Below are 68,560 nucleotides of genomic sequence, written 5' to 3'. Positions count from 1 at the left end.
CATTTCAGGGAACAGTGATGGGTGCGAATTCCACCCCTACAAAGGGAAAATTTCTCAATAGTTCCTTGTCCTATGATAGAGACAGATATTTTTTTTAAGTCATAGGGAATGAAGATGCATTGACTTTAATATGTCTTCTAAGGATCTATGTTCTCCACAAGACAATGAAGTTGTGTTTAGTCTCCACTAAGTTCCATGGGCAGAATGTGGATCTGTTTTAGAATCATCACATTTTGTTTCTTTATTACAATTACAATTTGAGGCTTGCAGAATTTTCATTGTTTCGCTTATCTCTAGCAGTTGTCATTGTGACTGACCGGCTAAGTAATCGTCTCCACTGACTATTTCAGGTTACTCCTAGTAGCACCTTCATGACATGGTGGTATAAAATGCATTGGGCCCAGCAGGGCCTTCCTTCTTGGTCACCAGTAATATAGGACGCCTCCAGTTGGGCAGTTTACCTTTATTATACTCTGGGTGATAGTAACCTGTTGTGTATTTTCTTCAGTGTTGACAGATTTTTAGCTCTGCTACATTAGGGCAAAGCTATGATCAGTGACTCCAGCTTAGCTGCGTTGTCTATTGGAGTATGATGTAGTCTGAAAGCCACCTTTTATTTCAGCAGAGGATCAGACTGCTTCACTGTCCATCCTCTGTGCTTTACATTGCAGCCTTGCTCTATTAGGGCATAGCGATCATCAGTGACTCCAGCTTCGCTGCATTGTCTATTGAATTCTGAGGTTATCTGAAATCCATTTCCTGTCTCATCAGAGGCTCAATCTGCCAAGTTCTTACTTTATCATGCTTTATACTGCAGCTCTGCTTTCTCAGAATAACTGCTGTATATAAACTCAGCAGGAAGTCAGGCATTAGAGAGATGATTTCGATTACAGCGAGGAGAGCAGGATTATAAACTACAAGCCTCTAAATAGCCTCTAAGGTTCCCCTTGTTTCGTGTTTTGGGGTAGTGATAATAAATGTGTTATAAGTTTTATGCGGTTGTCACATCCGTTACTTCAGATTATCTGTCGTCTATCGCTGTGACACATACAGACGTTTATATTACTTCTATGTAGCATAGATTATGTCAGCGCTGTGCAGTTTCTGCTGTACTGATGAGGAGGAGACTTCCTGTGGTGAACACTTGTTTTCAGGAAATGGCCATCATAAAAATTATAGTAAAATTAAGCCACATTTAACCCATTCATTGCCAGGGAGCTTCACCTTCATAGCATTAAAGGTCGTTGACTTCTTATCACTGTCTGACGGTGGATCACGGCTTTTGTTGTGTTTCTTTCTTTTAATACATTTTAAGGGTTTGCTCACCTGTCCCTTACAGTTCATATATAAAATAATTAGGGGCATTACAAGAATGCTGCACCCCATTGCAAACTTTTGACATCCTCCTTCCTTAGTTCAATTACTCAGTGTATTTTCTGCTATGTATAATATTGCCATACAGAGCCCAAATAATACCACCATACAGTGCCCAAATAATAACACCATACAGTGCCAAAATAATAACACCATACAGTGCCAAAATAATAACACTATACAGTGCCAAAATAATACCGCCATACAGAGCCCAAATAATACCACCATACAGTGCCCAAATAATACCACCATACAGTGCCCAAATAATACCACCATACAGAGCCCAAATAATACCACCATACAGTGCCAAAATAATAACACTATACAGTGCCAAAATAATAACACTATACAGTGCCAAAATAATAACACTATACAGTGCCAAAATAATACCGCCATACAGAGCCCAAATAATACCACCATACAGAACACAATTAATACCACCATACAGTGGCCAAATAGTAACACCATACAGAGCCCAAAATATAACGTCATACAGTGCCCAAATAATACCACCATACAAAACACAAATAATACCACCATACAGTACCGAAATAATACCACCATACAGAGCCCAAATAATACCACCATACAGAGCCCAGATAATACCACCATACAGAGCCCAAATAATACCACCATACAGAGCCCAAATAATACCACCATACAGAGCCCAAATAATACCACTATACAAAGCCCAAATAATACCACCGTACAGAGCCCAAATAATACCACCGTACAGAGCCCAAATAATACCACCATACAGAGCCCAAATAATACCACCATACAGAGCCCAAATAATACCACCATACAGAGCCCAAATAATACTGCCATACAGTGCCCAAATACTACCACCATACAGAGCCCAAATAATACCAACATACAGAGCCCAAATAATACCACCGTACAGAGCCCAAATAATACCACCGTACAGAACCCAAATAATACCACCGTACAGAGCCCAAATAATACCACCGTACAGAGCCCAAATAATACCACCGTACAGAGCCCAAATAATACCACCGTACAGAGCCCAAATAATACCACCGTACAGAACCTCAGAACAGTAAAATAAACAGAACATTAATACATATCCGCTCACTCACTACATACATGTACACACATTTATATGGTCACTACACACACACTCAATACATACATGCACAGACAAAAATACATGTTCCCTACATACATTCATGCATACGTAACATATATATATATATATATGCTCACAACGTACTTGTAGACACATATGCTCGCACGTAGACACTACATATATTTATGCACATATACACAGTCACTCGCAACATGCATCTACACATACACCCACATATACATTATTTCCTTTTATCTCTCTATGTTGTTTCCTGGACAGTGAGGAAAAGCAGGAAGTACAGAAACAAGGGGGGGGGCAGAAGCCGGTGGGGGGGGGGGGCTTCTTGTGTTTTACTATAACTATGTATTATTTGCAGCCGCCAGACAGTTGTGTAGAAATATGGCAGCAGCAACTCACAAATGATGGTGGGGGCAGAGAAGGGGAGGGTTAGAAGGTGGTTGGACTACATCATTCTGTATGTGGGAAGATCTGCACTTTTACCTAAAGTAGAGTGATGCTCTATGGTTTCCTATGTACTAGCAGGCGTATATTGCAGAGGCCGTCTCTACTCTTAGGTAAAAGCACATAGATTGCTAAACATATACATCCGCCACCCCCAAATGCTCTCTGACCCCCACTGTCTCCAGAGCAGGGCCCACAGGTGCCTGACGGAAATACAGCCCTGCTGTAATGATGGGGTAGGGAGACAGACAGGTGAGCCCTAATCTACCCGCCACTCAGTCCATGCCTACTTGCAACGGCCCGTCCTAGGCGACAGCGTACAACTGGGCAACGATCCCTACGCTCAATAGGTGCCCGACAGACAAATAGACAAGGGTACACAGAAGCCGGGGAAATGGGGAAGTTGCCCACGGGAACAACGTGAGCAACAAGCGAGGTGAACGAGCCGAGTCAAACCAGGAGATGAGCGAGGTACAAAACGCAGAGCAGAAGAGTGGTCAGTAAAGCCAAGGTGAATAACAAGCAGAGGATCAGTAGTTCAAGAAGCTGCAGCAGAGCCAGGAAACCAGCAGAGAAGAATCACAAGCAAAGGAGGAACAGGAAAGGCAGGTATAAATAGACAGAGGGCGGGAGCTAGCTCTGTCTGGCCAGGCTGTGATAGGCTCTCCCACTCCTAAGCCTGCCAGCCTGAGTGGTGGAAGATGGAGTCAGTCTCACAGACACAGAAGCAGGTGCAGACTGATTACCTATGGGCGTTGACACAGAAGCTGTGTCTGGCAGATCCTTTACACCTGCACTATGGATAGAGGAGGAAAAAGAGGCTGGGAGGGATGCAGAACTTTATAGCCATAAGCACAGGGGCCCTACAGAAGCTGCATTGCTTACCTCCATAGAATAAATCTACATAAACAGTAGTCACTGTGTACATATATTATCTTGTACTGATCCTGAGTTACATCCTGTATTATACTCCAGAGCTGTACTCACTATTCTGCTGGTGGAGTCACTGTGTACATACATTACATTACTTATCCTGTACTGATCCTGAGTTACATCCTGTATTATACTCCAGAGCTGCACTCACTATTCTGCTGGGGGAGTCACTGTGTACATACATTACTTATCCTGTACTGATCCTGAGTCACATCCTGTATTATACTCCAGAGCTACACTCACTATTCTGCTGGTGGAGTCACTGTATACATACATTACATTACTTATCCTGTACTGATCCTGAGTTATATCCTGTATTATACTCCAGAGCTGCACTCACTATTCTGCTGGTGGAGTCACTATGTACATACATTACATTACTTATCCTGTACTGATCCTGAGTTACATCCTGTATTATACTCCAGAACTGTACTCACTATTCTGCTGGTGGAGTCACTGTGTACATACATTACATTACTTATCCTGTACTGATCCTGAGTTACATCCTGTATTATACTCCAGAGCTGCACTCACTATTCTGCTGGGGGAGTCACTGTGTACATACATTACATTACTTATCCTGTACTGATCCTGAGTTACATCCTGTATTATACTCCAGAGCTGTACTCACTATTCTGCTGGTGGAGTCACTGTGTACATACATTACATTACTTATCCTGTACTGATCCTGAGTCACATCCTGTATTATACTCCAGAGCTGCACTCACTATTCTGCTGGTGGAGTCACTGTGTACATACATTACATTACTTATCCTGTACTGATCCTGAGTTACATCCTGTATTATACTCCAGAGCTGCACTCACTATTCTGCTGGTGGAGTCACTGTGTACATACATTACTTATCCTGTACTGATCCTGAGTTACAGCCTGTATTATACTCCAGAGCTGCACTCACTATTCTGCTGGTGGAGTCACTGTGTACATACATTACATTACTTATCCTGTACTGATCCTGAGTTATATCCTGTATTATACTCCAGAGCTGCACTCACTATTCTGCTGGTGGAGTCACTGTATATACATTACATTACTTATCCTGCACTGATCCTGAGTTACATCCTGTATTATACTGCAGAGCTGCACTCACTATTCTGCTGGTGGAGGAGTCAATGTGTACATACATTATATGACTTATCCTGTAATGATCCTGAGTTATGTCCTGTATTATACTGCAGAGCTGCACTCACTATTCTGCTGGTGGAGTCACTGTGTACATACATTACATTACTTATCCTGTACTGATCCTGAGTTATATCCTGAATAATACGCCATAATCATTGTAACATAAAAGGTTCTACAACTTTCTAATATAATTTGTGCTTCAATTCCTACCAATCTCAAGGATCTCTATTTTCTGTCAGTGGATAAACCTGTACAGATCTAGTTCTGCTCACAGCGCTGAGAGGTGGTTACAGTCTACGCAATCAAAGTGAACTTGATGGCAGGACAAATTATCTTTAGATTCTGTCATCTGCACAATGCCTTATAGAAGCTGCACTGGAGGGTTCAATTGAGTCCATTAATAGGGCCCTACATTGCCAATCTGGGAGCCAAATTAAAGGACCCCGTGCCTCACCCTGCTGAGTGGTAGAAATGACCAGAGGTCTATATATTCCGGCCACCTCAGTGATAGTTTAGAATTGTGTTGTTGTGTCCATTAGTTGAGATTGTTTTATGTTCCCTATATAATTTACATAACCTTTCTCACAAAATGGATCTAAAAAGCAAGTTTATGTAAATTTGCATAGAAAGAGGCATTATTAGGCTCTTTGGGGGAGGTCCCAGGCAGGGCAGGGGTGGGGCCTAAATATTTATATATTGGCAGGTGTGAGTTTATATGTTCTGGCTATGATCATGTGTGTGTCCTGCATATGCTCACAGCCATCAGCGCTCATAATAATCAAGTAAATGCACCCAGATTGTAATATTTACATTTACTATCGATACAAAATATACAAAAACCCAAGATGTAAACCTTTATATACAGAACTGGTGCGGAGCATGTCCAGAATACATATAACTGTAACCAAGGCAGAATGGCTTCTTGGTGTACCCTCCAGCACCCAACATATGGGGTCCAGGCCCCCCTAGCTACGAGCCTGTGGCCACCAATATGGATCACGCGCTCCCTCACTGTGGTCGCCCATTGAAGTCAATAGACTTCCATTGATTTTAATGATGTGTACTATTATGAGGTCATCTGCTTTTGACAACCCTCTTGACGCCCCCTTCTTGGACGTTCAGTTCTGGTTCCAGGTTCATGTGGACTCTTGGGTGGGCTCCATATGTACTTCACATTCAGCTAGACAAGAGTTCCAAAAAGATACCAAAATTACCATGAGCCCTCCAAGCCCAGTGGGTACGGCCATGATGTTCCTCAACTGCCAAGAGCTTCACCCCTAACATTACAGGGTTTTACGGGGTACATGGTGAGAGGCAGGTCGTGTAATTGTCCAACGAAGGTTAGAAGACATCAGTGAGTTGTGTCCTATGACATAATAAATATATTCTCTCTTTTTTCACGTTTTCACAGGTTCTATCGTCTTTTTTGTAGGATGATTTCATAGCGAAGTGTCCGGTCTTAAGGTCACCTGATTGGCCGGCATCCTATCATACAGAGTGTTAAAACGAAGGAAGTATTCCTCCGGGATGTTATCGTACACCGGCTGGAAAAAAACACACAAAAATACACATTAAAATTGGTGGGATTTCTATCATTTTACATTAATATTCAGTGATGTAAGTATTGGGGGTGGGGCTGTGACAACTTTTTATTAATTCTCGTGAGGCATCGGTTGGTAGTCACCAAAGATAAATATCAGTTATAGAAGTAAAAAGTGTCTGGATCTAAAAAATATTAGACACCAGGAGAGACCAAGCAAAGTAATAAGGGGCTGGTATCATTTGGGTGGAGTCACCCTTTAAATGAATTTACAATGTAATAAAGATTGTAATAGAATGGTCAATTATCAGAAATCCTCCATGTAAAATAATATTCCATAATTCATTACACAATGGATGTTACATTAGACATAAATCCCAAATACTGCCGACTGTTCAGTTGTTTTGATATTACTCACCCCACCCATTAAAGGGTTAAAGGGTCTGTACACTTCTGCAAACATTTTATTATTTATTGCCTTAATGCATCTAAAATAAAAAATGAAGCCATTTTGCTAGTAGTCCTGATTATAAATCTCCTGCTGTTTTGTGTACACAGTTCCTATGCTGACCTATGTGTCTCCATGGATACAGACTACAAACCACCTTTCTGTAGTCTCGTCCTACAGTCGTGTGTTATTCCCTTTCATCTTCTGCTGTCTGTATGTCATCAAAGCGAGACTAACTCTTGACTGCGTGATCAGACTACACAACTTTATAGATCTGCATAGGAGCTGTATACACAAAACGATAAGAGATTTATTTTTTAGATGCATTGGAGCAATTTAAAAAAAAAAAATAGTTGCAGAAGTGTACATGCCCTTAAACTCTTCCATCCGGTAAAGATCACTAGAGTAAACCGGTCAATCATATTCTGCAGAAATGAAGAAAAAAAAAAGCCCTGTTGGGGGTCCTGTTACAGATTTTTATTGGGGTCCAGGAGCTTCAAGTTACACCTCTGGGTGCAGCTTAATGTATGATCGTGGCCTTAATTTTATTTATTCAAGCCTGGGGCACTTGGGTTGGACACGTTCTGTTCCAGGGCATACAGAGTTAATAGAGGGGGTCCCCTATTGAAGCTTTTTTTGCAAAAAAGTGACCACAGGATCCTCCGCCATTTTTCTTGACTATGAACGTAAGTTTGTTGGGTGACTCTAGGGTTGGGCTTTCCCACCAGAATACCAGAGGATCCTCCGGGGGTCCCAGACTCTGACACAACACTAGACCCCAAAGGTTCAAGAGAAAACAACCCAAAGTGGAGTCTATCACGTAATATGTCCTGTGTGAACAATGACAACAAAGGTTACAATGTAATTAATAGCGGACGTGTCAATGTTCTGTGTATACAGAGGCTGGGTCCTCACAATCATATCCCCTGGAGGTTTACAGAACCCCAGTCCCACACCAGTCCCCACACTGTGACTCACCTCTTCCTTCTGATTATTTTCCGGACTGGTTTGGTTAATCTGGGAGGGAATTTTGCTGTAGAAATACAATAAGTAAAAACAGAAAACGTAATGACTCTGAGCAAAACGTAAAATCATTTCTTACACTCAAGTCACATCCAAAGAGAAAAGTAAATATTTTGCAACTGAAATCTGTCTGTAGTAACTAACTGCCCTCTAAATTATATCGTAAGTATCTGTCCCCAAGCTTGCTGACTGTTTCCAATAATATATAGCAGAATACTGAGTGTACAGACGGAGTAAAATACACCAAAGTAGAATTCAAATGGTTTATTCACCCATATGTGCAAAGGATGAAACATTTCAGCAGCTTTATGCAGCCATCGTCGTTGAGCAGCTGAAACGTTGCATCTTTTGCACATATGATATAACTCAGGATCAGTACAGGATAAATAATGTAATGTATGTACACAGTGACTCCACCAGCAGAATAGTGAGTGCAGCGCTGGAGTATAATACAGGATATAACTCAGGATCAGTACAGGATAAGTAATGTAATGTATTGTTATGGAATAAATATATGTATAATGTATCTGGGACCTCAATGAGTGCAATGCTGAAGAGAAGAACATGTATTAGAATATATGTTGGGTATGTGATGGTATAGAACAACCTATAATCAATGATATAAGTGTAATGTATGTACTACTTCAAGGTAGAAGGATAAACGAGTCTATATTTTGGGTATTATTGAAAGGTTATGGAATGTAATAATCTGCAGATGTTCTGCCGAAACTGGAAATTGCGAATTCATTATGTTATGAGGGTACTACCAGGAACTAGGGAGTCTGTTTACAGACTTTTTGGGTTCTGGGCGTACAGCCAAGATAGATATGGGTAGAACACCGGATTAAAAATTAGATGTAAGGAATAAAGAAACAATGTATGTAGAGATAAGAATAATGAGGAAAGAAACCACAAGAATGTATATGTGTCTGCACGTAATTATATGATATTTTTACTATATAAACTCTGTGTCTCTGCAAATAAAGTCAGAAGTATTTTTGCCTTGAGAAACGTCTCAGTGTGTCTTTGCTTCTCCGAGCTCGCACCCCCCCCACCTGATTTGAACCTGCATGGAGATCAAGGCGTAACGTGACCTCATTGCGATCACAGAAATTGGCGCCCGAAACAGGGACTTGACCAGAAGGACGGCACCCCACCTAGGGGATCTCCCGGGACTAGAGTGGCGACTCTCCAGACTAAGGAACGGGCAGACCACAGCTGCAGCAAGGTAAGAAGACTTAATTCTTACAAACTCTGCTCTGCACCTTCCTGTCTGGTAGGTCACCTTCCCGGTAGTACTCCTGAGGAATAGAGGGGCCACATGAGGGTATTTTTAGTGTAAAAATCTGGTCAAGTCTATATGTAATCCTACCCTCAGGATAAAGTGCCTGATCTCCATGACAGTATTTGTATGAATGTTGTAGAAACCCAGTTTTGTGTCACAAATGCATTTTAGAATAAGGAAATTGTTTTTTGGAAAAAAACTTCCGATAATCCGGCAAATTACCAGAAACATGTGTACATGCTTCAGGTGACTATGGGGATTATGATAGGCTAAATTTTAGCCCGGAAATCGAAAATTTTGTGCAATCTGATAATCCGGCAAAATACCGAAAATGTGTGTACAGCATTGAGGTACTTGCGGGGATTATCATGCACTGATTTTCAGCTCAAAATTCCAGAATTTTCTGCAATCCGATAATCCGGCATGTCAAATGAACAGCTTGATTTTACGTTTGCCTTATTATTTGGATCAGGAATATTTGTCATATTACTGTTATGGTGTGGAGGATATCTCCTTGAGTGGTGTTTAAAGTGAATAAGAAGAAAGTAAGCTAGTTATAAAAGGAATTTAATTCTCTGGCCAGAGTAGAAGAAGGTTTAAAAGGGTTTTGAGGGGATAAGTAACTGTATAAAATAGGTGAGAAAGGTAGTGTGGGACTTTCCCTAACAGCCAATAGCCATAGTGTTTGTTAGTGAAGATAAAAACTGAGAGAGAAGGGTAAGAGTCCCCTCCATCATAGCAGGGCTATGGGAAACAGTCACGGCAAACGAGAGTTTGAGGTATGGCATATGGGTGAGCAAGCACCTGTTAAAAGGGTGTAAGCTTACTAGGGGATCGTAAATCCAGAAATTCACCTATCAGGAAAACTACCCCCTACATAACTTAGGGTCTGCCTATAGGCGACCACTTATAACTAGACAATGGGGAACTGGTGTCCCTATTAAGTACGGAAATTAGAAACTGTCTAAAACAGATGAGAATGGAATTCGTCTGTCAGCTAAAATCTGTAACAAGAGTAAGTACGGAAGCTAGAAACTGTATAAAACAGATGAGAATGGAATTCATCTGTCAGTAGCTAGAATCTGTAACAAGAGTATGAGATGAGCACCCCAAAGGACAAACCGCCAAACAGGTAGTAGCAGAAAGAGAAGGTAAAAAGGCAACGCAGGGAACAAAAAAAAAAAAAAAAAAATTTAATGAAAGCATGTGGTCTAGAATCCCATGGACGGTTAGACGCAGAAAAATGGAATGAATGTTGTGACACAAAACGTGGATGGTTGAAAGATAAAAAGTTACAGGGGAAAGCAGAAGCATGGAGAAAAGTGTCAGAAGAAGTAGTAGTTGTTTTAATGTTGCAAATGACCTTATAGTAAATTCCCATATGGTATAATTTAGAATCAACTAGTGTGACAAGAGAAGGGGGAGGTGAAGAACAGCTGCTAGTGAGATAAGAAATGTAATCTTGTTCTTGAAATGAATGGACACAACATTAAATGTTGATATAGATATTTTGTATGACTTTGTGTCATTTTGTAGATTGAATCAGGAAAAGTGATAAATGTAATAATGTATAAGCAGTCCTTCACAGCCAAACCACCAGACACCTCTGTCTTATACCATGAGACCCTTGATCCTGTCATACATTCTGCCCAGAGTGCAGAGTTGCTTGCCCTGATCAAGGCATGAAAACTGGCAGAGGGAAAAAGAGGAGGGCGGCTCCAAGCCGCAGATTGGGCAAAAGGTATTCTGGAGAACAAAGGGAAGTTGGAAGGTAGAAAGTTGATGGAAAGTGCTTTAGAGGGATTTGCAGAAGAGGAAGTTAGAAATAAGAAATGTATTGTATGTATTAGAAAACAGGACCAGCCGACGCCCGGTAATGGCGTCCATACCTCATGTTGAGTGTGTCCTCATTGTTGGTGGGAAACCCCCTGCGCACTGTTTCCAATGGGAGAGGCTGCCCCCCCCTGCCCCTGATGTGGCCACGCCCGGCCCAACCAAATCAGTATGAAATAATCACCTTGTTAATTTTGTCATTTGTAGTGTTTTTTCTATTTACAGAAGTTCCAGTCTAGTTCACTGATGAAACAACACGTAATTATAATATAGAGATGGTGGCCGACAGATTGTACTGTTAAACATTAACGTAGATAATTCCTGTACAATGGTGTGATGAATGATTGCAGATACGTATGTTGTTTTGCCGGCATTGAAAGTGTTAAGATTGTGAGAAGTTGTGAGAAATGAGTTTGTGACCCCCCTCCCTCCCCCCTAAAGTGTGCTGTGTTTGGGAGGAGGAGGAGGGGGGCTGACTGGGTGCAGTCTGCAGGGCTGATGAGACAAAGGGGTTTCAATATGCACTGCTGAGATATATATATATCAGTAATGTCTACAAACTGAAATACATTTCTTCTCTTTTGCGCAAGCGCTGTTGGTTATAAAAGTTACGATATTTATGTGTTATGATGTGATCAGATTTCATGTGTTTTGATAATTCAGATGTATTAAACTACAGATACGGTGAGACACGGGGGTTTGAAAATGTATGTGCCCCCACCGTTATACTGTTTATTGGTTTGCAGTAATTAATGTTATCAGAGATAATATTTTCTGTTTTATTGAATAACTAACTACAATTGTTTTATTTTTGATTTCACACATGAGTTATGTTATTGTAAAGATCAAATGTTTGTCAGGAAAAAGTTATTTTTGTTTCAGGCTGTTGTACATTACAGGGGGTTAAATTAGTGTTATGTTGAGATGTAGTTTTGAACTCTGCTACATCACTCTCGCAGAGTCCACAAAGGGGGGAAGGGTGAAGGAACTGATCAGGTACAATTTTGGTTTATGTGTAAGAGACCATCCCCCTCCAGCAAAGTTACACAGGAGGCGATGTGACATCACTCACACGAGTTTTTATGGATTTAGATGAGGGAGAAGGCAAAACAAAACTTGTCTGGACATTGTTAATTTGATGTAAAGTTTTTGGGAATGTTTTATTTTTATTTGTTTTTGTATTAATCAAGTATTTGCAGAACCTGATAAAAGTGAGATTCTCAAAGTATTCTGGATTATCAGCTGAATGAGGAGGAGTTGTGTTTGGTAGCGGCTTGTGACACCAATCCATGGAGTACCTCTACGCAAGCATATACTTTGTACTGTACTGAACAAAATGGACATGACACTGCGGTTCTCACACAAAGTCATGGACCACAGCAGCGCCCGGTAGCATATTATTCAGCTAGACTAGACCCTGTGGCCCGAGGTTCCCCATCATGTGTGAGAGCTATCATTGCTGTAAATTCAATGTTAAACAAGGCCTCAGATTTGGTCCTGGCATTTCCACCACATGATATTACTGCTATTCTAACTCAAGTACAACCTAAGCATTTGTCCACTGCAAGACATTTGAGATTAACCTGTGCTCTTCTTCTTCCTGAGCAGGTTACTTTACACCGCTGTACTACATTGAACCCAGCTACCTTACTGCCTTTGGAGCAAGGGGGAGAAGACGTAGGTAAAGTATGGTCACAATTTTTGCCTGAAACTGATGAACATGATTGTATGGCCCTTATGGCCCAGGAAACAGTGGGCTTTGCACATATGAAAGATACCCCACTCCAAAACCCAGACCTATATATCCGTTCCAGAGACTGCAGATAGACTATATTCAACTACCCAAAGTTGGTACCTATGAGTATGTGCTTGTTTGTATTGATCTCTTTTCAGGATGGCCAGAAGCTTTTCCAGTCACCAAAGCTACAGCCGTAGCCACAGCAAAGAAACTGATCAACGAGGTGGTGTGCAGATATGGAGTTCCAGAGGTGATCGAGAGCGACAGAGGAACTCATTTTACGGGTGAAATCATGAACCATGTGTTGTCAGCTCTAGGCATAAGTCAAGCCCTACATACACCATACCATCCACAAAGCAGTGGGAAGGTTGAGAGACTAAATGGGACTCTCAAATTGAAAATCCAAAAAGCAATGGTAGAAACCGGGAAACCATGGACCGAGTGTCTACCATTAGCCTTGTTCTCAGTAAGATACACGCCCACAAAAAGAACAGGTCTCAGCCCATATGAGATCTTATTTGGGTCGGCTCCCAGATTAGGATGTTATTTTCCACAGGTGCTCCAAATGCAGTATGGTAGACTAACAGATTATGTATCAACGCTGAACAAACAATTGAACAAGGTGCATGCACAAGTTTTTGCTTCCATTCCAGATCCTGATTCAGTTGAAGGGACGCATAAGCTCGAACCAGGAGATTGGGTCGTTGTCAAAAGACACGTGAGGAAAAGTCTAGACCCAAGATTTGACGGACCGTTTCAAGTCCTTTTCAAGTTTTACTCGTTACAAGCACCTCAGTGAAGCTCGAAGGAAAGGCAAGCTGGATTCACGCCAGTCATTGTAAAAAGGTTCTTCAGCCAGAAGAATGAAGATCTTTGCGGTTGTTGCGGCGGTTGTTGCGTGTGCTCTTATACAAAAAGGCAGAACTGCTACTCCTGTACACGTAATCAGTACAGAATCACTGGAACAGTTCAGGACAGGGTGGGCGAATGCCACAGTGATAGAAAGCAGGGTAACTACACCTGTAAGGCCAATGCCCCGTGTTATACTACAAATGTGACTACAACCGAAGGGACTTGGAAAAAAGGACCACATGGAGGGACTGTGTACCTTCACATAGACAAAACAGCCAACATTAGCATACAAGAAGAGACGCCGGGGCTGTTGCTTTGTTGTTATGAACCAGATTTACAGTATCTACAGAAATATACAACCAGTAAAAATAGAAACGAAATGATAAATAAGATTTATGAAAGATGCAACAAGGAGAGGCTCAACTCTACGATTGTAATAAAAGAAACTGATGGGATGATATTATGTATGAATAATAGCCAAATAAGAAATAGAATATATTTTGTATTCTTGATAACAATTTTAAGAGATAGTTTTAAGCCACATATAACAGTACAAAGTCTGGAAAGAATCCCACACACTTGTAAGAGCGCTGTAACCCAACAGCAGAAAGAGAATGTACACTTCAATATTTCCTTCCCTGAATCCCCCAGCTGTCATAGACAAAAAAGAGAATGGTATGACCCGCTATTAGGAGGGGCAGGAACGGGATTAGGAGTATTGAATGGGATACAGGTAGAAACAGTTATGAACAAATGAAACTCAGTGGGAGACGACACATCTACTGCATTAAGGATAGGTGCCTCATGGTTACCTACTACCTTTGCCATACAACAGAAAGGGTTAGCTATAGATGAACTGTTTCTAAATGTTTTTAATGAAAGTATGCTAACCGGATATAGAACATTACAGAATGTATCAACTTTTGTAAATTGGACAGTATGTACGCTTAAAACGATGTGGCAACAAGAACAGATGAATAATTGTAAGAATAAATTGTTTAGTAGTCATGTTAGGCAATGGACAGACATTCTGCCCATAGGAAAGAGAAATGATACGTGGTTATTGTTACAGCCTGAGTATACTGAGTGTACACCTAAATGGTGCGCAGGAAGACTAATAGCATTTCATGTGAAAAAAATCCTACTCTATTATGCAAATTTATTGTTATGCCAATGGTAATGATTGATCCGGTGACATTATTAGGACAATATTGGATGCCGGAAATGAAAGGAACACACATAGATTCTCAAAATAAGACAAGGAATATAGATTTGTGCCAATTAACAGAGCATGGATATGTATGTAATGAACAGTCAGGGATATATGAACCCTGTCTAATGCAGCACCAGGATAATGTATGCGCACTCACTATAATCCCAGAAGCTAACCTACAGGTTTATATTGAAGTAGGTCCACAGCATGTATGTTTAATAACTAACAACAAGCAGACCCTTAGCCAGTTTAATCTCATAGGACCATTTTCAGGATGTCTATACAATGTGACGCATTTGACTTGGGGGAACCAAACTATAGTGTTCCTGCCTACTTTAGAAGAAATAATGTCCACTGTATGGGTACCTGAACCTTTGCCCTATGGAAATTTTAGTTTGCCACTGGAAGAGTTAAAACAAGTGTTACAAAAGTCTAGAGACGTAAAGAAATTGATAGCAGCCCATAATGTAACTCTAAGTAAAGTGAAAGTATTGGCTACAATAGCAGCTAAGGAAGTGATAAATTTATCGTCAGCAATAAAAGATGCCAGTGCCCATCATTGGTATGACATATTTACAGGATTTTCCCCCACTGCCACTAAGATACTGCATGTGTTATTCCAACCCTTGATATGTTTCATAATATTGTTTATATTGCTTACATGTTTTAATTGTTATACATTTTGCAAAATAAGGGAAGCATTCAATCAGAGGCCTATACATTATGATGAAAGAGTGTTGTGAGATTACCCCACCTACATACCTGTGTGAATCAAGTGAAGAAATGGATCGAAGCCTTGCTATCAGGAGATAGAAGTAGCATTGGAATTTAGGTGTTGGTAAAATCACAAAAGGAGGGATTGTTATGGAATAAATATATGTATAATGTATCTGGGACCTCAATGAGTGCAATGCTGAAGAGAAGAACATGTATTAGAATATATGTTGGGTATGTGATGGTATAGAACAACCTATAATCAATGATATAAGTGTAATGTATGTACTACTTCAAGGTAGAAGGATAAACGAGTCTATATTTTGGGTATTATTGAAAGGTTATGGAATGTAATAATCTGCAGATGTTCTGCCGAAACTGGAAATTGCGAATTCATTATGTTATGAGGGTACTACCAGGAACTAGGGAGTCTGTTTACAGACTTTTTGGGTTCTGGGCGTACAGCCAAGATAGATATGGGTAGAACACCGGATTAAAAATTAGATGTAAGGAATAAAGAAACAATGTATGTAGAGATAAGAATAATGAGGAAAGAAACCACAAGAATGTATATGTGTCTGCACGTAATTATATGATATTTTTACTATATAAACTCTGTGTCTCTGCAAATAAAGTCAGAAGTATTTTTGCCTTGAGAAACGTCTCAGTGTGTCTTTGCTTCTCCGAGCTCGCACCCCCCCCACCTGATTTGAACCTGCATGGAGATCAAGGCGTAACGTGACCTCATTGCGATCACAGTATGTACACAGTGACTCCACCAGCAGAATAGTGAGTGCAGCTCTGGAGTATAATACAGGATGTAACTCAGGATCAGTACAGGATAAGTAATGTAATGTATGTACACAGTGACTCCACCAGCAGACTAGTGAGTGCAGCTCTGGAGTATAATACAGGATGTAACTCAGGATCAGTACAGGATAAGTAATGTAATGTATGTACACAGTGACTCCACCAGCAGAATAGTGAGTACAGCTCTGGAGTATAATACAGGATATAACTCAGGATCAGTACAGGATAAATAATGTAATGTATGTACACAGTGACTCCACCAGCAGAATAGTGAGTGCAGCTCTGGAGTGGGTGGAGTAGGAGGTGTGGAGAGAGCTGCTGAGACTACCGTGCAGGCCTTGGATCCAGGGACTTTCCTTATTCTATCTGCCCAGGCCTCATACCATCTGCCTGGGCTTGGAAAGTACCCTGAGGGGGGTTCCATCCTAGGATGGAGCCTCAGACCTCTACCTCCCGGAGCATGCCAGCGGGGGGTAGAGGGTCATCCCAGCTGGCTGGGAATATGCAAACAGTCACGGGGGTGAGGAGATCATCTCGGGGCAAGGCTGTCCTGGCTCCCCCTGACGCTGGAACCCTGGATAAGGGTATGGAGACGCGGTCCGGAAGGGTGATCGAGGTGTTGTCATCTGGAGAAGGACCAGCGCCGTCCGGACATTTGGATGACGGTCGTGTGGAGGAATGGGGACAGCTGAGGACCGGAGAGACGGTGGAGAACTTCAGCTCCCGTCTGGCTATGCGGTTGGAGGAGTATCGGGACCTCAGGAAGTCGCTGCAACGGCTCCGTGCGGACTTGGTGGTCGCCAGAGGAAGAGCTGCAAAAGCCTCAGGAGGTAAGAGGTCCCGATACCTTTTAAATGTGAAATCCTTGTTGGAGGAAATAAAAGAAGTGGAAGAGAGACGTGAGGAGATTTTGGCAGGCGGAGGGGTGTTTGGTGAAAAATTAAAAAATGAAGAGAGGTTTGCCGAGATGGCAGAACCTATAAAAATAGAAAGTGTGGAGGAAGACAGCAGAGCCCCAGACACAACAAAGGAAATTGTGGGGGAGAAAATGGAGCATGAGAATGCAAAGTCCAGAGAAGGCTCAGATTCTGATGCACCCAGGAGCAGTGAGGAGGAGGAGGGTGGACTCACAGCTGGGAGAAATCAGGAGAGTTTTGATACTGACAGTGAGCGGCCTCCAGGATTACTTACACAGATCCGTAACGTGGAGTCGCCGGTATCCTTCCAGGGATTTTGTTTCGGTGCAGAGTTACCCGCAGAGGAGCAAAAGCAAAAGAAAAAAAAATTTAAGAAGAAAAAAAAGACAAAGGAAAAAAAATCTGCTGAAGGTTCATTTAAAATGGTGTATACAGCAAGATCCTTCCTGTGCTCTGAGCCAGATGCAAGTCAGGATCAGGGCGCAGGTCCCGCAAGACCCCCAGCTCAAGCCTCTGCAGTGGGGCTGGAGCGGGAATGCGGGGAGAGTGTTACGGGTCCGGCATTAGAACACGTGGTGGTCAAAATGGCGCCGGATGCCAACCCCTGCAAAGGGGGCGGTACTGGTGGCCTGGTGACGCCAGGGGGTGTGTCCCCGTGTCCGGTTAATGGCGAGCCCGGGAAACTGGTCTCTGATGCGAGTCAGCGGTCTGGAGAACGGGTAAACCAGAAACCGGATGTGGTGTCTGAAAGCCGGAAGTCTGTCGGTGTCGCAGTAAAGCCGTCAGACGTTCCGGACAAGGGCGGTCACAGAGGGGGCTCCGGCTCTGTTGGCCACTCCTCCGTGGGAGGGGGGAGTGGTCGGGCGCCGGAGGCGGCTCCAGTGACATCAGTGGCTCCTTCGTCCGCATCACTGAAAAGTGGTGTAGGCGAGAAGGGGGCTGCTGGCGTCGGGGGCGGCGGTGGCCCCTTTCCCAAAAATGTTCCGCACATAGAAAAGATGGAGGTTAATGAGGCGGAGGGCACAGCGGGGACACCGCTTATAACATCTGGTGGCGTCCCTGCAAAGGTGCCTGATGATGCGGAGACTGAAGCAGTGTCTACCCACACAAAATGTACAGAAAAAATACATAACATAGAACCAGGCCTGGCCAGAAGGATGACTGCAGGGGGACCTGGTGGGTTAAATAAAAAAGTTGCGGCTGTGGATGTGGGAACTGCTGGGGGTATGCAGGTGTCTGTAAATAAAGTTGCTGGAGTGTCTGCTGGTAATGGGGTGTTGAGTGCTGTGTCTGTAGGTGGTGAGGTGGTGGGTGGTGGGGATGGGGTATCAACCAGGGGCAATGGGCCTGGCGCTCCTCTTGCTGTGTCATCCGGCAGGTCTTATGCTGGTGTGGCAGCGGGGGGACAGCGGGCCCACCCATCTTCATCCTCAAGGTCCGGGGACGGTAACTTGCAACAACGTCTCTTGGACGCTTTAAGAGAGGGAAAGCAAACCCTAACCATAGGGGGAGTGCAGAAGGACCTGTCTTTCTGGATAGACAGATATGGTCTAAATGCCTTCCGAGAGCAACGAGGAGATCAGTGGTCGCTCCCAACAGCCGGGCAGGCTGTAGCCAGGAGGAATGTGGTCCGTCTCCGGTGGCGTGGCAATGATGCGTGCCCTCCCAGAAAGAGGGTGGTGGAGCTGCTGCTGGGGATGGGCTTCAAGGCGAGTGACATCTTTGCCTTGATACATCCTCATGGCTCGGTCGAGTTTGACATCAGCTTTGTTCACCTAGGGGGCCTTGAGGTCTTCTGGGGGAACTACGAGCTGATGAAGGACGAGCCTGGCTGGCGAGACTTTGCTGCACAAGCAATTTCTCGCCAAAGTGGTCCCAAGAGAGTGACCGTTCTTACCCGTAATGAGTCACTCTCTTGTATTGATATCATGACCTGGTTGGGAAGGTACGGAGAGGTAGTAGAGATGCCACGGAAGAACATGGATGAGTTTGGCATCTGGTCAGGGGCCTGGACGTTCATGGTTAAACTAAAGCGTCTGGGACAGACGGTGTCCCACATACCATCGTCTGCTTTCCTGGGAAGAGATCGGATCCTTGTCTTCTACCAGGGGCAGCCGAAGTTGTGTCACCGGTGTGGCGACCCCTCACATTTGAGTGCAGGCTGCAAGGTGCAGAAGTGTGCTCATTGTGGGGGGATTGGTCATCTAGCCGCATCGTGTGACCGGATTCGCTGCAACCTGTGTGGTGACTTAGGTCACCCGTTCAGTCGGTGTCCTCGCTCTGTTGTCAATGCTTGTTCCAAACCTACAGAGGATGAGAGGAGGGAGGCCTCCGTGGGTGAGGGTGCGGGCAGGGACGATGGGGCACAGGGGCAAGGGAAGAATGCAAAGAAGGGTCCCCCTTCTCGCCAGAGAAGGGCGGAGAAGCGAAGGAAGGAGAGGATTCAGAGGGCGCTCCAGGAAACTGGGACGACCTCTGATTCTAAGATGTCAGTGAGTCGTAAGGTTGTGACAGGACTGATTGATAGTACAGGATCTCTGAAGAGATCCAAATCAGGGATCTTGGAGGTCGTCAGATCCTTCTACTCGCACCTCTTGGGGAAGCAAGATCCAAACCGAGACGAGATGTCGGCTTTCCTGGCTGAAACCATCCCTGAGCCAGGGGTAGACCCCTCTCTCGGTGTTTTGATAGACTCGATCAAGGAAGAGGAAGTGGGATTGGCGATTGATGGGCTTGCCCTCAAAAAATCGCCAGGGCCGGATGGCTTAACATCCGAGTTTTATAAGACTTTTAAAGGAACCCTAGTTCCCCTCTTGACTGAGGTGTTTAATGAGTGCCTTTCCTCGGGTACTTTGCCAATGTCAATGAGGAGGTCGGCCTTGATCGTTTTATCGAAGGGTAAAGACTCGACCCGTATTGAGAATTGGCGTCCCATAGCGCTGCTCAATACGGACAGAAAGGTTCTCGCAAAGGTGCTGTTTAATCGGCTGGTGAAGTTTGCATCCCGGCTCCTTTCGCCGGTCCAGCATTGCTCTGTTCCAGGCCGCAGCACATTTAGTGCTGTCCTCAGTGTCAGAGAGGCAGTGGAGCAGGGAAATTCTGGTCGGTGGGAGGGGTACATCCTGTCCTTGGACCAGGCCAAGGCTTTTGACCGGGTGGACCACGAGTACCTCTGGTCGGTCCTTCTGAGGTACGGCCTACCGGGGGGGTTTGTCAATTGGCTACAGACCTTATACACTGGGGCTGAGACTTTTGCGCTGGTGAACGGTTGGGTTGGAACCCCCTTTGAGGTTGGGTCTGGTGTCCGCCAGGGTTGTCCCTTGAGCCCTTTGCTATATGCGTTCGCAATTGATCCTTTTCTTAAAAGGATCGATCGTGGGCCATTGGCGGGAGTCAGGGCCGGCCTGGAGGGGTCGGAGGCCACTCAGAGGGTGGTTGCGTACGCAGACGACGTCTCCATTTTTGTCTCCTCGAGAGGGGAAGCAGAGTGGGTGATGTCGGAAGTGGAGCGTTACTCATTGGCATCTGGGTCCAAGATCAACCGGGATAAGTGCAAAAGTCTCTGGCTGGGAGGAGGAGATCCTGGTTTTGATCTCCCGGACACCCTTCCAGAGCCTCAGGGGTCTGCTAAGATTTTAGGAGTCGAATTTGGCCCGGGTGATTACCCCAAGAAGAACTGGGAGGATAGGCTGAATCTAGTTGCCCAGAAGGTCGACCAATGGAAGGGTTGGTCCTTAACCCTGAGGGAAAGGGTTCACTTGGCCAAGGCCTACCTGGTGCCCATGTTGCTTTACCTGGGCAGTGTGTGCATCTTGCCAGAACCTCTCTGGACTCGGGTCTATAGCCTGTTCTTCCAGCTGTTATGGGGGAACAGGCTCAACCTAATCAAGAGGGAGGTTACTTACCTACCAAGGACACTAGGCGGGTTAGGTATGGTTAACCCGGTGGTGTTCCTAGTGAACACCTTTGTTAAGATCAACCTGGCAAACCTCTGGCAAGAGAGGGCTCCTTGGTGGATATCCTCCTGCAGGGGGTGGTTTCGGCCTTTCTTCCAGGAATGGGAGAGAGGAGGGCAAGTGAAAGACCTGCGTACACCTCACGGACATCTCCCGGCTTATGCCACCCTGGCGCTGAAGATTGTTCGCCGGTGGGGTCTGGAGGTGTGGGAGATCAGGACCATGTCGAGAAAATTTCTTGACAAGAAGGTCCTGATGACCCACTTCCAGAAGCCCCTGGCGCTCAAAGACTGCCCAAGTAGTGACCTCGGGGTGGGATTAAAACTTTTAAATTCAGCGAGGATTCCCCAGAAGTTTTGGGATCTGGCTTGGCGTTGCTTCCATGGGAGACTGTATGTGAGGGACAATCTAAAGTGCAGAAGCTCTGATGATCGGTATTGCCCCCGGGAGGAGTGTGGCGGAGTGCTGGAAAGCATGGAGCATTTCCTGCTTCATTGCCCTTTAAATACAGAGGTATACAAAAGGGTGGGAGCCTCCATTGGTTGGCCAGGCCTAACCAGCCTCTCCTATGCTGGGTGGGCCTATGGAGTGTTCGGAGACCTCGGTGGTAGGGACCATTGCACCTTGTTTCTAGTCAGTATAGTGGTCAGGCACTTTATGTGGAATGCACGATGTCTAGTTTCTACCCAGAAGAAAATCCTCCTAGTGGATGAGGTTGTTAGCAATATCATGGGTGACCTGGTGAAGGTGCATTCTTTGGAGGTCGGCAGATTGGGAGCATCCAAAGCCTCTCGTCTTTGGAGGGGCTTTTCCTTTTGGGTGCCTTAATGTGTCTGCCTTCATGAGGGAGGGGGGGTCGTCACCGGTGCTCAACTGGAGGTGGGGGTCTGCGTTCCGCTGAGGCACCAAAAAATTATAGAGATAGGGCTCGGAATAAGGGAAAGGTGAGGGTCAGCATAGGGTCAGCTTTCAATAGGGTCAAGAAAGGGCTAGTAATAGGGTAAGGAGATAGGGCAAGCGATAGGGAGGGTGCAGCGGTGGACGTGGTACCTTGGCCTCTGGGGGGGAGCTGGGGGGGCTTTCCCTTCTCTCTATCTGGTGATGGGCTAGGTAAGCACTGGAAGATTTTTGTTTTGTTTAGGATTGAAATGGCAGGAAAAAGGTTTACAAGCGACCGAACTTGGTGCTTTCGGGTACGGTGTATTTTGTATATGGTTTGGTATTTGGACAAGTTGGTGATGTGTATTGTATTATATTGTAGAAATGTTGTTAGAATAGGGATAGACTTAAGTGGGTTAATAGATAGGTTGGGAGGGGGTCGGGTGGGGGGGGGGGGTTTGCCTGACCCAGCCCCGGACTATGCGGACATGGGAGGACATGGGGCGGGGGGCTGGGCTGGGGTGTTGGGTGTGGTGGTGGGGGCCAGCATCTGGACTATGCGGACGTGAGAGGACATGAGGCGAGATGCTGGCTGGGGTGGTGGAGTTTAGGTAAGAAGGGTAAGGTTAGGGAAAGTCAGGATGTGTATAGTGTGTTTAAAAAAAAAAAAAAAAAAAAAAAAAAAATTGGGATTAGTATTATTATATTTTGGATTGTTTTTGTTATTATTATTATTTTATTTGTTATCATTATTATGTTGTTTCTTTAGGCCCTTGGTTGACGCGGGTCGGGGGATTTTCTGTTGGTACTTTTGATTACGTTTATATGATGTTTGTATATATTCTAGTTATTGTTTAGTTTCGGATGAAGTGTAGATGTAAGTATATAAGAGTGGGGTGTATGTGGCCGGGTCTGGTATGGTTTTCTCTTCTCATATACAGAGATGTATATAAGAAAATTTGTTTATAAGAATTGGGTTGTGACTTTTTGGTTATATGGAATTAGTTATGTATTTGTTTTTCAGTTTATGTTTTGTAAATTTATATAAAATAAAGAGATACAGGATATAACTCAGGATCAGTACAGGATAAATAATGTAATGTATGTACACAGTGACTCCACCAGCAGAATAGTGAGTGCAGCTCTGGAGTATAATACAGGATGTAACTCAGGATCAGTACAGGATATGTAATGTATGTACACAGTGACTCCACCAGCAGAATAGTGAGTGCAGCTCTGGAGTATAATACAGGATGTAACTCAGGATCAGTACAGGATAAGTAATGTAATGTATGTCCACAGTGACTACACCAGCAGTATAGTGAGTGCAGCGCTGGAGTATAATACAGGATATAACTCAGGATCAGTACAGAATAAGTAATGTAATGTATGTACACAGTGACTCCACCAGCAGAATAGTGAGTGCAGCTCTGGAGTATAATACAGGATATAACTCAGGATCAGTACAGGATAAGTAATGTAATGTATGTACACAGTGACTCCACCAGCAGAATAGTGAGTGCAGCTCTGGAGTATAATACAGGATGTAACTCAGGATCAGTACAGGATAAGTAATGTAATGTATGTACACAGTGACTCCACCAGCAGAATAGTGAGTGCAGCTCTGGAGTATAATACAGGATGTAACTCAGGATCAGTACAGGATAAGTAATGTAATGTATGTACACAGTGACTCCGCCAGCAGAATAGTGAGTGCAGCTCTGGAGTATAATACAGGATGTAACTCAGGATCAGTACAGGATAAGTAATGTAATGTATGTACACAGTGACTCCACCAGCAGAATAGTGAGTGCAGCTCTGGAGTATAATACAGGATATAACTCAGGATCAGTACAGGATAAATAATGTAATGTATGTAGACAGTGACTCCACCAGCAGAATAGTGAGTGCAGCTCTGGAGTATAATACAGGATGTAACTCAGGATCAGTACAGGATAAGTAATGCAATGTATGTACACAGTGACTCCACCAGCAGAATAGTGAGTGCAGCTCTGGAGTATAATACAGGATATAACTCAGGATAAGTACAGGATAAGTAATGTAATGTATGTACACAGTGACTCCACCAGCAGAATAGTGAGTGCAGCTCTGGAGTATAATACAGGATGTAACTCAGGATCAATACAGGATAAGTAATGCAATGTATGTACACAGTGACTCCACCAGCAGAATAGTCAGTGCAGCTCTGGAGTGGGTGGAGTAGGACGTGTGGAGAGAGCTGCTGAGACTTCCGTGCAGGCCTTGGATCCAGGGACTTTCCTTATCCTATCTGCCCAGGCCTCATACCATCTGCCTGGGCTTGGAAAGTACCCTGAGGGGGGTTCCATCCTAGGATGGAGCCTCAGACCTCTACCTCCCGGAGCATGCCAGCGGGGAGTAGAGGGTCATCCCAGCTGGCTGGGAATATGCAAACGGTCGCGGGGGTGAGGAGATCATCTCGGGGCAAGGCTATCCTGGCTCCCCCCGTGGCTGGAACCCTGGATAAGGGTATGGAGACGCGGTCCGGCATGGTGATAGAGGTGTTGTCGTCTGGAGAAGGACCAGCACCGTCCGGACATTTGGATGACGGTCGTGTGGAGGAATGGGGACAGCTGAGGGCCGGAGAGACGGTGGAGAACTTCAGCTCCCGTATGGCTATGCGGTTGGAGGAGTATCGGGACCTTAGGAAGTCGCTGCAACGGCTCCGTGCGGATTTGGGCGGTCGCCAGAGGAAGGGCTGCAAAGGCCTCAGGAGGTAAGAGGTCCCGATACCGTTTTAATGTGAAATCCTTGTTGGAGGAAATAAAAGAAGTGGAAGAGAGACGTGATGAGATTGTAGCAGGCGGAGGGGTGTTTGGAGAAAAATTAAAAAACGAAGAGAGGTTTGCCGAGATGGCAGAACCTATAAAAATAGAAAGTATGGAGGAAGACACAGCAAAGGAAAATGTGGTGGAGGCAATGGAGCATGAGAATGTAAAGTCCAGAGAAGGCACAGATTCTGAGGCACCCAGGAGCAGTGAGGAGGAGGAGGGTGGACTCACAGCTGGGAATAATCAGGAGAGCTGTGAAACTGACAGTGAGCGGCCTCCAGGATTACTCACTCAGATCCGTAATGTGGAGTCGCCGGTATCCTTCCAGGGATTTTGTTTTGGTGCGGAGTTACCCGCAGAGGAGGAAAAGGAAAAGAAAAAAAAATTTAAGAAGAAAAAAAAGGAAAAGGAAAAAAATCTGCTAAAGATTCATTTAAACTGGTGTATACAGCAAGATCCTTCCTGTGCTCTGAGCCAGATGAAAGTCAGGATCAGGGCGCAGGTCCCGCAAGACCCCCAACTCCAACCTCTGCAGTGGGAATGCGGGGAGAGTGTTACGGGTCCGGCATTAGAACACGTGGTGGTCAAAATGGCGCCGGACGCCAACCCCTGCAAAGGGGGCGGTACTGGTGGCCTGGTGACGCCAGGGGGTGTGTCCCCGTGTCCGGTGAATGGCGAGCCCGGGAAACTGGTCTTTGATGCGAGTCAGGGGTCGGGAGAACGGGTAAACCAGAAACCGAATGTGGTGTCTGAAAGCCGGAAGTCTGTCGGTGTCGCAGTAAAGCCGTCAGACGTTCCGGACAAGGGCGGTCACAGAGGGGGCTCCGGCTCTGTTGGCCACTCCTCTGTGGGAGGGGGGAGTGGTCCGGCGCCGGGGGCGGCTCTAGTGACGTCAGTGGCTCCTTCGCCCGCATCGCTGAAAAGTGGTGTAGGCGAGAAGGGGGCTGCTGGCGTCGGGGGCCCCTTTCCCAAAAATGTTCCGCGCATAGAACAGATGGAGGTTAATGAGGTGGAGGGCACAGAGAGGACATCGCTTATAACATCTGGTGGCGTCCCTGTAAAGGTGCCTGATGATGCGGAGACTGAAGCAGTGTCTACCCACACAAAATGTACAGAAAAAATACATAACATAGAACCAGGCCTGGCCAGAAGGATGACTGCAGGGGGACCTGGTGGGTTAAATAAAAAAGTTGCGGCTGTGGATGTGGGAACTGCTGGGGGTATGCAGGTGTCTGTAAATAAAGTTGCTGGAGTGTCTGCTGGTAATGGGGTGTTGAGTGCTGTGTCTGTGGGTGGTGGGGTGGTGGGTGGTGGGGATGGGGTATCAACCAGGGGCAATGGGCCTGGCGCTCCTCTTGCTGTGACATCCGGCAGGTCTTATGCTGGTGTGGCAGCGGGGGGACAGCGGGCCAACCCATCTTCATCCTCAAGGTCAGGGGACGGTAACTTACAACAACGTCTCTTGGACGCTTTAAGAGAGGGAAAGCAAACCCTAACCATAGGGGGAGTGCAGAAGGACCTGTCTTTCTAGATAGACAGATATGGTCTAAATGCCTTCCGAGAGCAACGAGGAGATCAGTGGTCGCTCCCAACAGCCGGGCAGGCTGTAGCCAGGAGGAATGTGGTCCGTCTCCGGTGGTGTGGCAATGATGCGTGCCCTCCCGGAAAGAGGGGGGTGGAGCTGCTGCTGGGGATGGGCTTCAAGGCGAGTGACATCTTTGCCTTGATACATCCTCATGGCTCGGTCGAGTTTGACATCAGCTTTGTTCACCTAGGGGGCCTTGAGGTCTTCTGGGGGAACTACGAGCTGATGAAGGACGAGCCTGGCTGGCGAGACTTTGCTGCACAAGCAATTTCTCGCCAAAGTGGTCCCAAGAGAGTGACCGTTCTTACCCGTAACGAGTCACTCTCTTGTATTGATATCATGACCTGGTTGGGAAGGTACGGAGAGGTAGTAGAGATGCCACGGAAGAACATGGATGAGTTTGGCATCTGGTCAGGGGCCTGGACGTTCATGGTTAAATTAAAGCGTCTGGGACAGGCGGTGTCCCACATACCATCGTCTGCTTTCCTGGGAAGAGATCGGATCCTTGTCTTCTACCAGGGGCAGCCGAAGTTGTGTCACCGGTGTGGCGACCCCTCACATTTGAGTGCAGGCTGCAAGGTGCAGAAGTGTGCTCATTGTGGGGGGATTGGTCATCTAGCCGCATCGTGTGACCTTATTCGCTGCAACCTGTGTGGTGACTTAGGTCACCCGTTCAGTCGGTGTCTTTGCTCTGTTGTCAATGCTTGTTCCAAACCTGCAGAGGATGAGAGGAGGGAGGCCTCCGTGGGTGAGGGTGCGGGCAGGGACGATGGGGCACAGGGGCAAGGGAAGAATGCAAAGAAGGGTCCCCCTTCTCGCCAGAGAAGGGCGGAGAAGCGAAGGAAGGAGAGGATTCGGAGGGCGCTCCAGGAAACTGGGACTAACTCTGATTCGGATCTGGATGCCCCCCCTGAAGCTGATGCCCCTGGGGAGGCCGAATTGAACGAGGAGATGAGGAGGATCCAAAGGGAGCAGAGGGCTGAGGACTCTCAGTCCTCCCACTATGAAAGTGTGGGAGAGGAAGAGAGGACTCAGCCTACAGCAAAAGGGACACCGGGCAAAACCCAAGGGCCAAATACATTTGGCCCCGCCCTGGCCCAGGAAGGTAAATCCTGTACCCCCCTCATGCGCTCTACTGATCGATACCATGCTCTCGTGGACATTCCAGCCTCTCATACTAAGAGGGAGGGCATGGTAGGGCACCCTAGAGTCGTTGAGCCTCCTCTGCTGCAGAGGCCGTTGCCCCCAGAGGGGGAGGTTGACCCGGAACTTGGGGATGAAGATGGGAATAGGGTGGTGAGTATGGACTCCTCAGTTTGCAAGAAGCGAGGCAAAGAAGGGGGGTCCTCATCAGATAGAGGGGGGTGGGAAGAAGAAAGCCGTCTAACTCAAACATCCATGATGGCGGCACCTACTCCGTTGACGCTGGCATCAATTAATGTTGCCAGCATTAAGTCAGATAGGGCGAGATTTGCAGCCTTTGATTTTCTTGGCCGAGTTGAAGCCGACATTTTGTTTTTGCAGGAGACCAGGCTGTCACTTTTGGCAGACGTCGTTAAATCTAGGAGGGAGTGGCGACGCGGGCCCTCCTACTGGTCTCTTGCGGCTGAGCCCTATAGCGGAGTGGCGGTCCTTTTCACCGCACCGGTAACATGCCGACGGATGATTGAGTTAGAAATGGGGAGGTGCTTGATCTTAGATGTCCTCATGGGGGGACAGGAATTAAGATTAATCAATATATACGGACCCCAGAGCAAATGGGACCGTAAAAGTCTCTTCATGAGGATTAAGCCTTTCCTTTTCTCAGGTCGACAAGTTATCTTTGGAGGGGACTTCAATACTGTCGTGAGGCCCCGAGATAGAGGAGGTTCCGGAGATAAAAAATTGACCTATCATAGTGTAGCATTAAAAAATATAGTTAGCGATGCTCGCCTGGTGGATATCCACATCAGGCATACCCCAGGCCACTCGGGTTTCACCTATCGTAGAGGTAGTTGTAGGTCTAGGATAGACAGGTTTTGTTTGAAGGAGGAGGCCATCTCTTCACCAGTGTCCGTTGTTGAAGTGGAGTTCTCCGATCACTGTATGATTATTTTCTCTTTGAACATTGCAGAGTCCCTCCAGATGGGAAGAGGTATATGGAGGCTGAATTCTACTCTCTTGGAAGAAGCGGAGATAAGACAGGCCTTTGAGGATTTTCTTCAGAGCCAGGTACCTTTGTTGGATCTCAGTGGTACTAAGTCTGAGTGGTGGGAGTTGTTTAAAGTCCGGGTGGCAGGATTTTTCCGCAGGCTCTCGAGCCTCAGGTCCATGAGTAGGTACCGCCTATATCAGGAACTGAGGAGGAGACTCGAACATCTGGTCTCAACCGGGGGTAGTGGGGAGGAGATCTCCGTGGTGAAAGCTTTGCTCAGGAGGTGTCAGTATGATAGGCACACATCTTTAGTTCTTGAGAGGGATTTCGGGAGGTACCGCTCGCCCGACCCCTACAGGATCTGTAAGATGTCAGTGAGTCGTAAGGTTGTGACAGGACTAATTGATAGTACAGGATCTCTGAAGAGATCCAAATCAGGGATCTTGGAGGTCGTCAGATCCTTCTACTCGCACCTCTTGGGGAAGCAAGATCCAAACCGAGACGAGATGTCGGCTTTCCAGGCTGAAACCATCCCTGAGCCAGGGGTAGACCCCTCTCTCTGTGTTTTGATAGACTCGATCAAGGAAGAGGAAGTGGGATTGGCGATTGATGGGCTTGCCCTCAAAAAATCGCCAGGGCCGGGTGGCTTAACATCCGAGTTTTATAAGACTTTTAAAGGAACCCTAGTTCCCCTCTTGACTGAGGTGTTTAATGAGTGCCTTTCCTCGGGTACTTTGCCAATGTCAATGAGGCGGTCGGCCTTGATCGTTTTATCGAAGGGTAAAGACTCGACCCGTATTGAGAATTGGCGTCCCATAGCGCTGCTCAATACGGACAGAAAGGTTCTCGCAAAGGTGCTGTTTAATCGGCTGGTGAAGTTTGCATCCCGGCTCCTTTCGCCGGTCCAGCATTGCTCTGTTCCAGGCCGCAGCACGTTTAGTGCTGTCCTCAGTGTCAGAGAGGCAGTGGAGCAGGGAAATTCTGGTCGGTGGGAGGGGTACATCCTGCCCTTGGACCAGGCCAAGGCTTTTGACCGGGTGGACCACGAGTACCTCTGGTCGGTCCTTCTGAGGTACGGCCTACCGGGGGGGTTTGTCAATTGGCTGCAGACCTTATACACTGGGGCTGAGACTTTTGCGCTGGTGAACGGTTGGGTTGGAACCCCCTTTGAGGTTGGGTCTGGTGTCCGCCAGGGTTGTCCCTTGAGCCCTTTGCTATATGCGTTCGCAATTGATCCTTTTCTTAAAAGGATCGATCGTGGGCCATTGGCGGGAGTCGGGGCCGGCCTGGAGGGGCCGGAGGCCACTCAGAGGGTGGTTGCGTACGCAGACGACGTCTCCATTTTTGTCTCCTCGAGAGGGGAGGCAGAGTGGGTGATGTCGGAAGTGGAGCGTTACTCATTGGCATCTGGGTCCAAGATCAACCGGGATAAGTGCAAAAGTCTCTGGCTGGGAGGAGGAGATCCTGGTTTTGATCTCCCGGACACCCTTCCAGAGCCTCAGGGGTCTGCTAAGATCTTAGGAGTCGAATTTGGCCCGGGTGATTACCCCAAGAAGAACTGGGAGGATAGGCTGAATCTAGTTGCCCAGAATGTCGACCAATGGAAGGGTTGGTCCTTAACCCTGAGGGAAAGGGTTCACTTGGCCAAGGCCTACCTGGTGCCCATGTTGCTTTACCTGGGCAGTGTGTGCATCTTGCCAGAACCTCTCTGGACTCGGGTCTATAGCCTGTTCTTCCAGCTGTTATGGGGGAACAGGCTCAACCTAATCAAGAGGGAGGTTACTTACCTACCAAGGACACTAGGCAGGTTAGGTATGGTTAACCCGGTGGTGTTCCTAGTGAACACCTTTGTTAAGATCAACCTGGCAAACCTCTGGCAAGAGAGGGCTCCTTGGTGGATATCCTCCTGCAGGGGGTGGTTTCGGCCTTTCTTCCAGGAATGGGAGAGAGGAGGACAAGTGAAAGACCTGCGTACACCTCACTGACATCTCCCGGCTTATGCCACCCTGGCGCTGAAGATTGTTCGCCGGTGGGGTCTGGAGGTGTGGGAGATCAAGACCATGTCGAGAATATTTCTTGACAGGAGGGTCCTGATGACCCACTTCCAGAAGCCCCACCTCGGGGTGGGATTAAAACTTTTAAATTCAGCGAGGATTCCCCAGAAGTTTTGGGATCTGGCTTGGCGTTGCTTCCATGCGAGACTGTATGTGAGGGGCAGTCTAAAGTGCAGAAGCTCTGATGATCGGGATTGCCCCCGGGAGGAGTGTGGCGGAGTGCTGGAAAGCATGGAGCATTTCCTGCTTCATTGCCCTTTCAATACAGAGGTATACAAAAGGGTGGGAGCCTCCATTGGTTGGCCAGGCCTAACCAGCCTCTCCTATGCTGGGTGGGCCTATGGAGTGTTCGGATACCTCGGTGGTAGGGACCATTGCACCTTGTTTCTAGTCAGTATAGTGGTCAGGCACTTTATGTGGAATGCACGATGTCTAGTTTCTACCCAGAAGAAAATACTCCTAGTGGATGAGTTTGTTAGCAATATCATGGGTGACCTGGTGAAGGTGCATTCTTTGGAGGTTGGCAGATTGGGAGCATCCAAAGCCTCTCGTCTTTGGAGGGGCTTTTCCTTTTGGGTGCCTTAATGTGTCTGCCTTCATGAGGGAGGGGGGGGGGTCGTCACCGGTGCTCAACTGGAGGTGGGGGTCTGCGTTCCGCTGAGGCACCAATAAAAAATATAGCGATAGGGCTCGGAATAAGGGAAAAGTGAGGGTCAGCATAGGGTCAGCTTTCAATAGGGTCAAGAAAGGGCTAGTAATAGGGTAAGGAGATAGGGCAAGCGATAGGGAGGGTGCAGCGGTGGACGTGGTACCTTGGCCTCTGGGAGGGAGCTGGGGGGGGATTTCCCTTCTCTCTATCTGGTGATGGGCTAGGTAAGCACAGGAAGATTTTTGTTTTGTTTAGGATTGAAATGGCAGGAAAAAGGTTTACAAGCGACCAAACTTGGTGCTTTCGGGTACGGTGTATTTTGTATATGGTTTGGTATTTGGATAAGTTGGTGACGTGTATTGTATTATATTGTAAAAGTGTTGTTAGAATAGGGATAGACTTAAGGGGGTTAATAGATAGGTTGGGAGGGGAGTCCGGTGGGGGGGTGCCTGACCCAGCCCCGGACTATGCGGACATGGGAGGACATGGGGCGGGGGGCTGGTCTGGGGTGTTGGGTGTGGTGGTGGGGGCCAGCATCTGGACTATGCGGACGTGAGAGGACATGAGGCGAGATACTGGCTGGGGTGGTGGAGTTTAGGTAAGAAGGGTAAGGTTAGGGAAAGTCAGGATGTGTATAGTGTGATTTAAAAAAAAAAATATATTTTTAAAAATTGGGATTAGTATTATTATATTTTGGATTGTTTTGTTTATTATTATTATTATTTTATTTGTTATTATTATTATTATTATTATTATTATTATTATTATTTTATTTGTTATTATGTTGTTTGATTATTATTATTATTATTTTATTTGTTATTATTATCATCATTATTATGTTGTTTCTTTAGGCCCTTGGTTGACGCGGGTCGGGGGATTTTCTGTTGGTACTTTTGATTACGTTTATATGATGTTTGTATATATATTCTAGTTATTGTTTGGTTTCGGACGAAGTGTAGATGTAAGTATATAAGAGTGGGGTGTATGTGGCCGGGTCTGGTATGGTTTTCTCTTCTCATATACAGAGATGTATATAAGAAAATTTGTTTATAAGAATTGGGTTGTGACTTTTTGGTTATATGGAATTAGTTATGTATTTGTTTTTCAGTTTATGTTTTGTAAATTTATATAAAATAAAGAGATACAGGATGTAACAGGATCAGTACAGGATAAGTAATGTAATGTATGTACACAGTGACTCCACCAGCAGAATAGTGAGTGCAGCTCTGGAGTATAATACAGGATGTAACTCAGGATCAGTACAGGATAAGTAATGTAATGTAATGTATGTACACAGTGACTCCACCAGCAGAATAGTGAGTGCAGCTCTGGAGCATAATACAGGAAGTAACTCAGGATCAGTACAGGATAAGTAATGTATGTACACAGTGACTCCACCAGCAGAATAGTGAGTGCAGCTCTGGAGTATAATACAGGATATAACTCAGGATCAGTACAGGATAAGTAATGTAATGTATGTACACAGTGACTCCACCAGCAGAATAGTGAGTACAGCTCTGGGGTATAATACAGGATGTAACTCAGGATCAGTACAGGATAAGTAATGTAATGTATGTACACAGTGACTCCACCAGCAGAATAGTGAGTGCAGCTCTGGGGTATAATACAGGATGTAACTCAGGATCAGTACAGGATAAGTAATGTAATGTATGTACACAGTGACTCCACCAGCAGAATAGTGAGTGCAGCTCTGGAGCATAATACAGGAAGTAACTCAGGATCAGTATAGGATAAGTAATGTATGTACACAGTGACTCCACCAGCAGAATAGTGAGTGCAGCTCTGGAGTATAATACAGGATATAACTCAGGATCAGTACAGGATAAGTAATGTAATGTATGTACACAGTGACTCCACCAGCAGAATAGTGAGTACAGCTCTGGAGTATAATACAGGATATAACTCAGGATCAGTACTGGATAAGTAATGTAATGCATATACACAGTGACTACACCAGCAGAATAATGAGTGCAGCTCTGGAGTATAATACAGGATATAACTCAGGATCAGTACAGGATAAGTAATGTCATGTATGTACACAGTGACACCACCAGCAGAATAGTGAGTGCAGCTCTGGAGTATAATACAGGCTATAACTTAGGATAAGTAATGTAATGTATGTACACAGTGACTCCACCAGCAGAATAGTGAGTGCAGAACAGTTAAAACATTCTCTGCAGTGTCCAAATAATAATGCTATACAGTGCCCAGATACCAGTGCTCAGGTCCTGGTTTCTAAGCATTAGAGATTATAGTTGCTGTGGCACATCCTGAGGAGGATGGTGGAGGTCCATAGATGGTGGAGACCCCAAGGTATTTGTCCCTTTTGCACTTCCCACAAGTACAATTATTATTAATATTTTTATTACGGGTTCACTTACTTGCGCTTTGAACAGAACTTGCAAAAAATTATCCCAGCTATGAAAATCAGTAACGCAACAGCTACTGAAGAAGATATGTAAATGATATTGGATGGGGGGGAGGAATCTGTAAAAAAGGAAAAGCAATAGAAATTAAAGGGGTTTTCCAATACTGTTTTTTTTTTTATCACTGCAACATTTATTAATTTCTCTATTAATGCCTCCCGAATATCGTTATCTAATTTTTTTTTCTTTTCATTTACCATTATGCTCTTTTGTTTACCTCCTGTGTGTTCGTTATCTCGCTTTTCTAGTCATACAGTTCCCGTTAATTACTGCTTGTGTCCCAGCATGCAACGCGCTGGCAGCAAGGACTCATGACGCCTACTACACCCAGCTATAAACATTTTATAATCTCTGTTGCCATTTTATTGCTCTCATTAGATCAGTGAGCGCTAGAGATAAACGTGCAACATATCAGCACTGTATCAAACAAAACTCTCTTTTACATAATGGTAAAAAGAAACTTCATTTGACCCCAAAAATATACATTTCCCCAGAGCCGGGGTCCCAGAGCAGAGCGCTAGTATAGGCTCTGCTCCGGGACTCTGTGGAACCCCCAGACATCACTGTCCATATATGTCAGGGGCTTCCCGGGAGCCAGTGTACCGGGCAGAGTGCTAGTATATGCTATTCTCCGGGACTCTGTGTAATCCCCTGACATCAATGTCCATAAATGGAAAGTTATGTCAGGGGCTTCCCCGGAGCCAGAGTGCCAGGCAGAGCGCTAGTATAGGCTCTGCTTCGGGACTCTGTGGAATGCCCTTACATCACTGTCCATATATGGATAGTGATGTCAGGGGCTTCCCCGGAGCCTGAGTCCCGGGCAGAGCGCTAGGATGGGCTCTGCTCCTGGACTCTGTGGAATCCCCTGACATTACTATCCATATATGGACAGTGATGTCAGGGTCAACCACAGTGCCGTAGTCCTTGTCAGAGCGCTACTAGCACTCTGACAGGGACTCCAGCTCTGCTCCTGACATCACTGACATAATTTCTTCTGATAGATTCCGGTCCACCGCTAGGGGATAGACAATGACGCGCAGTCGCTGTGATAGCGCAGGAGTGGGCAGGCATGGTAAACACTGCTAGTGTAGAAACCACGCATGCTTACCACGCATGCCCACTCTTGCGCTATCACTACAACGCCTACGCGTCATTTTCTCTACGCTAGAAGTGGAGTAGAAACTATCAGAAGAAAGGGAGTATCCGGTCCACCACGTCCCTCAGTGTACAGTGATGTCAGGAATTACGTACCCCTACATTGAGCCAGCTGGAAAACGAAATTCAGAGATCATGGACAGGGTAGCGCCGTAAGTAAGGATTTTGCTACTGGGGACGCATCACATCACCGGCATTGGAATCGGGTGTTAGAAGATTAAATCAAAAGATAAGTATATTACAAATTACATTATTTTTTATCTGTGCAGTGAAATAGACATAAGTTATTTGGTTCCAGAAAACCCCTTTAAGGAACATTGAGACGTCGCCATTTAGTAGGAACATTTTTCTGAGGAGTTTTGGATTCACTGCAATACTGAGACTCTTAGAAGAATTAGTAGGAAGGTTAGAAGACATCAGGCCATAAATCCTGGAAAAAATATGGAAGCTACACCCACCAAAAAACAAACAAACAGTTGTATGGGGTCAGTAAGAGCAGCACTGTCTACCAGGAAGAGACCCAAGTATGTCATTTCTAGACCACCAGGGCTGTTACCTTTAAATCCTTCACTTCTCTACACACCAGGGATGTTACCATTAAACCCTTAACTTCTCTAGACCACCAGTGATGTTACCCTTAAATCCTTTACCGCTGCAGACTCCTTGGGATGTTACCCTTAAATACTTAACTACTTTAGACCACAAGGGATGTTACCCTTACATCCTTAACGTCTCTAGATCACCAGGGATGTTACCCTAAATCCTTAACTTCTCTAGACCACCAGGGATGTTACCCTAAATCCTTAACTTCTCTAGACCACCAGGGCTGTTATCCTAAATCCTTAACTTCTCTAGACCACCAGTGATGCTACCCTTAAATCCTTCACTTCTCTACACCTCCAGGGATGTTATCGTCAAATTCATCAATTCTCTAGACCACCAGGGATGTTACATTGAACCCTTTCACTTTTCTAGACCACAGGGAAAAGGTCTAGGACCACCTTCTGCTCCATGGGAGGTTTCTGTCCTCCCTGAGCTCGCCTTAGGACACCTGTGTTACGGTAACCCTTTAAAGAAGCACTACAGCATTTTTTTGGGCTATATAGTGCAGCATAGACTGCTATTAAAGAATAATGTAGAGGCTCCTGTGTTTGCCTTGTGTACACCTGTTTTAATTAATGTGCCATTTATGGTTTGTCTGCCATCTTGGTTCCTTCTTTCCCTCTGATATGGTTCCCTTAATTCAGACGACATTTCCCATGATGCTTCTGTCTTTGCAGAGGTGCCAGAGTCTCATCACACTGCACTCATCACCACATCCAGGAGTACCGTGACCTGGGTAAATCCCTGCAGCGCCTCCGGGGGGAATTGGTAGTGGCCCATGGCAGGGCGGCCAGGTCCTCTGGGGCGAGGAGGGCTCGCAGCAAAAAACAGGCAAAAAATATGGAGCGAGAAATAACGGAGATGGAGGAAAAACGCCAAGAAATTGTGTCCGGAGGAGGTGCCTTTGCAGAAAAACTCAGAAATGATGACCGCTTTGCAGAGATGGCGTCCTCTAGCACAAGAGAGAAAGGCAAAGAAAATAAAGAATCAGTAACCGCACCATCGGCACCAGTCTCCACCAGGTCCCCACTGAGGGAGGAAAGTGACTCCGAGGTGCCGACCGAGACTGGGGAGACCGGCAGCGAGGAGGAGGAGAGACCAAAAGTGGTAAAGAAGGTGGTGGAGGCTTATAATATCCATTTGCCTTCCACCTCGTCATCTGAAGGCAGCTCCGAGTCAAAGGAAGAGCTTCCCCCGGGTGTTCTCACCCAGATCCGGGACCTGGAATCCCCAGTATCAATGCAGGGATTCTGCTTCGGTTCGGAGCTGCCCGCAGAGATCGACAAGAGGAACCGGAGGAAGAGAACTGATACAGGACAGGTGAGGCTGGTATACCAACTGCAGTCTCCATTGCACTCAGGACCAGAGAATATCTCCGTTCGGGGTGCGGATCCCGCAAAACCCCCAGTTTCGGCTTCTGAAGTGGGGCCGGAACGGGTAAGCGGGGAGAAAAGAGGCCAGGCGAAATGGCACCGGACGCCATTCTCTGTAAAGGGGGCGGTGCCAGTGCTGTCGCGTTAGGGGCCGTGGTCCCAAGGCTGGTGGAAGGTGAGCCCCTGAAGCTGGCAAATGGCGTGAGTCAGGAGTTGGCGGAAGGGGCGGACCAGAAACCGGCGGTGCGTCCCTGGGATTCAGCTGACCGGAAGTCAGCCAGCCATGCAACATCCGGGCCGGCTGATGAAACAGAGCAAAGGTCAGCTGCTGCCTCGTACAGAGACGGAGCGGACAGGAGCGTTAAGCAGGCCGGTAGCCACCACGCTGTGGAAAGGGGGAGTGTCTCTGAAACCGCTGCCCAGGTTGGGGGCGGTTTAATACTAATCCCGCAGTTGACATTTCCGCAAGGTTCTGTCAGAGATGTAGACCCTCCCCCTTCAGTTGCCATGAACACCAGTGATGCGGAGGGTAGCGTGGAGGTACCGCTCATAACATCTGGTGGTCCCTCCACAAAAGCACCTGATGAAACGGAGGAAAAAAAAGGAGGATGGGCTAAAGTAAAAGAGAAAAATAATAGCATTGAGCCAGACCTGGTTAGGAATGTGTCAAATGTAAATAAAGATGTGATGGGTGTTGGTGGTAGGGTGTGTATAGGTGATAGGGCGTCAACCAGGGGATTAGAGGGGCCGGGTGCTCCCTATACTACTGCTCCCAGCAGATCTTATGCTGGAGTCGTGGGTGGGGGGGACCACCGGCTCACCCTTCCTTATCCTCAGGCCCCAGGGACGGTAACTTGCAACAACGTCTCCTGGAGGCCTTAAGGGAGGGGAAACAGACCTAACCGTAGGGGGTGTGCAGCGAGACCTATCCTTTTGGATAGAGAGGTACGGTCTGAAGGCCTTCCGAGAGCAGAGAGGAGATCAGTGGTCGCTCCCAACAACCGGGCCGGCCGCTGCCAGGAGGAATGTGTTCCGTCTCCGGTGGCGTGGCAATCATGCGTGCCCTCCCAAAAAGAGGGTGGTGGAGCTGCTACTGGGGATGGGCTTCAAGGCGAGTGACATCTTTGCCTTGATACATCCTCATGGTACGGCTGAGTTTGACATCAGCTTTGTTCACCCGGGGGGCCTTGAGGTCTTCTGGGGCAACTACGAGCTGATGAAAAGCGAGCCCGGCTGGAGGGATTTTTCTGCACAAGCAATATCCCGCCAGTATGGTCTCAAGAAGGTGACCGTTCTTACCCGTAACTAGTCACTTTCTTGCGTTGACGTCATGACCTGGTTGAGCAGATATGGCGAGGTGGCGCAGATTCCAAGGAAGAACTTAGACGAATTTGGCATCCGGTCAGGGGTCTGGACGTTCATGGTCAAACTTAAACGTCTGGGGCAAACTGTGTTCCACATTCCATCCTCCGCTTTTCTTGGGAGGGATCGTATCCTGGTTTTCTAACAGGGGCAACCGAAGCTGTGTCACCGGTGTGGCGACCCTTCACACTTGAGCACAGGCTGCACTGTGCAGAAGTGCGCTCATTGTGGAGGGGTAGGCCATCTGGCTGAATCGTGTGATCAGATTAGGTGCCATCTGTGTGGTGACCTAGATCACCCGTTCAGTAGGTGTCCTTGCTCTGTGGTCAATGCTGTCTCCAAATCTGTAGAGGAAGAAAGTGGGGTGGCTTCTGCAGGCGAGGAGGCATGCGGAGAGGGCGGAGCCCAAGGGCAAGTGAAGAATACCAAGAGAGGCCCCCTTCTTACCAGCGGAGGTTGGAGAAAAGGAGAAAGGAAAGGGAGCAGAGAGAAGCCCAGTCAACTGGGGTGATCTCTGGCCCTGACCCAGACCCTGCCCCAGACACAGATGCCCTTGGGGAGACCGATCTGAATGAGGAGATCAGGAGGATCCGGAGAGAGCGAGTGGCTGAAGACTCCCAGTCCTCCCATTATGAAAGTGTTGGTGAGGAGGAGAGGGTTCAGCCTAAAGAAAAAGGGACACAGGGAAAGAACTTAAAAGAGCCAAGAACATCTGGCTCTGCCCTGATCATGGAAGGCAGGACCTGCAGCCCTCTGGGTCTCTCCCCCAACCGCTACCAAGCCCCCGTGGATATTCCAGGTCCTCAAAGCGAGGAGGAGGGTGAGGTAGGGGTCTCTAGGGATGCTGAACCCTCTCCCTTGCGAGGTGCAGTGGCCTCGGGGGTGGGGGTTGCCCTGGAGTCGGAGGATAAGGAAGGGAAGGCAAAATGTCCAGAAGATATGGACTCCTGTTTCTAAAAAAAAAGAGGAATGGGGAACAAGTCTGAGGGGTCCTCCTCAGACAAAGAAAAGCAGGGTGGGAAGAGGAAAGCCGTCTAACTCAATCATCTTAGATGGCGGCACCCGCACCGTTGACGCTGGCATCGATTAACGATACGGCTAGATTTGCAGCCTTTGATTTTCTTGGCCGAGTTGAAGCCGACATTTTGTTTTTGCAGGAGACCAGGCTGTCCCTTTTGGCAGACGTCGTAAAATCTAGGAGGGAGTGGCGACGCGGGCCCTCCTTCTGGTCTCTTGCGGCTGAGCCGTATAGCGGAGTGGCGGTCGTTTTCACCTCTCCGGTAACATGCCGACGGATGATTGAGTTAAAAATGGGGAAGTGCTTGATCCTAGATGTTGTCATGAGGGGGCAATCACTAAGATTAATTCATATCTATGGTCCCCAGACCAAGAGGGACAGGAAAAGCCTCTTCATGAGAATTAAGCCTTTCCTTTTTACGAGCCGACAAGTTATCTTTGGAGGGGACTTTAATACGGTCGTTAGACCCCGAGACAGAAGAGGTTCCAGAGATAGACTGGCTTATGATAGTGTGGCATTAAATAGCATAGTTAGCGATGCTCGCCTGGTGGATATCCACATCAGGCATACCCCAGGCCACAAGGAGGAGGCCATCTCTTCACCAGTGTCCGTTGTTGAGGTGGAGTTCTCCGATCACTGTATGATTATTTTCTCTTTGAACATTGCAGAGTCCCTCCAGATGGGAAGAGGTATATGGAGGCTGAATTCTACTCTCTTGGAAGAAGCGGAGATAAGACAGGCCTTTGAGGATTTTCTTCAGAACCAGGTACCTTTGTTGGATCTCAGTGGTACTAAGTCTGAGTGGTGGGAGTTGTTTAAACGCCGGGTGGCAGGATTTTTCCGCAGGCTCTCGAGCCTCAGGTCCATGAGTAGGTACCGCCTATATCAGGAACTGAGGAGGAAACTCGAACATCTGGTCTCAACCGGGGGTAGTGGGGAGGAGATCTCCGGGGTGAAAGCTTTGCTCAGGAGGTGTCAGTATGATAGGCACGCATCTTTGGATCTTGAGAGGGATTTCGGGAGGTACCGCTCGCCCGACCCCTACAGGAACTGTAAGATGTTAGTGACTGACAATTAATGGGCTTGCCCTCAAAAAATCGCCAGGGCCGGATGGCTTAACATCCGAGTTTTCTAAGACTTTTAAAGGAACCCTAGTTCCCCTCTTGACTGAGGTGTTTAATGAGTGTCTTTCCTCGGGTACTTTGCCAATGTCAATGAGGAGGTCGGCCTTGATCGTTTTATCGAAGGGTAAAGACTCGACCCGTATTGAGAATTGGCGTCCCATAGCGCTGCTCAATACGGACAGAAAGGTTCTCGCAAAGGTGCTGTTTAATCGGCTGGTGAAGTTTGCATCCCGGCTCCTTTCGCCGGTCCAGCATTGCTCTGTTCCAGGCCGCAGCATGTTTAGTGCTGTCCTCAGTGTCAGAGAGGCAGTGGAGCAGGGAAATTCTGGTTGGTGGGAGGGGTACATCCTGTCCTTGGACCAGGCCAAGGCTTTTGACCGGGTGGACCACGAGTACCTCTGGTCGGTCCTTCTGAGGTACGGCCTACCGGGGGGGGGTTTGTCAATTGGCTACAGACCTTATACACTGGGGCTGAGACTTTTGCGCTGGTGAACGGTTTGGTTGGAACCCCCTTTGAGGTTGGGTCTGGTGTCCGCCAGGGTTGTCCCTTGAGCCCTTTGCTATATGCGTTTGCAGTTGATCCTTTTCTTAAAAGGATCGATCGTGGGCCATTGGCGGGAATCGGGGCCGGCCTGGAGGGGCAGGAAGCCACTCAGAGGGTGGTTGCGTACGCAGACAACGTCTCAATTTTTGTCTCCTCGAGAGGGGAGGCAGAGTGGGTGATGTCGGAAGTGGAGCGTTACTCATTGGCATCTGGGTCCAAGATCAACCGGGATAAGTGCAAAAGTCTCTGGCTGGGAGGAGGAGATCCTGGTTTTGATCTCCCGGACACCCTTACAGAGCCTCATGGGTCTGCTAAGATCTTAGGAGTAGAATTTGGCCTGGGTGATTACCCCAAGAAGAACTGGGAGGATAGGCTGAATCTAGTTGCCCAGAGGGAAAGAGTTCACCTGGCCAGGGCCTACCTGGTGACCATGTTGCTTTACCTGGGCAGTGTGTGCATCTTGCCAGAACCTCTCTGGACCCGGGTCTATAGCCTGTTCTTGAAGCTGTTATGGGGGAACAGGCTTAACCTAATCAAGAGGGTGGTTACTTACCTACCAAGGACACTAGGCGGGTTAGGTATGGTTAACCCGGTGGTGTTCCTAGTGAACACCTTTGTTAAGATCAACCAGGCAAACCTCTGGCAAGAGAGGGCTCCTTGGTGGATATCCTCCTGCAGGGGGTGGTTTCGGCCTTTCTTCCAGGAATGGGAGAGAGAAGGGCAAGTGAAAGACCTGCGCACACCTCACGGACATCTCCCGGCTTATGCCACCCTGGCGCTGAAGATTGTTCGCCGGTGGGGTCTAGAGGTGTGGGAGATCAGGACCATGTCGAGAATATTTCTTGACAGGAGGGTCCTGATGACCCACTTCCAGAAGCCCCTGGCGCTCAAAGACTGCCCAAGTAGTGACCTCGGGGTGGGATTAAAACTTCTAAATTCAGCGAGGATTCCCCAGAAGTTTTGGGATCTGGCTTGGCGTTGCTTCCATGGGAGACTGTATGTGAGGGGCAATCTAAAGTGCAGAAGCTCTGATGATGGGGATTGCCCCCGGGAGGAGTGCGGCGGAGTGCTGGAAAGCATGGAGCATTTCCTGCTTCATTGCCCTTTCAATACAGAGGTATACAAAAGGGTGGGTGCCTCCATTGGTTGGCCTGGCCTAACCAGCCTCTCCTATGCTGGGTGGGCCTATGGAGTGTTCGGAGACCTCGGTGGTAGGGACCATTGCACCTTGTTTCTAGTCAGTATAGTGGTTAGGCACTTTATGTGGAATGCACGATGTCTAGTTTCTACCCAGAAGAAAATCCTCCTAGTGGATGAGGTTGTTAGCAATATCATGGGTGACCTGGTGAAGGTGCATTCTTTGGAGGTCGGCAGATTGGGAGCATCCAAAGCCTCTCGTCTTTGGAGGGGCTTTTCCTTTTGGGTGCCTTAATGTGTCTGCCTTCAAGAGGGAGGGGGGGGGGTCGTCACCGGTGCTCAACTGGAGGTGGGGGTCTGCGTTCCGCTGAGGCACCAAAAAAATAAAATAAAAAATATAGCGATAGGGCTCGGAATAAGGGAAAGGTGAGGGTCAGCATAGGGTCAGCTTTCAATAGGGTCAAGAAAGGGCTAGTAATAGGGTAAGGAGATAGGGCAAGCGATAGGGAGGGTGCAGCGGTGGACGTGGTACCTTGGCCTCTGGGGGGGTGCTGGGGGGGGGCTTTCCCTTCTCTCTATCTGGTGATGGGCTAGGTAAGCACTGGAAGATTTTTGTTTTGTTTAGGATTGAAATGGCAGGAAAAAGGTTAACAAGCGACCGAACTTGGTGCTTTCGGGTACGTTGTATTTTGTATATGGTCTGGTATTTGGATAAGTTGGTGATGTGTATTGTATTATATTGTAAAAGTGTTGTTAGAATAGGGATAGACTTGAGGGGGTTAATAGATAGGTTGGGAGGGGGGTCGGGGGGGGGGGGGGGTGTGTGCCTGACCCAGCCCCGGACTATGCGGACATGGGAGGACATGGGGCGGGGGGCTGGTCTGGGGTGTTGGGTGTGGTGGTGGGGGCCAGCATCTGGACTATGCGGACGTGAGAGGACATGAGGCGAGATGCTGGCTGGGGTGGTGGAGTTTAGGTAAGAAGGGTAAGGTTAGGGAAAGTCAGGATGTGTATAGTGTGGTTTAAAAATATATATATATAATGTGAAAAAAAAATGATTCAAAAATAAAAAAATGTGGATTAGTATTATTATATTTTAGATCCGATTGTTTTGTTTATTATTATTTTATTTGCTATTATTATGTTTGATTATTATCATCATTATTATGTTGTTTTTTTAGGCCCTTGGTTGACGCGGGTCGGGGGATTTTCTGTTGGTACTTTTGATTACGTTTATATGATGTTTGTATATATTCTAGTTATTGTTTAGCTTCGGATGAAGTGTAGATGTAAGTATATAAGAGTGGGGTGTATGTGGCCGGGTCTGGTATAGTTTTCTCTTCTCATATACAGAGATGTATAGAAGAAAATTTGTTTAGAAGAATTTGGTTGTGACTTTTTGGTTATATGGAATTAGTTATGTATTTGTTTTCAGTTTATGTTTTGTACTTTTCTATAAATTAAAAAAAAGTTACACTGTTATGGGGAAACTTATAAAACATATATAGGATGTACCTGATATCTGAAGTGTCCATGACTTGTGAATGTTTCCTGATCCACTCATTGAAATAAGACAAGTATAATTTCCAGCGTCACTGGGTCGGAGGTCTGTTATTTGGAGCACTAGGTGGCGCTGTGAGCTCAGGAAGGAGATTCTGGAGTCTGTGAAGTTTGAGGCGGTTCTTTTGTCATTTGATGCAAAATGTAGAGAGTGAGGTCCGTCTTCTTTCCTCCATATGATTAGTTTCACGTTGGACGTATTTATTGTTCTGTTTTTTTCATCTAAGCAGCTGAAGGTCACGGTGTCCCCGGGAGAAAATAAAACCTCGTTCAAACATGACACTGGAACCATATCTGGAAGAGAAGACGAATCCTTACAATACATCTGTAATAACGGGGGGAAACCGAAGAGGCGCAAAACACTCAAATGTCATACAAACTATCACCTAAAATCAGTATTTAAAGGGATTGTCCAGATTAGATGCTCACTGCTCACATTGTCACCGTCCTGCTAGAGTCAACTACAACCCCCATCATGTGCTACTGAATGATCCAACAATGGCGAATCCGCAGGAGATTTATCACTGAAAACAAGGCATAAATGTAATCAGAATCATATTCACTGCCCCTAAAGGACATTTTTTTTTCTCGTATTCTCCTTTTAGAGCTCACATAAGTGGCAGCTAAAATGCCCCCATAGCAGTGCCAGACATACCACCCCACAGAGCATCACCCCATAGTAATGTGTCAGAACACTGTCCCCCGTAACAGTGCCAGCCACAGTGCCCCTATATCAGTGAATCCACCCTTTCTCATAGCAGTACCAGCCACAGTACCTTCATAGCAGTGCCAGACGTACCACTCCACATAACACTTTCACCATAGTGTTAAGTGACAAACACAGTGCCCCTATAACAGTGCCAGTCACATTGTCCCCGTAACAGTGCCAGCCACAGTGCCCACATAGCTATCAATGCCCCATTTTCCACTAGTGCAACCAACCTGTCACAGAGGAGTACCAGGTACAGTGTCACCATAGCAGTGCCAGCCAGAGTGTCTTCATAGCAGTACCAAACATACCACCCCATATGGCACTATATAGTCACCATAGTATTAAGTGACAGCCATACTTTCCTCATCGCTGTGCCAGACACAGGGCCCACATAAAAGTGACAACCACACTATACCAATAGCAGTACCACCAGCGCTGTCCCCATAACAGTGCCCACATAACAGTGTCAGTCCCAGTGCCCCTATATCAGTGCAGCAACCATGGCTCATAGCAGTACCCGGCACAATGCCTTTATAGCAGTGCCAGACGTACCACCCTAATAGTATTGCCCCCATAGCAGAGGATTATTCAGGACACGGTCCAGGCGAATAACAGGTGAACGGTTGTTCATTCAGGCATAGAATTATAAAGTACTTCTTATTACAGTACAACTTCTTATTACAGTACAACATGTCATGTTTTTATTTTATTTAAACACAACTTTATTAAAAACATGATGATATCTCGAGAGACAGGCTCCCATGCTAGACAAGTGCATACATATACAGTATAGAACAACTGATGAGCATCAATCCAACAGACGGAGCAGGAGAAGCCTGAGCTAAATAATAAGACTTCTTTATACGCTGCCTTCTTGGGGGAAATTTACTGTACATATTACATGTGCAAACTTAAGGGGAGTCCTGGTATCTCGAACAACCCCCTTAGAGCAGTTCCAGAGAAAATATTGAGTTAAATAATACAACTCTTTCTGCTGCCACTAGAGGGAGCTCACTGCATACAGATACAGTATATTATTAAGTTCTATGGGAGCTGTAAAACTCTGTATGCAGAGGAGCTTCCTCTAGTGGTGAATTCAGGGAGAGAGAATGTTATCATGTAACTCTATGGGAGCTGTATATATCTGTTTGTAGTGAGCTCCCTCTAGTGGTGGCTGCAGGGAGACAGAATATTATCATGTAACTCTATGGGAGCTGTATATATCTGTATGTCGTGAGCTCCCCCTAGTGGTGGCCGCAGGGAGACAGAATGTTAACATGTAACTCAATGAGATCTATATATATCTGTATGTAGTGAGCTCCCCCTAGTGGTGGCTGCAGGGAGACAGAATGTTATCATGTAACTCAATGAGATCTATATATATATCTGTATGTAGTGAGCTCCCCCTAGTGGTGGCTGCAGGGAGACAGAATGTTATCATGTAACTCAATGAGATCTATATATATATCTGTATGTAGTGAGCTCCCCCTAGTGGTGGCTGCAGGGAGACAGAATGTTATCATGTAACTCAATGAGATCTATATATATATATATATCTGTATGTAGTGAGCTCCCCCTAGTGGTGGCTGCAGGGAGACAGAATGTTATCATGTAACTCTATGGGATCTGTATATATCTGTATTTAGTGAGCTCCCTCTAGTAGTGACTGCAGGGAGACAGAATATTGTCATGTAATTCTCGGGCTAGGATTTGGAGCGCTGTAACAGAAGTGTTAACCACTAAAGCACTCTAGACCTCCAGGGATATTATATATTAACCCATACCCATCCTAGAACAACATGGATAATGGATATCAGTATTAACCCTTTCTTTACCCTAGACCATCAGAAATTTTAGGTATTAACTGCTAAACCACTCTTGATCCTCAGGGATATTACAGGAAAACTATTACTATCCCCAAATATGTAAAAATGCACGATGTAGAACAAGCAGAAAGTTGTCAAAGTGAGTATAATCGGAGGTGGAGAGAGAATTTGGCCATCTCTGTTGTGGGCAGCCGTCTATTATACAGTGTAAGGAGGGTAAGAGGTGGCTGGGAGTATGGGTCTGGGTAATAAGACAAGCAGCATTACTCGACCTAATTGCCAGGCTGTTGTGCAGCCTACTGAACTCAAAAATGTTCTTTTCAACCACGTGACCCACCCTGATAACATAGACAATATGGTGCTCAAGAAAGATCATGGGGGCGCAATGACTCACCCTCATTGCAAAACCACAGAGTCTTTACTTAATAGACCACATGATCAGCAGTGACCATCTCCGAACAATACAAAGGTCGCCACATGCAGAAATGAGAGTAACCGTTTCCCCTTCACATTATATGATTAATACTCTGCATGTCTTTTGCGTTTCTGACCCTTTTGTATCTCAGAGCCAAATCATTTTCTACATAAACCAAATTGTATAAGAACACAACATTCATTTACTCAAATAAAATTGGATTATTGGCAGATCAAAGAGAAGATTATAAAACGTAAAGGGGTTGTTCAGGGTGGAGAGCAGCTAATAGAGTATCTCTCACTCTGGAGGACCCGGCCGGGACGTCAGTGCATTATACAAACAGTCAATTAACTTCAATGGGATGTGTGTAATACTTATTTTTCCCTGTGGTGGCACTGTAGGGAAATTGAAAGCGCTACCAAATTTTCGCACAGATTACAGATGATCACTGGTGTTCCCAGTTGCGGGATTACCTGTATTACTAGGAGACTCTTCTAATAAAAAAGGATTGTTCAAAGCAGAAAATTCTTTTAAGGGTAGAAAACCTGCAGGACAATCAAACGCCCAAAATTAAATGCTGCCCTAAAATTTGCTCCTATCATTTTTAATTAGGGCAGTCCTACAATTGCTTCTCTCTGCCCTGTTTTCTGCCTTTTGTCTTGTTAGACTTCGGATTATCGTGTAATTCTTTGCTGGAAACACATACTAGCCTTTCAGAATTTCTGAAGTATCAGATGCCAGATTAAAGGAATTTCACTATAACTAAACCAATGGTAGGATATGCTGACACTACACACAGAGCAATATGACAAGACGGTCCCTGAGATCTTCTGCCTGATCATGAGGGAAACCCCCTCTATGACATGAGTGAGAAATCCCCTTTGATGTATGCAGCGGGACATTACAGATCTCAGTCTACATTGGCGCAGGCCCACATCAGGTCGTACATGTACACCCTGTTACGGGAACGCTCATAATGTGGTACATGTACATAATCATGTGGTCGTGAGGGCAACTAACCCCTGAGGAACATTACAGCCTCCTACAAGGAACTCCCGACATTTCCATGAAGAAGAAGATGAGATTCAACCACAAGATTGTCACATAGTATGGTTGATCTAAGACACGTCCATCAAGTTCAACCACAGGAAGGGAGAGGCTGTAGATAAAGCAAAGGGGAAGGGCTACATCCTAGAACTATGTTTCACCCTATTGATCTAGAGGTAGGCAAAGCAAAACAAAACATAAGTCATGAGACAATCTGCCTAAAAGGGAAAAAATCCCTTCCTGATCCCACGAGGCGATCAGACTGGATCAACACTCAAATAACAGTTCTATCTTGAAGCTTTCAGCTTGTAAGGTAACCATTCCACAGATTCGCCGCTCCTACAGTAAAGAAGCCTTGTTGTCTCTGGAGATTGAACCTTTTTTTCCTGCAGCAGAAGGAGGTGCTCTTGTCTTCCGAGTGGATTTTACACGGAACAGCCGTTCACCATATTTTTTGTACAGACCATCTGTGACCCCTACAAAAAAATCTATGGATAAACCCGCCATGCCCCTTGTTAGTTTTCTAGATCTTCTTTCTACCTTTCCCAACTTCAGGACGTATTTTCTATTCCAGATAAGGTCCCGCGAGTCCATGCCTTTTTTATTACACGACAATATCCTGCTGGCTTTAGATGCAGCTGATTGACATTGTGCCGTTATTTGTTCCATATCCAGATCCATCCCTAAAAGTGACTCTTCCAGTTTTACACCCTTGGGACTTATGATGCCTGCAGATTATCAGCCCACAGATGCAGAATGTTATAAACCTCCAAGAGGTCTTTTTTAAGCAGTTACACAGTGTCTTGGGCAGACATTTTATAGGAGTTCGCAAAATTCTGCCTATTTTTGGGAAACACTGAAGTGGTGATGGAACCATGAATATGTGTATATAAACATTGGCTGTTCCTGAAACACCAAAAGCTCTGCAATAAGTGGGGTAGAAAATGGAGCTACACTGTAAAGGATCTGCCAGGCACAGCTTCTGTATCCACGCCCATAGGTAATCAGTCTGCACCTGCTTCTATGTCTGTGAGACTGACTCCATCTTCCACCACTCAGGATGGCAGGCTTAGGAGTGGGAGAGCCTATCACAGCCTGGCCAGACGGAGCTATCTTCCGCCCTCTGTCTATTTATACCTGCCTTTCCTGTTCCTCCTTGCTTGTGATTCTTCTCTGTTGGTTTCCTGGCCCTGCTGCAGCTTCTTGAACTATTTGTCCCTGCTTCATATTGACCCTGACTTACTGACTACTCTCCTGCTCTGCGTTTGGTACCTCGTACACACCTGGTTTTACTCGGCTCGTTCACTACTCTTGTTGCTCACGGTGTTGCCGTGGGCAACTGCCCCATTTCCCTTAGCTCCTCTGTACCCTTGTCTGTTTGTCTGTCGTGCACTTATTGAGCGTAGGTACCGTCGCCCAGTTGTACCCAGTCGCCTAGGGCGGGTTGTTGCAAGTAGGCAGGGACTGAGGGGCGGGTAGATTAGGGCTCACTTGTCTGTTTCCCTACCCCTATCGTTACATATACAGCCTTCATAACCCCTCTCATCACCGTTGACATACGTCTTCCGTTCCACTCTCCTGTTCCAATAACCTTGCCCCTTCCTCTTACATCACACTGCCCTTCATAGCATCGGTTCATGCTGTTATGTCCAGCGTATTACTGTAGAAAGACGACTGCTGGTCTTTAACCCTCTGCCCAGGCCCATCATCTGCTAGCACCTCCACCTGTTGATGCATATAATAGAGTCACCACTTATTGGCAGAGCATATCTGTTTTGATCTTCTGGGGTCAGGAGTTTTAGCTTAACCGGGTAATAAATTTAAATGCTCTCCCCAGGGTGGAGCACATGTACACATCAATGTGGGCACTGTGTACCACTATATGGAGCCTCCGCAAGGAATCACATTCTACCCTAGGAGTCATTGAAAATTATGAAAAATCAAGGATGTCAATGAGAAAAAATGGAGAAAAAATGCTGAAAGATCACAACACATATGATATGACCCATGTACAAGGTCTGGAGCCAACCTTACTGGAACAGACTGTGCAGCAGCCAAGGTGTTGTATAATGTTGGACAAGATGTCAAGGCTAACAGATGTGTAATTGTCAGCACCAACAAAGATGCCGTCAGGATCTATTTTTTTGAAGAAGGGTCATTTTGGGGTTTCACAAGTTTCAGTATTTATAATGGCAGCAAAGAATCAGCCAAGGTAACTTGAAGCTCTTTGTGACATTTATACTGGTGCCTTATTTTTTTGATGAGGGGCCATTGGGCCCCCTCATACACCAGGGCCGGGTGCAATTGTTACCTCTGCCCACCCTGTTGTTACACCCCTGGAAACAGTTGTGTATTAATGGTCACAAGACCAATAGCCACTAAGTAGTTCCCCGGTACTTGAAAATTATTATATATAGAGAAATGCAGGGAAGACACAGATCATGACTTCCGTTTTAACCTCTGAGCTCCAATGTTTAAAAAAAAAAAGGCACATTTAAAAAAAATAATACAAATGTCTCATGGTCTAAATATTAAAAATTAAATACAACCATAGCCTACAACTCTCAAAAATCCAGTTCCAAAGATCAAAAACGTCTCCCATCCCTGAATGGGAAAGGCCTCAAAGCAAAATCTTAACAGGACCCCTATCTACCATGTGGCATTTATAATACTAGTGTCTTCTTATGTGGCAAAGGAGCCTTTGAGCCTCCTCAGGCACCAGGAATAGCAATGTCTATTTTCCCTCATCTCATCAGCTCTCTAACATGCAGCCTATGTTTCTTCTGCTGTTGTAGACTTATATAGTCCATACTGATGAGGAATCTATAGAACCAAGAGCTGCTTTAGGCTCATTGGAGATTACACGCGAGTCTTATTCATAAGATGTTTTAAAAGTAACCCTAATTTAAAAAAAAAAAAAAAAAAAAAAAAAAGTATGATTTTTGAGTAAAAATATGTCGTCAATATAGCGTATCCTTAAAAAGAAACAAGAGTTAAAAGCCTGGGAAAGGTCATCTTCTGACTGGGTCATACAGTATTATAATACTCCTAAATAAAAAATGTATGTAAGATTTATATTGTATCTCATAGTCGCCTTCTTCCCTACACTATGGTTTTATTCATGTATTTTGGGTCTGTAACAAACCAGAAGGGAGACCCAATAGGTAACTATTGAATTTAGATAAAGTCTAGACTGGGGAGTGGAGTCTAAGGGATTTTTAATTCTTCACCATTAATCCCCTCAAGGAGGTGTGGACTTTCCTATAGGGAATTCTCAGGTCACTATCCCTGAATAGTCTCTTAGAATATAGAGTATATAATCGGTAGGTGGAATCATATAACAAGCAGAAGATCTAGGTTGTTTTTTTTACACGTGGATGGACACAGGTCAAGGCAAGTAACTAGAAACTTGGGGTTCTTTGGCTGATGCATGATACATACCTCCCAACCGTTCCACTTATGATGGGATTGTCCCATCAAATAGACCTCAAAAAGACCTCAAAAGAGCGAGGCTTGTGTAAATACGCCCCAAAGTAAGCATTTCTAGGAGGTTTTGTGGAACTTTATGGGCATATCGGGGGCAGAGCTTAAAATGTCCCAAGATAGGGGATTCACATATTGAGAGGTATGTATGGTGATACCCCTGTGTATTGTGCCTATTAGACAGAAAAGGTCACATGCACGTCCGTAGAGCGGTGGGCGGCAGCAGAAATCAACACCAATAAGTGCTAGCGAACAAACAGCAGTAGAAGACGATGACTACACTGCAGATGAAGCCTACAACAGCCGCCTAGAGCGCTGCAGAGGATGACTAGTTGTTACAGGGCTCCTAAAAAAAAAACGTTATCCCAAAAGTTTTGATCGGTGCCATTCACGGATATATATAAAGGTGACATCATTCTCAGCACCCCCCCCCCCTATAGACGCATCACATGATGAAAGACATGATACCTCTTTTTCTGCCTTTTTTGTGGCCAAAAATGTAGGGCCGTGGACCCTGTAAAAAATAGATACAATGAGGGTCAGTTTAGGCTGGGTTATGGGTAGATGGGGGGGTGTTGAGATGCTGTGCGGGTTATTTAAAAGGGGCATTTGTTTGGTGTTCCCCTACTCTTCCTCCTTACTGTAGAGTTCCACATGATTTTATTTCTGGGGTTACTGGTTGCTGCGGGTAGGATGTGGTCTCTCTGAACCTGAGAGTTGGTTGTTTCAATTCCTACTTCTCATGCAGTTTAAATGGAGCTTTTATCATGCATGAATGCATGAAGCAACTTTCTAAATAGTTTCGATAAAAAAATCTCCTACCGTTTTGTGTATACAGCTCTTATGCAGTCTCCATAGTAAAAGGCTACAACTAAACCCTATCTAATCCTGCAGTCATGTGTTCCATTTTTCCATCTGTAGGATAGTAAGAAAAACGGGAGTGGAGTACCACATGACTGCAGTATCAGACTACGTTTCGGGTTTGTTTGTAGTCTGTAACCATGGAGACACATAGGTCTGCATTAGAGCTGTATACACCAAACTGTTGCAAAAAAATTTTTCTTCATTTTAGATGAATTAGAGCTATAAAAACAGTGGTTGTAAAATAAAAAATAAAAAAAAATACACATCCTATAACTGGTTCCCGACCGCCCAATGTAGTCCTTAAAACCTGCGCCACTGCCTCTATTGATCTCGGTGATCATGTGACTGGCTGTTGCTGCGTTTGACTAGTCAGAGCACATTCTCAGTTACAGGAGAGAATCATGGCATAAAAGAGGGAAAAAAAAATGCCCCAAAGGTCTTTTCTGATCTTTTGAGGGACAGACCATAATAATAGTAAAATAAAAGTAAAATAAAGTGCAAATAAACAAAGTAATAAATACACATAAAATACCCACCCAAAAAAACGTTCCCCCCGCCAATCATTCTCGTAACGCTAGCCCTGAGCCAATTACCCTAAAATAGACATGTAATATATCAAAATTTATGGTAGACAACGACGATCACAAATAAAAGATCTATTTTAGGGTAAAAGTAAAAATCATATTTATTTACTATTATTTTCCAACTATAAGCCCAAAAACTCTAAAATAGCAAAAAGGGTGAGTGTAAAAATAATACAAAAAGAAACCTGCATTGTCTACGAAAAAAAATCACAAATATCACGTCGCTAGCCCAACAAATAAAAAAGTTAGAGCCGTTTAACTATTGCGTGCTAAAAATGGCTGAACAGTGTCTGGTCCTGAAGGCTCAAAATAGCGCGGTCCTGAACTGGTTAAATAAAAATGTAATCCGTTAGAAAAAAAGAAAGAGTGCTTGTAAAGAGCGGTGTCATAGGACTGCTTGTTCTGTCCGCACTTATAAACAGCGACATGTGGCAAACCATAAGACAGAAATGATGTCACATCTACCACAATGCCGTACAGCGAGCTGGAAACAGGAAAGAGCTATTGTAGAAGTCACGAATATCTGCTTAAAAAGACTTTACCATTCTGGCTCTTCGATCAATAAAAAAATGTCATCATTTCCTATAAAAAAATTGATGAGAGTCGCTCCTATAATGTTTCGGGTAAACTAATAGAGCTGTCAAGACACTTTGGGACAGGGGTGGTGAACGACCGGCCCGCGAGATCATTTGGTCCGGCCCGACCTTACTTAGACCGTGCTGCCGCCACGTCATTTGCTACTTTGCTCCGTCCGCCCTACTCACTAGCATTTAGGAGCAGGAGAAGGGCGGACGGAGCCAAGTAAGGTGGCGGCAGCGGCCGTCTGAGTGAGGTCGGTGCGTGCCGGCCCAAGAGTGGATCAGTCTGGTCATCTGACCTGTGTCAGTGACGTGAGGTCAGGTGACTGGACTTGTCCACTCCTGTCACAGCACGCCCCGACCTCACTCTGACCACCGCTGCCGCCGTGTCATTCCCTCCTTGGCTCCGTCCGCGCACCCTACTTACTCGAAGTGAGGTCAGGAGACTTAAAGGGGCTTTTTTCATCAAGGACATTTATCATAGATGCGGTTCCCACCTACGGGTCGCAGATCTAACTCAAGAACGGGGCCCCTAAACATCGTTCAACCTCTTTGTGTTGTGGCTGAAGCTTGTGAATTCCAACCATGAAGAAGAAAACTGCCATTCATTACTTTGGGACTTACGAAAAAAACAGCACAGCTCAGCGAGTTACGCGGTTTACTTCCTCATGGTTGGAAATCAGCCTGAACACAGAGAGGTAGAACGGGGTTTAGGGGGTCCCGTTCTAGAGATAGGTGCGGGTCCCAGAGGTGGGACCTATCCGACATTTATGACATAGAACCCCATCTATCTGACATTTATGACATAGACCCCCATCTATCTGACATTTATGACATAGACCCCCATCTATCTGACATTTATGACATACACCCCCATCTATCTGACATTTATGACAGACCCCCATCTATCTGACATTTATGACATACACCCCCATCTATCTGACATTTAAGACAGACCCCCATCTATCTGACATTTATGACATAGACCCCCATCTATCTGACATTTATGACATAGACCCCCATCTATCTGACATTTATGACATAGACCCCCATTTATCTGATATTTATGACATAGACCCCCATCTATCTGACATTTATGACATAGACCCCCACCTATCTGACATTTATGACATAGACCCCCATCTATCTGACATTTATGACATAGACCCCCATCTATCTGATATTTATGACATAGACCCCCATCTATCTGATATTTATGACATAGACCCCCATCTATCTGACATTTATGACATAGACCCCATCTATCTGATATTTATGACATAGACCCCCATCTATCTGACATTTATGACATAGACCCCATCTATCTGATATTTATGACATAGACCCCCATCTATCTGACATTTATGACATAGACCCCATCTATCTGATATTTATGACATAGACCCCCATCTATCTGACATTTATGACATAGACCCCCATCTATCTGACATTTATGACATACACCCCTGACTGCTGTGAGTTCTTTTCAAAACTTACCAAAGAGACGACTGCGCTGCAGACTGCACCGCACCAAAGAGAAGCAGCTCCAGACATCACATTAGGGGGGAGTTAATTAAATGTTTGACCAAATATTGCAGGGTCATTTTTAAGTTGATAATTTTGTATGGCCTGCGAAAGATATTATAAATATTCAAATGGCCCTTGGCAGAAAAAAGGTTCCCCACCCCTGGTTTAGGAGGTGAGGACTTCCTCTCCTGACACATCTGTGATAGTAAATACTTGTATTTCCCATGATATAACAATTCTGGATCATCTTTTCTTAGAACTCTGCATCGTTAATCGACACATACAGAGATGAAAAAAAATGGCAGCCCCCATAGAGAAATAAAAGTATGAATACATTAAAAAGTCGAATGTGACAACACAAATAAAATTTTTGTTTACATTATATTAAAAGCAATATAATAAAAAAATCAAAAAAATCATGACACCTTCCCTTTAAGGTATTTTAAGATATCTCTAAGAGCCGTGCAGCAAATCTCCCATCTGTTTCACACGCACCCTAAATATACAAGTTCCATGCACAGTTACAGTGGTAAAGTCAAGTCTACTGCATACATGATGTTCCAAAACCAAGCTCAGTACATATATACAGCCACAGAACCAAGCTCAGTACATATATTCAACACCATAACCAAAGCTCAGTACATATATACAGCACCAGAACAAAGCTCAGTACATTTATACAGCACCAGAACAAAGCTCAGTACATTTATACAGCACCATAACCAAGTTCATGACATAAATACAGAACCAGAACTAAGTTCAGTACATATATACAGCACCAGAAAGAAAGCTCAGTACATAAATACAGCACCAGATCCAAGCTCAGTACATATATGCAGCACCAAAATAAAGTTCAGTACATGAATAAAGCACCAGAACCAGGCTCATTATATAAATACAGCACCAGAACCAAGCTCAGGGTCACAGTCTGTGGGTATGTGGACCCATATAGGCCGCACTGCCGTAGTGGGGATGCAGCTGGCCAAACAACAAAGCACCCAATCAATACAAAGTCCAGCAGATTGGGCTGGAGGTGGCAGGTTGCGCCAGACGTGGCAAATGACAGCAGGCTGCGCCAGACATAGTCCAGAGTGATTGGGGATAATTTAAATATAATTCTTGTGCGGGCGCTGGCCCTTTAAGGCTGGGCACGAGTGAGCGGACAGTGCTGAGCGGAGTGGAAGTGAGTGCTGGCGTCTCCTAGGAAGGAGATGCTGGCCAGCACTCACAGATCCATGGCCGCAGGGGTGAGTAGGAACGGCGGACCGCGGCCATGGACGCTACACTCAGTACATATATATCTCCAAAACCAAGCTCAGTGCATATATACATCACCAAAACAAAGCCCAGTACATAAATACAACACCAGAACAAAACTCCATACATATATACATTACCATAACCAAGCTCAGTACATATATACAGCCCCAGAAGCAACCTCAGTACATATATACAGCACTAGAACAAAGCTCAGTACATATATACAGCACTAGAACAAAGCTCAGTACATATATACAGCACTAGAACAAAGCTCAGTACATATATACAGCACTAGAACAAAGCTCAGTACATAAATACAGCACCAGAACAAAGCTCAGTACATATATACAGCCCCAGAAGCAACCTCAGTACATATATACAGCACCAGAACCAAGCTCAGTACATATAACCAGCACCAGAACTAAGCTTAGTACATAAATACAGCACCAGAACAAGGCTCATACATATATACAGCACCAGAACAAAGCTCAGTACGTATATACAGCACCAGAACAAAGCTCAGTACATATATATTACTGATATAGATATGGGTCCCACTTGATACTGGAAGAAAATATAGATATAGTTGGTGTTGCTGAAACATGGCTGGACTCTTCACATGACTGGGCTGTAAATCTACAGGGTTTTACACTTTTTCGGAAAGACAGGACAAATAGGAAAGGTGGTGGTGTATGTCTGTATGTGAGAAATGATATGAAGGCGAGTGTGAAAGAGACAATAGTGGGTGAATACTGTGAGGAGGTTGAAACCTTGTGGGTGGAACTAGAAAGGGAGGTAAACACTGAAAAAATTACTTTTGGTGTAATCTATAGACCCCCCAATATAACTGAGGAGATGGAGGGTCAGCTATATAAACAGATGGAGCAGGCTGCACAGGCGGGTACTGTAGTGATAATGGGAGATTTTAATTTCCGGGATATTAATTGGTGTCATGGTTCGGCTTCAACTGCAAAGGGGAGACATTTCCTCAACCTGTTGCAGGAAAATTTTATGGGCCAGTTTGTGGAAGACCCGACTAGAGGTGAAGCTCTGTTGGATCTGGTCATTTCTAATAATGCAGATCTTGTTGGGAATGTCAATGTTCGTGAAAACCTCGGTAACAGTGATCATAATATAGTTACATTTTACCTATACTGTAAAAAACAAACGCAGGCTGGGAGGGTAAAAACATTTAATTTTAAGAAAGCCAATTTCCCCAGGATGAGGGTGGCAATTCAGGATATGGACTGGGAAGAACTAATGTCAAATAATGGAACAAATGATAAATGGGAGATTTTCACATCTACTTTGAGTTATTATAGTGCAAAATGTATTCCTACAGGTAACAAGTATAAACGACTCAAATTAAACCCCACATGGCTTACACCTTCTGTGAAAGGGGCAATACATGACAAAAAAAGGGCATTTAAAAAATACAAATCTGAGGGTACAGCTGTAGCCTTTGTAAAATATAAAGAGCTTAATAAAATCTGTAAAAATGTAATAAAATTAGCAAAAATACAAAATGAAAGGCAGGTGGCCAAGGATAGTAAAACAAATCCTAAAAAATTCTTCAAGTATATAAATGCTAAAAAGCCAAGGTCTGAACATGTAGGACCCCTAGATAATGGTAATGGGGAGTTGATCACAGGGGATCAAGAGAAGGCAGAGTTACTAAATGGGTTCTTTAGCTCTGTATATACAACTGAAGAAGGAGCAGCTGATGTAGCCGGTGCCAGTGCTGAGGAGCTGATGTAGCCGGTGCCAGTGCTGAGCAGCTGATATAGCCGGTGCCAGTGCTGAGGAGCTGATGTAGCCGCTGCCGGTGCTGTTAATATCCAGTGCCAGTGCTGTTAATATATCAGTTGATATACTGAATTGGATGAATGTAGAGATGGTCCAAGCTAAATTAAATAAAATAAATGTGCACAAGGCTCCGGGACCAGATGGGTTACACCCTAGAATTCTTAAAGAGCTTAGTTCAGTTATTTCTGTCCCCCTTTTCATAATATTCAGAGAATCTCTAGTGACTGGTATAGTGCCAAGAGACTGGCGCAGCGCAAATGTGGTGCCTATTTTCAAAAAGGGCTCTAGGTCTTCCCCAGGTAATTATAGACCAGTAAGCTTAACATCCATCGTGGGGAAAATGTTTGAGGGGCTATTGAGGGACTATATACAGGATTATGTGACAATAAATAGCATTATAAGTGACAGCCAGCACGGTTTTACTAAGGTCAGAAGTTGTCAAACTAACCTAATCTGTTTTTATGAAGAGGTGAGCAGAAGTCTAGACAGAGGGGCCGCTGTGGATATAGTGTTTATATGAGAGGTGAGCAGAAGCCTAGACAGAGGGGCCGCTGTGGATATAGTGTTTATATGAAGAGGTGAGCAGAAGTCTAGACAGAGGGGCCGCTGTGGATATAGTGTTTTTATGAAGAGGTGAGCAGAAGCCTAGACAGAGGGGCCGCTGTGGATTTAGTGTTTTTGGACTTTGCAAAGACATTTGACACTGTCCCTCATAGACGCCTAATGGGTAAATTAAGGACTATAGGTTTAGAGTTTGTAATTGGATTGAGAATTGGCTCACGGATCGTATCCAGAGAGTTGTGGTCAATGATTCCTTCTCTGAATGGTCCCCAGTTATAAATGGTGTACCCCAGGGTTCAGTGCTGGGACCACTATTATTCAACTTCTTTATTAATGATATAGAGGATGGGATTAATAGCACTATTTCTATTTTTGCAGATGACACCAAGCTATGCAATATAGTTCAGACTATGAAAGATGATTGTGAATTGCAGGCAGATTTAAACAAACTAAGTGTTTGGGCGTCCACTTGGCAGATGAAGTTTAATGTAGATAAATGTAAAGTTATGCATCTGGGTACCAACAACCTGCATGCATCATATGTCCTAGGGGGAGCTACACTGGCGGATTCACTTTTTGAGAAGGATCTGGGTGTACTTGTAAATCATAAACTCAATAACAGCATGCAGTGTCAATCAGCTGCTTCAAAGGCCAGCAGGATGTTGTCGTGTATCAAAAGAGGCATGGACACGCGGGACAGGGATGTAATATTACCACTTTACAAAGCATTAGTGCGGCCTCATCTAGAATATGCAGTTCAGTTCTGGGCTCCAGTTCATAGAAAGGATGCCCTGGAGTTGGAAAAAATACAAAGAAGAGCAATGAAGCTAATTAGGGGCGCGGAGAATTTAAGTTATGAGGAAAGATTGAAAGAATTAAACCTATTTAGCCTTGAAAAAAGACGACTAAGGGGGGACATGATTAACTTATATAAATATATTAATGGCACATACAAAAAATATGGTGAAATCCTGTTCCTTGTAAAACCCCCTCAAAAAACAAGGGGGCACTCCCTCCGTCTGGAGAAAAAAAGGTTCAAGCTGCAGAGGCGACAAGGCTTCTTTACTGTAAGAACTGTGAATCTATGGAATAGCCTACCGCAGGAGCCGTCACAGCAGGGACAGGAGACACCGCAGGAGCCGTCACAGCAGGGACAGTAGACACCGCAGGAGCCGTCACAGCAGGGACAGTAGACACCACAGGAGCCGTCACAGCAGGGACAGTAGACACCACAGGAGCCGTCACAGCAGGGACAGGAGACACCGCAGGAGCCGTCACAGCAGGGACAGGAGACACCGCAGGAGCTGTCACAGCAGGGACAGTAGACACCGCAGGAGCTAGTCACAGCAGGGACAGTAGACACCGCAGGAGTCGTCACAGCAGGGACAGGAGACACAGCAGGAGCTGGTCACAGCAGGGACAGGAGATGGCTTTAAAAAAGGGTTAGATAATTTCCTAGAACAAAAAAATATTAGCTCCTATGTGTAGAAATTTTTCCTTCCCTTTTCCCTTCCCTTGGTTGAACTTGATGGACATGTGTCTTTTTCAGCCGTACTAACTATGTAACTATGTAACTATACTGCGGAATCTTATGATAAAGAACTGGCCACATTTAACATTGGATAAAAGGATCAATTCAATAGTAGGAAAGTATGGTCCCCAAAAGGGCACCTACACTAAGGGACAAATTAGTCAGCTCTGAATTTAAGAGAAATACCCCAGAAAGGGACCTATGGCTGCAAAAACGCCCAAAGGGAATGTTCAAGTGTGGCTCGTGTAGATGTTGTAAATATGTAACGAAATCAGATACTTTTTCCGATAGTGAACATAAAAAGGAATTTAAAGTTTACAATTTTATTAATTGCCGTTCAACGATGGTGGTATATTCTGTTACCTGCCCATGTGGGAAACAATATATCGGGAAAACGAAACGTGAGTTACATATACGTATAAGTGAACACATTTTGGATATCACCAAGGGGGAAATTAAGAATCCACTAGCAGCACATTTCAAGACACACCATGGACAGTCACCTATAGGTTTGAAATTCATGGGAATTTATCAATTATTTGAAGATAGAAGAGGGGGTGATCGGAACCGTATACTTCTACAAAAGGAGACCATGTGGATTTATACGCTAGGCACCCTAAACCCTAAGGGACTAAATAACGAAATAAAATTTAATATGTTCCTTTGAGTATTAAAAATGTTGGGAGCAGGTTGATTACTGCTGGGATGGCTGTTTACCAGCGTCCAGAGCAGTCTCCACTTGCCCCCTATCATTAAAAATTTAAAAAATATAAAAATTAAAAAATAAAAATTAAAAATTGAAAATTAAATGGTTAAATTTTCATTCCCAATGGGGAATATGAATACTATATGGTGCCAATGCATGGGTCTATCTGTTTTCCCTATGGTTCCTTTAAATAAATGGTAATTCCAGTATATATGAAATATCTCTATCCAAAGGCTCGAATTTTGGGATATGATGAAAACAAAAAGAATTAAAATTAATGGAAAATATTGTCTTTGAAATATGGAATATTTATATAGATGGTCCTATTTTGGCTTTTGGAAGCTTAAATTAAAAGATTATGAAATGATCAGATTGTACTATAAGTATAAATAATTCTTCCTCTTCATAAGTAGGCACCTGGTATATTGATTAGAGAATATCTTGTTGGTTCCATATAGAATGGTGATAAAAATAAAAATCATGTATTAAGATTGCGTTATTGAAAGAACTTTTTCTTTCTGCCAGATTGGCAATGGATTTGCGGACTCTCGGGGTGGGTGGGGACACAGGTTATATTGCCCTTTGGCATGAGACGTGTTTCCCTGCCCTCCCCGAGAGTCTGTATAGCCTAGTCAGTGCATGACGCTAAAAAAGGTGAGAAATTGGCTATATGATTAGAACGGATGCATTGGGGGAAGGGAAGAAATTTGTTTTCCGTTTCTCTATGATCCGGGAATAAATTATAATCTGAAATAGTTCTATTATGAAAAATCACCTTGTCCTATGCTATTCGTGTCACACTCAATAGATTATCTGTATTAGCTTTGAAGACATACCACTGATCCTCCACTATTATGTTAATAAACAAAATATCGTATAGATATGGGTTAATGATAAAAGGAATTATTTATTTATTTATTTGTTCTGAATAAAATGTAAAAGAAAAGTCTTCTTCTTTTTTGAATTACAAACTACAAATAAATATATTGTGCAAAGATGACTTGATATAATCTATACACATCTGTTTATATATATGAAATAAAGCCTCTTTACACTTGCAATTGAGGAACCAATAAATAACTGTTAGGACACTATAAATACAATGCCCTTGGCTACACTTGCTAAAACGGCTCTGAGGAAATCCCGTGTAGGGATGAAACGCGTCAGCTGACTTAATCAAGCTGGGCAGGTAGTGACGTCTATACCTGGCCCTGCAAATCCCTGACTAAATCTGGAGACATGATATGGAAGGAGACATCATGTGAATTGTAATTCACCTTACTGCCGGCATACGCTCTTGCCCTCCCGGACCTTGTGCCTCCTTGTGCACGGTGTGGAATAAGCGGATATTCAGAAGAAAATCTAAAGCCATCCGACCTTGCGATGGAGCTCCAAAGTGGGCTGAGAAACAGAAGAATATATAGCCTGGAATTTGCCTTTGGAAGGCCTTTTCGTCCCACCTGTTAACAGGATTGCTCCCGCACATGGATTACAGAGGCTCACCGGAACATTAGAGGTAAAAATACAAGTTACCATACGAAAGCTTGGAAAATTGATTGCCTTTTAAACAAAGAGGATCGAGGGGGATATATTTAGACCTTGCGTCTACCAAATAGACTGCCTATTATTACCTATCATCCCCAAAATCCAAGGCTGTATGCAATAGGTGGGAAGAGCTAAACAATATAAAAATCTGCCGTTCAAACAGCTTATGTACCATGGGATGGTTATTCTCCCAGGATTGGAATTTCACTACATAGGAGATTATATCTTTAAAAATATTTCTACTTGTCATAAATAGGAATGGTGGCCACCTTGAGGATATAAAATTTATTTTATCAAAAAACGCAAGTGTGAACACAACCTAGCGATTGTTCCAAACTTATTATCTGTCCCTATGCTTAGGGAGAACAAACGTATTATATGAGGGAATTAATTAATATGTAAAGGTGTATCAGATTATATGTCATCCTTCCTCTCTTGGCCAGGAGATTTTTTTTTTTAACTTTTTGTATGTATATATTAATGTATCTGAAAATATTCGGAGGTTTAAATAAAATTGACTTTATATAAATTATGTTTACCTGAGAGTGCCTTGATATATTTCTGGATCTTTTTTCTTTTCTTTTTTGGTACATATATATTGCACCAGAACAAAGCTCAGTACATATATACAGCACAAGAACCAAGCTCATACATATATACAGCACCAGAACCAAGCTCAGTACATAAATACAGCACCAGAACAAAGCTCAGTACATAAATACAGTACACCGAACCAAGATCAGTACATATACACAGCACCAGAACAAAGCTCAGTACACATATACAGCACCAATACAAAGCACAGTACATAAATACAGCACAAGAACCAAGCTCAGTACATATATACAGCACCAGAACAAAGTTCAGTACATAAATACAGCAGCAGAACAAAGCTCAGTACATGAATACAGCATCAGAACAAAGTTCAGTACATAAATACAGCAGCAGAACAAAGCTCAGTACATAAATACAGCATCAGAACAAAGCTCAGTACATATATAGAGCACCAGAACAAAGTTCAGTACATAAATACAGCACTAGAACAAAGCTCAGTACATATATACAGCACCAGAACCAAGCTCAGTACATAAATACAGCACCAGAACAAAGCTCAGTACATATAATCAGCACCAGAACTAAGCTCAGTACATATATACAGCACCAGAACCAAGCTCAGTACATAAATACAGCACCAGAACAAAGCTCAGTACATACAGTGGATATAAAAAGTCTACACACCCCTATTAAAATGTCAGGTTTTTGTCATGTTAACAAATCAGTACAAGATTAATTATTTAAGAACTTTTTCCACCTTTAATGTGACCCATAATCTGTATAATTCCATTGAAAAACAAACGGAAATAATTTAGAGGGGAAAAATAAAAATAACAAAACTACAATAACGTCGTTGCTTAAGTGTGAACACTCTTATAATTGGGGATGTAGTTGTGTTCAGAATTAGCCAATCACATTTAAACTCATGTTAAATAGTAGTCAGTGCACAGCTGCCATTTCCTGACATTCTTTGTTGCATGTGACAGCAAAAGCCATGGTCCATAAAGAGCTTACAACACATCAAAGGGATCTGATTGTTGAAAGTCACCAGTCAGCAGAAGGGTACCAAAGAATTTCCAAGGCATTAGATATACCATGGAACAAAGTGAAGACGTCCTCAAGAAGTGGATTACATTTGGCACAAGTGACATTACCAAGAACTGGACGTCCCTCAAAACTTGATGAAAAGACGAGACGAAAATTGGTCCGGGAGGCTACCAAGAGGCCTACAGCAACATTAAAGGAACTTTCTGGTAGGTACTGGTTGTGTAGTGCATGTGACAGAAATCTCCCATATTCTTCATATGTGTGGGCTGTGGGGTAGGGTGGCAAGACGGAAGCCTTTTCTAACAAAGTAAAACATTCAAGCCCGGCTATGTTCTGCAAGGACCTACATCAAGTCTGCCAAAAGCATGTGGGGTTATGTCTGATGAGACCGAGGGTGAACGTTTTGGCCATAATTCCAAAAGGTATGTTTGGTGCAAAGGCAACACTGAACATCACCAAAAGAACCCCATACACACAGTGACGCATGGTGTAGGCAGCATTGTGGAGCATAGCGGAGGCAGCAATATGGAGCATGGCGGAGGCAGCATTAGGAAACATGGTGGAGGCAGCATTATGGGGCATGGTGGAGGCAGCATTATGGAGCACAGTGGAGGCAGTATTATGGATTATAGTGGAGGCAGCATTATGGAGCACAGTGGAGGCAGCATTATTGAGCATAGTGGAGGCAGCATTATGGAGCATGGTGGAGGCAGCATTATGGAGCATGGTGGAGGCAGCATTATGGAGCAGGGTGGAGGCAGCATTATGGAGCAGGGTGGAGGCACCATTATGGACCACGGTGGAGGCAGCATTATGGAGCATGGTGGAGGCAGCATTATAGAGCTTCGTGGAGGCAGCATTATGGAGCATGGTGGAGGCAGCATTATGGAGCACGGTGGTGGCAGCATTATGGAGCATGGTGGAGGCAGCATTATGGAGCATTGTGGAGGCAGCACATACATAAATACAGCATCAGAACAAAGCTCAGTATGTATATACAGCACCAGAACCAAGATCAGTACATATATACAGCACAAGAACCAAGCTAAGTACATATATACAGCACCAGAACAAAGCTCAGTACATATATACAGCATCAGAAAAAAGCTCAGTACACAAATAAAGCACCAGAACTAAGCTCAGTACATATATACAGCACCAGAATCAAGATCAGTACATATACATGCACCAGAACCAAGCTCAGCACATAAATTCAATTCCAGAACCCAGCTCAGTACATATATACAGCACCAGAACAAAGCTCAGTACATATATACAGCTCCAGAACCAAGCTCAGTACATATATACAGCCCCAGAACCAAGCTGAATACATAAATACAGCACCAAAACAAAGCTCAGTACATATACACAGCACCAGAACAAAGATCAGTACATATATACAGCACCAGAACAAAGCTCTGTACATATATACAGTACCAGAACCAAGATCAGTACATATATACAGAACAAGAACCAAGCTCACTACATATATACAGCACCAGAACAAAGCTCAGTGCATATATACAGCACCAGAACAAAGCTCAGTACATATATACAGCACCAGAACAAAGCTCAGTACATATATACAGCTCCAGAACCAAGCTCAGGACATATATGCAGCTCCAGAACCGAGCTCATTACATAAATACAACTCCAGAACCAAACTCAGTACATATATACAGCATCAAAGCAAGGCTCAATACATATATACACACCAGAACAAAGGTCAGTACATATATACATCATCAGAACTAAGCTCAATCAATATATACAGCACCAGAACCGAGCTCAGCACATAAATACAGCACCAGAACAAATGTCAGTACATATATACAGCACCATAACTATGCACAGTAAATATATACAGCCCCAGAATCAAGCTCAGCACATTATCAACACGCCTGCACGAGAGCGCCCCACAAAGGATTTCCTTTATCTACATTTTCTACCATGAGGGAATCTCCAACTTTGGAGCTATATACCCAGGGTCAACTCTGGAAGCCTGCTGATTGTGCCAATATCAGGGTTACATCAACCCGACATATTCCAAAGTTGAGTAGTTCCGATGATCCCGCACAACTCCACTCTTCTTTTCATTGGACTATCCCATACGTTATTACCTTAGAGGAGCGCCGCCTTCTCTCATTCTTGTTCTTTTCATTAAGCATATATATATTTTTATATATGTTAGTCATTACCTAGATTTAAATAAGTTGCAGTAAGTTTCAGACTGCAATTTTAATTCCTTCATTCATTCTCAGACTCCCTGGTATGCAGTTTTCAGCCTGCTGCTAGTTTCCGACTTTTCTCCTGTGGTCATGTCCCTCCCAGTAACATATTAGGTGAGGTATGTGAGTCCAGGATGCTGCTGCCTTCACTAGCTCTCTTGTATCCGCACAGCTTCATTCCTGTACTGCTTTCTCCTTCTGCAGCCCATGAGGGATCTCTTCCTTTTCCTGACAGACACTGATGCTAAAGAGTGTGTAATTTTCTTCTCACTACCCCTCCTCATTGTGCCGTGGGTTCCCTTCTCTTTCTGAACACTGATACATAGCCTGTGTGATCTCCCCTCCATCGGCATGCAAAGTGTCTGTGAGTTCCTTGCTCTCTACACTGATAGTCGTTGGGATTCCCCCTTCCTCCTCTCGTGCTTTCCTCCCTATCTACACTCTGATACTGACAGTCTGTGTGATTTCCCCTCTCCCTGGGCTTTCCTCTCTATCTACACTCAGATACTGATAGCCTGAGTGATTCCCCCTCTCTTCCTTGTGCTTTCCACTCAATCTTCACATGATACTGACAGCCTGTATAATTCTCCCTCCCTGTCCCTGTGCTTTCCTCCCTATCTACACCTTGATACTGACAGCCTGTGTGATTCCCCCTCCCTCCCCTTTGATTTCCTCCCTATCTACACTATAATACTGACAGTCTTTATATTTCCCCCTCATTCCCCCTGTGCTTTCATCCCTATCTACACTTTGAAACTGACAGCCTCTGTGATTCCCCCTTCCTCTCCCTGTGCTTTCCTCCCTATCTACACTTTGCTACTGACAGCCTGTGTGATTTGCCCTCCGTACCCTTGTGCTTTCCTCCCTATCTATACTTTGATATTGACAGACTGTGTGAATTCCCCTCCCCCTGTGCTTTCCTCCCTATCTACACTCTGATACTGACAACCTGCGTGATTCCCGCTCCCTTCCCTTGTGCTTTCCTCCCTATCTACACTTTGATACTGACAGCCTGTGTGATTCCCCCCTCCCCCTGTGCTTTCCTCCCTATCTACACTCTGATACCGACAGCCTGTGTGATTCCCCCTCCCCTTGTGCTTTGCTCCCTATCTACACCTTGATACTGACAGCCTGCGTGATCGGCCCTTCCCTTTGGATGCTTCTCCCCTCTCCACACTGATCGGCCATGTACAACCTTCTCCCTGCTACTGCCTCCAACACTGGGAGAAGTGAGGGGGAGAGCAGAGAGAGCAGATGACGTTAGCCCGACAGGAGTAGTGTGTTGTCAGATTTACATTACATTTGCAAGACACCAGCTAGATGAAGGAGTTACACTACAGACTAAAGACTCTACAGCGTTTGACATGCGCAATGCGATTACGGCGATGCCATAGCTCGCGAGGAGTTGGTCCATACTGTGTCTGCAGACATCCATCTGCAATTTGTTTTATCGTTATCAATTTACACATGATTATCTTATTAATGTACATTGGACGGCTTATTGTTGTACCAGTCCCCTAATGTTTTATGTTTTTTGCATAATCACCTATAACTGTGAATATATGGGTCTTAAACTTCATTGCTGTATATTACACTTATTCATTATACATTTTACCTTGATCACTTTTTTATTGTTAATGACTCTGTGAGTCCTTATATACTTGTGATTTGATGTGTTTTCTATGCTTGAGAAGGGTCCTGTTGGAGTAAACGTTGCACGGGTGATTAAAGCTGCTATTTTTGGAAGTGCTGCCTCTGTGTCTATTGTCTTGTCCAAACTCTGGGTTACTGACTTATCATGTGTCTGGGGTTTTTCAAAAACAGATGAGCACGTTTCACTATACTGAATACGATAATGCCACACATGGCGCCCCCTGAATATAATAAAGCACATACGGTGCCCCATAAAAATAGTGGCACCCAAAATTAAGTATAGGTTCTACCACCTGAAATTAATACCTAAGCGTCTGACTTTTTAACTATATCTGCGTTCAAAGCATGAAGGACCCAGGGGCACGGGGTCGGGATTCTCACAGATTCCGTGAACTGGCTTCTATTTTAACAACCAGTTTGAGAGAAGTGGCCAGATCCCACCCCTGTACATAAGATTCATATTAATTTGTAATATGAGACTATGTTAGGATTTTCTTTCTCTTTTTAGTGTTTTAGGTTATATACTATTGTAGTGTATGATTATATAAAATTGAATAATAACTATGATTTTTAGCATATTACATCTTTATTTTCTTTTTACTCATTATTCATACATAATGAACAATAGAACCATCACCGTCCAATCCCCGACTATATAGACACGGTGTGCACCAGAACGAAAACTATACAGACACGGTGCGCACGCTCGAGAAAACTATACAGACACGGTGCGCACGCTCAAGAAAACTATACAGACATGGTGCGCACCCTCAAGAAAACTATACAGACACGGTGCGCACCCTCAAGAAAACTATACAGACAGACACGGTGCGCACGCTCAAGAAAACTATACAGACACGGTGCGC

The 68,560-nt window shown here is 44.9% G+C and overlaps 1 long non-coding RNA gene across 1 annotated transcript; it reads right to left on the bottom strand.

Moving 5' to 3' along the window:
* Positions 1-7,969: 7,969 nt before the first annotated feature.
* On the bottom strand, positions 7,970-44,036 carry LOC142743699 (uncharacterized). Its single transcript, XR_012881624.1, has 3 exons — positions 43,722-44,036; positions 33,846-33,951; positions 7,970-8,024 (listed from the first exon to the last, which is right to left on the bottom strand). It is a non-coding gene; the product is annotated as an uncharacterized LOC142743699 (long non-coding RNA).
* Between the last annotated feature and the right edge of the window lie 24,524 nt (positions 44,037-68,560).

This window comes from Rhinoderma darwinii, chromosome 2 (genome assembly GCF_050947455.1).
Source record: "Rhinoderma darwinii isolate aRhiDar2 chromosome 2, aRhiDar2.hap1, whole genome shotgun sequence".
Lineage (NCBI taxonomy): Eukaryota > Metazoa > Chordata > Amphibia > Anura > Rhinodermatidae > Rhinoderma > Rhinoderma darwinii.
The sequence above is the reverse complement of the archived record's forward strand: the minus strand, read 5'-3'. Positions and strand labels throughout refer to the sequence as shown.